Below are 72,089 nucleotides of genomic sequence, written 5' to 3'. Positions count from 1 at the left end.
CCATAGAGACTTGAAGGAGTTGGACCGATGATGATGATGATGGAGCGAAGTGTGTGGCGCCTCAAGATTAGAATAGTTCTATTAATATTATAATACAATCATCTATCACCCAATGCATTCATCTTTTCTTCGATAGTTCTCTATACTATGCATGTTTCTTCATATTCAAAGACAATAATATTTTAAACTATTACACAGCATACCCCCTGTAAAATCTTTTATATCTCCACCTTCGCCCCTTAAAAGCGATTTGACTTGCATTTTTTTACATAACTTGAATGAGAGACAAGCTAATACGATTACTTGATGGCATTTTACAACCATTGCATATACATTAACAATAGTAATAATATCTTAGGACAATTCATACAGCGCCATCTAGTCGCAAGCTAAGCAGAGCTTGTGTTATCCGTATATATATAATTATATACTCATATATATATAATTATATACGACCATCACAAGTAAAACGGTGTGCTAAACCGCTAGACCATCGAGACCATCGAATATTAACAGCAACATGGTCATCACGTTATTATGCGACGCCCGTCATACCACTCATGCGTTGCCTTTTCGGAAGATATAATATCTATTGCTAAGACTCCCTATTCTGTAATTCCTTATGAAGGTGTACCTTCAACAGAACTACAGCTCAAAAAGCAAGCTGCAACTGAAATAGATGCGACTGTTTTACAAAGTAAAAAATATTTATGTAACAATATTAAACTTTTATACGTTACTATATATGAAGATATATCAAGAAGCCTGACGTAAACACAATCAAATCAAATCAAATCAACATCAGAACTGTGACAATAGCACGTTCCAACTGACCGCACGTACGAATTGTGGTGTGGACGGCATTTTAGTCACGGTCGTAAGCTACGAGAATAGTACGTACCTATCAGTTGCGGGATAAAGGTATTAGCAGGTGCAATCCTCACAGATACAAATAAAATATAGATATATCCAAGAATATGGTAACTGCTTTCAACCTAATTTAGACATTAATTTATCTCCTTTAGGTACAATATACATAATCTACTTAGTAATAAAGATATACCACAAAATATCTGCTTCTAATAAATGTAATATATAGTACATGTTACAAGAGAGTACTGATACCTACAGCATACGTGTAATACCTAGTTTAGTATATCAGGGTCCTCATTTTGTATTGCGCAACTTTCTTCCATTTGATTACCTAGCTAACTAACCTCAACTACTTATGTACTCTCCTTTTTATTTTGTAATCTTGTGGTGTTTGCTGGTAGTGCTCATTATTAGTAATAGTGGTTCAGTCTGAGCTTTAGCAAGCTGATTTTTAGCTCAATATGTCTTATACCATTAAACATGTATAAATATGTAGTACCTACTTTGGATCTTGATGTATAATTACATCAAAAGGCACCATCTAACGTTAAATTGGAACGTCTAAATTATACGTCAAAGCTACAGCTCACGTCATCAACGAATTTGTTGGTAATCAATCACACGTCGACGCAAACCATGGGCTTTACAATTCACTGTGCGTTAAATATTACCTAAACATAAAGTTTATAATCATAAACAGGATATTATAGTCTATTACAGCTTACAACGACAAAAGGGCTTTACAATACTGAATTTTTTTTTTTAAATTCGATTCCGTAGTTCCAAATTTTGCCCCGAATAATACCTGGCAAAGATCCACTAAGCAAGTAGTCACTATGTCTGTTATACCTTAATATAAGAATAATGATTAAGAATTAAAAAGTTGTATTCGATTTAACAGGCTATCAATTTATTTAATGGATTTTGTCAGAGTACAATGTGCCTATATTCTTTGCAACATTCGACAATAAATCAAGTAATATATAAGTATATTTTTCGCCGGAGCCAAGAGAGAAAAAAAAGTATTAAGGTAGGTATTTTTAAGAAATGTCACTGGCCGTCAATACTAGTGCTGGTAGTTTTCAATTTATTAATCTGTATTCCAACACCAGAGCGCGGCAACTGGTATTCTAAATTTAAATTGTCCAGTGCATTTGCATAGGCACAGCAGCCGGCACGGCACATTTCCATTCCGATTCTGTTATCTAAAATGGCTGTTGGTGTTTGGCGGCGGATAAAGTTCTCTCGTGTATAATATGGTTTAGACTTTACCTGAATAAAACTTTACAACATCTATTTGTAATCGACAGTATTAGATTATTAAAAATAGTATATATATATTTAAATATATTTTTTTCTTTTCTGACTTATAATTTCTTATACTATTAATTTGAAATGAATGATGTTAATTTGAGAATTTATGGCGTCCTATCCTAAAGGATAGTTATATATTGGGTTTTAAGAGCTACCGTCAAACTGAAATAACAAATAAATGTAAATTGACTTTTAAAAACATTTCTTCGAATGTCGACATTTTGCGACATCGGTATGAATTCTTATTAATCCATTCCAAGTTCTCGCAATGTCTGTTATTCTATATCTATAAGGTCATATTAATATAATCTTTAAACATAAATTAATATAATCTTTTTAATATATATGACTTTGCTTGAATTGAATAAACTATACAATATATATTAATATAATTGTAATGTAATAGTATTAGATGCCAATAATGATAGCCAGACAGAAGAATATTACCTAATAAAAATACCCGATTATAGAGGAGAATCCTTAGAAGAAGCAGTGTAGAAGAAATTAATGAAGATACAGACAGTAAAGTTGTAGACAGTGACTACGTTCTATATATTTATATTGTTAAATACGGACGAAGTCGGGTTGGATTGTTAACCCCAGATCTGTACTAGTATATAGTGCTATAAACTTTGTATCGTTTATTTACTCGTATTGACTCATACATATAGACTGCTTGAATCTAAAATTGATCTATAATATTCATAAGCAAAGTTAGATGTTTGTAAACAAACTATAAAATTGTGCATATTTGAAGTTCATCGCAAAATTTGTCTATTCCAAGATGGCCACCGGAAGGTCTGTAAGTACCAACAAAGAACAAGTTGGCAAGTGGTTTTGTGAGTTGGGATGCGAGCAAGTTGTCTCTACAAAGTTTGTTAGTTAATATACAGATTGTTTGGTGTTTCCCCATGTAGTACACTGATGCTGATGAGGTAGGTACAAAACTAATAGGATAATTTTAGACTTGGCCACGAGGAAGCCACATATTTTTCATTACCACGATACCTATATATAGCTATTATTATAAATTTGTAACATATAAATAAAATTGAAGCGTCTTTCTTTAATTTTAAATTGAGAGCCTTTTACTAAATGCATTTTACATTATATACGTTACTTACAACAAAAATTATTTTACAAAAATTATTTTAAAAAATGTTGTATGTGTGTTCTTATAAATTTCTGAAACGGGTGGAACTGTTTTGACGGGATTTTCACACGCAGATGGCTAATGTTATAAGGAGTAACATTTCTATAATAAATATAACCTGTATTTAATTTAGAAATGTTATTTATTTTAATAAAAAAAAGTTTTATTCTATGTGAATGAAGTCGCCAGTAACAACTAATAAGAAGTAATAATTATAATTCAGAACAATTCACATAGCGCCATCTAGCCCCATTTTAAACACTATAGCACTAGGCAACTGATTAAAATACTTAAATATTTTTTTATGTGTTTAAATAAACATATTTATATACATATAAAACACCCAGATTGATGCAAACAATCATACTCATAAATACAAATATTTGTATCCTGTGAAGTTTGAACCCGCGACCATCAGATGTAAGTCGGTTTATTAAACCGGTAGACCATCGAGGCCATCAAATATACCTATTTATTTGTTAGGCTATTTATTACTGTTGTTAATTTTGCCGGTTTGCTAGGATTACTGTGAAATTAAACACAAAACATGTTTTAATTATAAATTTAAAAATAAATCTTTACGTTTTATTATTTCTAAAACTTAATTTATTTCACGAGGAATATTGTTACAATATCACAATTTCCTCTTCCAACTTAAAAATACAGCCCGATACTTAAAAATTTTCTGAAACATAAAAGATTGTTTCAGGAAATTCTCAAGTATGGGGCTGTATTTTTAAGTTGGAAAAGCTAGAATCTCCCTCAAATTAGATTATAAATAACACTTCCTACACAGGCTGACTACCTGTATCTATCGATCTTATTTAATGTATATTTTTGAAGCCTCTATCTTGTAAGGGTAGTTGTATGACTCTGACTACTCAAGGTACATCCTGTGCTTCGCTCTGTTATTGCATAGTTTTGGTGAAGATTTTCCATACATCTCATGCTACGTTTACATTCAGCCGCTTCCCCTGCCACTCGCGCTGTCGGAATTGCTGCTGGGCTGAATGTAAACACACGCTGCCAGTCCTTTGACTCGCGCACAATGAACCGACAATCGAAGAAAGCGCGAGTGGCAGCACGAGTGGCAGCGCGAGTGGCAGCGCCAATTAGCTGGCATGGGAAGTATCGTGTTTACACTCTCGCGCTGCTCACTTCCGTGCTCACTTCTCTGCCCAATCGGGGTGAGCGTAAATTGGGCATCAGGGGGAGGTCAGCTTTTAAATAAACCTCTATCTTGTAAGGGTTTTTCCATGAATCTGACTTCTCAAGGTACATCCTGTGGTTTTCAGTGTATAAAAATCCCATGTTGATGTACTTCGCTCTATAAATAGAAATCCTACAAATATTATCTACTTTACTCTGTAGTTGCATAATTTTGGTGAAGATTTTCCATGCATTAGGAGTCATCTGTTAACTAAACGTTTTTATTTTTAATATTCTTCGAACCGTTTACCTTGTAGGTTCTGTAGCGTAATCAATCATCTTATTTGCCAAATACAAGAACATAAATATTCAAAAATATACCACATGTCTATATTAAATGTACCTTATAAGGGAGTGATTGATTAGGGCGTCAAGGTTTGTATAATATTGTATATTCTACAGACTGTCCATAAGTAAACTTTTCAAGTTTGACTGCCTCGGTGGTCTACTGGTTTAGTACACCACTTTACTACACGGGTTCCATTCCATGTACGATACAAATATTTGTATGATTGTATGGTCTACTTACCATGGGACTAGATGGCGCTGCTTTAACTGTCCAGGATTATTTATTTATTAAAGTCTATTTTTGTGTCCATATTTATCTTTTTTGAATAACTATGGTTCTGTACAAATTTATAGACATATAGAATGGAACAAGTTTATCAGTACTATCAACTAATTGACTATTATAGTTATGATAAAAATATATGTAAAGAAATAATTTATTAATGTATTTCAAATTATTCTTACAATTAAATTTAATTAAATCGAATTCGAAATAGTCACTTAGTTTGTATTTAAATTATTTGAAAGTAATAGCTGCAGAATTTCATTAGAGTTTGCTCGACAGGTAATAAAATTCCAAACTTTATGGTAGTTTCATAAAAAAAATTGTTAATTTAAAATTCTTGTTACAGACAAGGCGTGGTAATGGAATGAATATTAATTCGAAATTCAAAAAAGTCCTTTGTACAATTTATTTTGGTAACTATTTCTGGAATCTAAATTACTTGAATTACAAAGTTTTAGTCTTGATCTTAAAAAAGGTAACTAAAATTATAAACACGAAAGTTTGTTAATATGGATAGATGGAAGTTTGTTACTCTTTTACATAAAAACTACGGAACGGATTTTGATGAAACTTTACAATAATATAACTTATACATCGGAGTAACACATAGGCTATAAATTTCCTATGTATGAAACCACGACCACAGCTAGTAATTAAAAAAATATTACTATACCGTCCGTCCTCTAACTACTTCAGTGAGCTATCTATTCTTTAATATATCTACTATAGGGTTCCCAGTGATTTTTTGGTACACAATGACAATTAACAAAGTCTAAGAGCAGACGTGGATCTCTGTGTCAGTTGTTTCTGTGTAGCTTTCTTCCGTGTAAGTCAACAAAATAAACTATTTAGCCATGTGCCGAATAAAATTATGTTTATAAAGAAGCATTATAAGATAATGAGATATATTCTTCCATAAAGTAACCCAAAAAAAATCAAAATTTTCGTCTATTCATTCTCATATATCTAGTAAGTACTAAAAAATCTGTCGATTTGAGAATCTTCCCCATCTTTGAGTCTGTTCCAAAATAGATGCCTTGAGGACACTTGAAACTTACTGTCGCACTTGGATGTTATTACGCGAAATGAGCCAAGTTTTTAGTCTGCTAATTAATTCTGGCGCACGCTGTTATCAGCGCTTGACTTGTTGCCGACTGGTGTTGGATGGTGCTATGTAAACTGTATAAATCTTTTTATTATATATATTTTGTATAGTAGCAGTTTATAATAATAATAATATCTCAAGACAGTTCACACAGCGCCATCTAATCCCAAGGTAAGCATAGCTTATGTTATGGGACAACAGATATAAATACATAGATACATTTTTTTTGTAAACACGAGAACAAACCCAGACCAATTCTAACATTGATACTCATGAATACAAATATTTGTGCCGTACGAAAAATCGAACCCGCGCCCATTGACGTATAGCGGACAAAAACCGCAGGACAACCTAGATCGGTAGAGAGTTTATATTCTCACAGTCATGTTTATATAGGATAAGGATAGGCTTATATAGGATAAGACATAGGGATGGCTTCGACATCGCTCGGACATTGTATTGAAAGTAGCGTGCGTATAAATGTCGTATCGTGGTAACTGTATACATTTTAAACTTCTACATTATTCTATGGAGGTATGTAGTTAGAGAAGTGAAATAAGCACTTAGAAAATAATGAAAATACAGTAAATTTTATTAGATAACCTAATATAATTAATGGGTTAATAAGTGTTTCTATATAAGGGTTTATATATATATTTAGCATTACTAAGTATATCATTAATATATAATAGTATAAAAACCTTTTTTTATTAATTTTAATAAATCAATTATTTCTTAATATTATTGATACACTTTTGTACACCACCGTCCGATGTAGACCCAAACATTGAGTTACGCGTTTCCTTTCCATGTAAAGCGTCGTGCTTTATCGCGAAGAGAGACGGCAATTAGCTTTGTATGTACCAACGTTACGGCACTTGAAATATTAGCTTTGTTCTTGGTAGATACATGAAAAACGAGTATTGTTTTGCTGGGAAGATCCAGTTAACACACTCCGTATATATGATATTGTTGTGTGAGCTTTATGAAATGGAATTTACGGAACATTACTATATATGGGTTTTCATGGTGGATGTAGGCATTTTACGCTTATATGGTTAGACAAAGTTAATTAACCTTTAGAAAGTAACCAAACATATAAAACTAGCTGACCCGCGCTCATCTGCATCACACTTATCATTATATTTCGCCCAATTTATAGAATATATTTTTAATTATATATGTTATTCTGATATATGAGCTATATTACTGTAAACTTCGTTCAGTAGTTTTTGCATGAAAGAGTAACAAACATCCATCCATACTCACAAACTTTTATGTTTATTAAGTAGGATTTTAATAAGTAATATAATAGAATACAAAATTTTTTATATAAATAAATTTACATTTTAGCACTTTTGAATAGAAATCACTTATTTTTTCATTTACCGCTCATTCCGACAGCTATCTCATCACAAGAAGGCCGAGCAAAAAACTTACGTATTGTTCTTTTAAATAATTATTATAACTTTACATAATTAAGTTAAAATGTGAGAATATATACTACCAAATAACACTAATTTATTACAGTCAAAATATTAAATACACAATTTTGAACTCATTGCGTAATTAACACTCTATCTAATAAAAAGTAAGTTACACAATAGGTAGCCCAATAAAGTTAATGGGCTTATTATAAACTGATGACGTCAATGGTCTATCGATTTAGCACACCGCCTTGCAAAAGTCTCGGGTTCTATTTCTCACACAATAAACCTAAAACATACTCATGAATACAAAAATTTGTATTTATGAGTATGATTGTTTTTATTGACCTAGATGATATTTATGTATAATATGAAGATATTTACAAAAATTATATAAAGAAATAAGTATTTGTATGAGTTTTTTTTTACAATTTTAAGTTATGTAAATATTCTAAATATATATTAATCATTATTTTTAGTACTTACTATTCCTTATACAATTCTATTTTCTTTGTTCCTAAACGAAATTTTATCTATTACATATTATTACTTGAATATTTTAGTGCCTTTGTTAATCAAAACTATGGTTACCATGAGATATAAAGCTATCTGAGATGAGCTCTATACCACAATATAATCTTATATATAAAATTATATAAATTATTATTTTTTGTTTCTTTATAATGTGGCATTAAATATACATACAACCCTAAATTTTCACCCTTCGATCACCAACCTCTACTATTTAATAGTAATTTATATGGCAAAACAACGTTTGCCTACTCAGCTAGTATATCTATATAATTATCTCATGATTATCATCTGATTTTTCCTTATCCCATTTATTTCTGGTCGGCGTAATATATATTTCTCTTCCATTCATCCCTGGTATAATGTGATTATTATAAAAACAAGGGCATAAAAAATAAAAGTAAAATAGCAAATGGTTTAAATTTAAATTTGAGTAAATAGTATATTAGTAAATATTTACAATACTATTTTCTTAATTCATTAATTTATTGTATAATCTGTAATGTCACTTAAATATTTTATTTGACGGCCTCGGTGGTCTAGCGGTTTAGCACACCGCCTTACGATGGTCGCAGGCTCGATTCTATATATATCTAAAAAAAATATATCTAAGTATTCGTATCAGTTATTTAGTACCCATAATGTTCATTCATTCATTTCATTTTATTTCATTTCAATTTACATTGTGTTGAATTTTATTACATATCATAATTTTAATTAATTAATTATATGTCTTAAACAAATACAATTGAATTGAAATTGACATTGTTCCTTATTAAACATAAGGAACATTGTCAATTTCATAATAATAAATTTAAATTGTAATGTCCATTATTACACTTATTTTACACGAGCTTTAGCTAGCTTATCTTGGGACTAGATGGCGCTGTGTGCATTGTCCTGAGATTATTATTATTTACACTACAGTTTTTCTTTATTATTAGGTATATTTAATTTATGTATCATATATCATTTGATTTTCATCAATATATGTATGTTGTATACAAACGTATACCAATACGAAATCGCGAGCACTAATGATCTCGTTATTTTATAACTATTATCTTATTCTAAAACCGTCCCGGCTTTTCTCGGCTTCGCACGTTTCCGCTCAAGTGGTTCGAAGATATTTTATAGCAATAATTTTTCATCTTGAGGTACATTATTGAAGTTTTAATAAAAATTTCTAATTTTTTCTTATAACAAATATCCCTGAGCAACGTAGGCTCAGGGATAATGTAACATTAGAACTGTAAAATAATTTTTGAAATCGGTCCAGTAGTTTTTAATTAATTCCTTTCTAACATAGAAAATAAAAACCTTTTATATTTTTAATATCAGTGTTATTAGATAATTATAAAACCTTCCTTCGTTTTTCTAATCACCAAAAAAAGAAAATGTTAGTACTAAAAATGGATCATACATAGGATGACTTTTATAATAGAGGTGAATTGGTTACCCTACATGCATAGGATGGCTTTTATAGTAGCGTTGAATTGGTTATCCTAATTGAGAAGTACTTGCGATCATTATAAAAGGTTACGACGACGTCCTTAAATTAAATATCTCCTAACATACGTCCCTAGCAGTATTGAATAGAATTTGTTCCTCGGTAATTTTCCTATAATTAACTTTATCATATTATTTCCAACTTGAAATAAGTACCCATTAATATTTTTCTAATTTCAATTTTATTCAAAAGCCAAATGTCAACACAACACGGAATAAAACGAAACGAAGGTATAGACAGACAGAATTTTGCATTTATATTTATACTAATATATGGAACTATGAATTTTCACAATCTATAGAGACGAACTTCTTAGTATTCCATGGATTACATTCACCATACGTACGTATACGTACTGGGTCCATCTTATGGCAGAGAGGGAAGCAGTTTCCGGGTCTTATGATCCGGGTGTAGGTTTAATAGGTCTCTTTTTCTACTTACGTCAACATTCTACTCAATAATATTATAAATGCGAAGGTACCTATATCTGTCTGATTTTTTGTTAGACTAAATGTCTGAAAGGAGCCTAAGATTTCACAAATAGATTGGATGACGAGGACGAATAGATGCTATCTTTTGTCTCAAAAAGCAGACGAAGTCACACGTAACAGCTAGTATCTGATAAGTGTGTGTATCGTATTCTAGTATACAAATAAATTTACACTGTTTTTTTTTCTCTCCACGAAGGTAAACGATACATTTAAATTAGGTAAACATACTAGCAATTCTGAATTTGTGCGAAGATATATTTTGTGTATGTTGTGCGTATAATTTACACCTATATTGTGTATGTTGGCATATTATATATATATATTTTATCTGCTTATCGTATAAATGCGTCATAAATATTCTGAAATGTTGTTAATGAAATCTAAAATGACTGGAAGGACGCATTACTAATTGAGTTAGAATATCATTTGAAATCAATAATGGTAAGTTCATAGAAATCAAATTTATAATATTTAAAGAGTTTATATCAAAGTGTTGTATTTAAATAAAGTCAATGGTAAAACTAACTAAATGTATATTATGATGGGAGGTTCCAATTTGCATGCCTTTGATTTTATGGTTGTAAAATACATATTTACATAGATAATATTATACAATTTGAGGATTTATGTAGTATTCGGAATTGTTTAGAACCAAAGTTGTAGTATCGCCATGGGAATTGCCTTCTTTTTTATATATCGAGCTCATCCCTATCATCCTCCACTGGTGCCCCAGCGTAAACCGTTAGCGCAGGGTGCGCCATTTTATACATAAAAAAGGTCTCTTGTTTATACATATATAGATATTCTGGCCTATAAGACCTATAAAACGACATACTATGTTCCATCGGTCGGGTGCCGTTAGTTTGCCTTTCCAATCATATCTAAATTTCATTGCTGCATTGGTATTATAATACTCACCAAGAGCACGTAATTTTATAAATACATAAAATATTCGTAATACTCGATAGGTACTCGATGAGAACGTACTACTCATGTGTCATTACTGTGAATCTTTCTATAATAAAATCGTGATATGCTCCCTATCTACAAGTATTGACGAAAATGCCATAAAAGTGCATACGAAATGATGTACACGCGAATCGATGCATAGCGATGTTGGCAATCGTTTCTAGAATATTCTCGAAGTTTACCAACATAAAATTGGATGGGTGCTCGTTAAAATGTTCACTGTCCGATGACTTCTGAACTCTTCACACATTCGGCCATTACTGGTTTTAGAGACGGTTCATCTCTTAGATGAACCTGTGAAATGAAAAGGATTCTGTTTGAATGAAACTGAATAGACTAACTGATTAGTATTTAAGATATTCCTCTGATTTATATTTTAACGGTCTGGGTGGTCGTGATTTAGCACACCGCTTTACTTCTGATGGAAGGGAAATTAAAAAATCATCACATGATGACGTGATGACCGTGATACTCTTCGTTCACAAGTAAGTATTACCTATTACGATACGGTAACCTATTGTTTTTCTTAGAAAAATATAATAATAATAATAGTTGTAATACTAAATGTAGAATAATCCGCAATTTTTTGTCTTCCATTTTCACCCGCAATGATAAGTTTATCACCCCATTAAAGGGAGATATATTATAGAAAATACATATATAAAGAATAATAATAATCTCAGGACAATTCACACAACGCCATCTAGATCCAAGCTAGCTAAAGCTTGTGTTATGGGTACTAGATAACCAATACAAATATAGTTTTCGGAAATACATAACTATTATACATAGAAAACACCCAGACCGATGCAAACAATCACGATCATGAATACAACTGTTTGATCGTCCGCAAAATAGAACCCGTGATAATTGGAAGTAATGTGGTGTACTAAACCACTAGACTAGTGAGACCGTCAATCTAATTACGTTCAAGCAGTATTTGAACAGTTGTATTGTCTTATAATTGATATACGTCTGTGCCACTCTTACTTCTGTATTATTGATTATCCTGAACTATGTCTATCTATTCCTTTGATCCTAAACATCCTATCAAAATACTAAGCAGATTTAGGATCAAAGCGATGTAATATATTGATTGAACTGACAAATAGGCATAATTAGATTTGTAGAGTATCAACAGTATCACAATGGGCAGTATATTGAACCTAATGATTATAAGAATCCAGGAAAATTGACACAGCATCATCTAAAAGCCCTAAACTATATAAGCAACCGTTACATACATTTTACTAGATCTATATATATAGATGTGTAGTAATATTATGTTACCATACTTACCTAAGGTATCGCCATAATCTTATTGTATAAACCTATGTAGAACCTTGAGGTCTGGTGAGGTCTGGTCCCTGAGGTCACTGGTGCGCCCTGATTTGTTCGTAGCGTGGATCTCGTCATTTTGTTACAAACTTTGAATGACATATTTATTTATATTTAATCAACAGGCTAAAAAAACAAAGTTATAATATTCTGAAATTAAAAATGACAATACTTCCATACCTTTCATCTCACCTTTCAACCCTCTACAATCCTTTTTTCATATTAAAATGTAGTATAAGGCTCTATACTATCTGTGTACTAAAGTTGATTCAAATTGGTTCAGTAGTTTTAGCGAAACAGACAGATGAACAGAGTTACTTTATCATACCTTAAAAACGTTATCATACATCAAACTTAGGACATCTCCCTTTTTATGTCGGGGTTTGAAAACTTATGTATGTAGAGAATTCGCGTAATTTTCAGGATTGGTGTGTAGTACAAATTCTTTAGTGAGAACTTATTCTTCCCATATTCCGTATCCTAAGTATTTTGGCACGTTCGTATTTGAGAAGCAGACTTTGTAAATGCTACGTGTGCATATATACAACAAGAGATACTCTAAGAGCTTACCATCATTTTTATCTTCATTACATAGTATAAAACAAAGTTGCTGTCGCTGTCTGTCCGTCCCTATGTATCCTTAAATCTATCTACGCAACGGATTTTGAAGCGGTTTTTTAAATAGATAGAGTGATTTAAGAGGAAGATTTATATGTACACTCGTGCGCAGTAGCTAGTATATATATATATATATATATATATATATATATTCTGCCAATATCTATTTTTGTATATATTTTATTTTATTTTTTGACAAAATATTTTATTATGATTTAAGATTGAAAAATACATACAACTTCAAATTTTCTCCCTTTTATGTTTGTTGTTTGCTGGGTCACAATACTCCTCCGAAACGGATTGATAATTTTTTATGAAATTTTGTGTGCATATCGGTTACATCTCATATCTGCCAATATCTATTTTTGGTACCCATCAATGATGAGGGTGACTCATCCCTAAATTTTTTTATTAAGAGTCTTTTATTTTTTTACAAATATTTTGTTATAATTTAAAAATTGAAAAATATATACAACTTAGATATATTATTATATAATAATATATATTAATTCTAAACCACTAAAAAGTTTGGATACAAAATCGTGTGACGAACCTATATTTATTATACACATATATGTAATAATGAGCCAGAGCGAGCTAAATAAACGAATAATTAATTATTTAAATTCCTGGAATCTCTGTGTCAAACACAGAATAATTAAATAAGTATCGTGTGTGTTCCGGACGTTAGCCCCTGGCCTATAAATGTTAGCACCCTTTGTGAACGAAAATAATGGTTTATATTTGAGCATCATACCAGAAAAGCTTGGAGCCAGGTCACGTAAAGAATATAGCTTAATATTGTATTCCTGCGATAGTATTACAACAATATAATAGCGAACATCTGTATGTTTTGTTCTTGAAATCTTGGGAATACAAAACGTTCTATTTTCTGTTTGTCTGTATGTAATTTTTATACGACTTTCAAAAGAAGGAAGTTTTATATAGGTTTGTCGTATTATAGTTGCCAAGCTGCTTGCTTTGTAAGCTATGTTTTGGATAAGATTTGGCACTGAAATTACAACATAAGGGGTATGATATCTTTCTATAGATATGATTTTTTTACTAAAAGACTGATCTTAGTTCTCTGAATAGTAACATTTATATACCGTATCACGGGCGTTATGTGATAATGTGATGTCCTTGGTGCTGTTCCAGTATATTTGCTGCTTACTGTAAGATGAAGCATCGCATGTTTGTTAATTTAAAAATTAGAGAAAACAAAGAAAAAGAAAGTTTCAGTAGTGGTTACCGTGGTTACCCCTTATCTTCAGTACCTTTAAACAGCTGGTTTTTTAAACTGTTCTTCTATTTGCAAAGTGATATATATCAATTATATTAGTATGGAGGCGTGATATCTCTTAGAAATGAAAATACCACGGGCATCATAAATTATGTATATCGCCAATCTCGGTGGTCTAGGGGTTTAACACACCGCTTTTATAAAGATGGTTGCGGGTTCGATTTCTTGTACGGTGCAAACACTTGTATTTATAACTATGGAATGGTGCACCCGCCTGCGCTAACGGTGTACGCTGGCGGGGCACCAGTGGAGGATGATATGATGAATATGAGGTCAGGTCAGTTAGCCCAGAAGGAAGAAGTTTTCCAGAGAGAACCGCGTGGAGGTCAATCTAACATGGTTCATGAGTCCACATTACTAACAATTCACTTCCCCCTTATAGGCGACAGTTGCCACTTTCCATTCATGTTGATCGTCAGATTATTAACCATATCGGATTCATTATGCTATAATCTGGTTGGTATGCTATAGTATAGGCTGGTATAGGCTAAGTTTGAAGTCCTGTGGACATAAGAGCAGATATCTCGCATATTAAAAAGGAAGCGACTCGCTACACGCGCCCCCCGGCTCTGCCCTCATTCTGTACGTGTTTAATACGAGCAACGTCGGTCTGCGTTCCGTGATACTGAATAATAAGCAGACGCGTGAGCTTTTACCATATTTAGGACGAGTACTGAACATAATATTATCTATACTAATATAATAAAGAAGTAAATTTTGAGTTTACATTTTCGCAGCGCAATCTCCTATACTGCTGATCTGATTTTGAAAATTCTTTCTGTGTTGGTAGCCCATTAATTGTGGAACGCTATCGGTCGTATAAAGACAGCTATTGACGTGTCGTATAAAGAAAGTTATTGACGTGTATATATTTATTGACGTGTGTTGTAGGCTATGTAATATTATGCTACGAACAATAGTGGTTGAGCTGCATTGAAATATGTTACTTATACAGGGAAAATATGATTCAGATTAAGTTACGTAGGTCAGCTAGTAAAAAAAATTATGTACGGCTTTAAATATTTAATATTAGTAATGTAAAGTTTTGCTTGTGCGATTTAGAATAAAACCATTGCAGGATTTGTAAAAATCGTGTACGGGGTACACCAGTCTCACCTACTTCAGCAATCAAGCAGCTTGCTTTGTAAGCTGTTTCAGATGACGACAGAGATAGGGCAGAGAAATTACAGGTTTATAGGTATGAGATGTTAGTCCTGCGGAATATCAACGTATAAGTTTTTCCACGGCTGACACATGATAAAGTGATGTCCATAGAGCTATTCATATTTTTATCAGCGGCTACTGCTTACCATTAGGTGGGACGTTAGTTTGTTTGCCATTATATTTGTGTAAAAATCCAATATAATTCTATTAATAAAACATTCAATTAGTGTTATGAATAAAGTACAAAAAGTAAGTATTGCTATTACAAATTGACAGGCGTTTTCAGCAAGTCTTTTTTTTATCTTGTAAATTATTTATTAAATTTGTTGACCAAGGACATCTGATTTAATTGTTAATTCATATTGTCGGTGTTTAGAAATGCAAATATTGTGTAGTTTTTATCTCCACTGCATTTCGCTTACACTGCTATTTTACTAAAATAATTTCTTTTTTTAGGTAATAATTTTCGACACTACGATATTAAAAATCTTTGTGTGACAAATTATACTTCTAATTCTACATGATTTAAACAAATAATAAACTAAATTAATTAGAAAGATATCACCTCTAAGTTAAGGTATCAAGAACTAAATGTGTGCTAAGCAAGTTGTTTTATAACCACATTATTAACAGATGACAATACCTCTGATTACCCGATCAAAGGTATGTTACTGCAAAATTTAATTTAATCCAACCAATTCTATAATCGTATTATTATAATGGCACAAAATTTGAAATGCGATCAAACTAAGCCAATTTGCTACGAGTGCATGTGGCTTCTCGATCGGTTTATATTATATTGCTGATCCTTGAAAATCCACTGCCAGTCAAGTTAGCTTCCGCAGTAAGTATGTTATATTAAATTGGCTTCGAGCTGCGGATTCAGATATTTTTAGAACTTTATACGTACTTTAAGTTTGCTTGACTAATAACAAAATTAACTACAATAAAATACATAAATATAGAATGTACTAATTTGATAAATTATCTTTATTCTATTGAACTGGGCGTTATTTAAAAATGTGCATACATATGGACATTCCATCACGATAATGTTGGAATTTCGTGTCCATAACATCATTCCTTTTTTCATACCTAGTCTAATTTAACGTAAAGATCGATTCTAACTATAAATATTTAAGTATAGTTTGAATCGATCTTTACGTTAAATTCAATTAAAATCAGTCGTTTAATAATGAAAAGATAACAAGACACTATAGCATTTTTAATATAAGTACGTATTTTTCTTAAACACGCTCTATCACGCCATTTATAACTCAGTCAAGCTGGAACCACCCCATTCGGCACTACTTACAATAAATCTTTTACTGAGATTTAGCTCCGCCCAAAGGGTAAGAGAAATATCTGATATGAAACTGAATTATGTTTGGAAACATGCCCCCGAATATTAATAGAAATTTTGACTGTTGGGGTCGATTAAATGGGCTGTTTTGTAGGTTACAATAACATATTGTGTTTAAAAATAATATATATTCATGATTTTTCAAATTTCTAAACACAAACATTCTAATTTCAAATATAAATCATATTTTTTTAAATGGAGTCGTTTTGACAAACACACTGACGCTGGTCTAGCGGTTTCGCTCATCGCATTACTACCGATGGTCTCGGGTTCGATTCCTCAATGCAAACATTGGGTTCATGAGTATGATTGTTGTATCAGTAAGGGTGTTTTCTATGTACATATATGTTATGTATGTATTTACAAAAAAAAAGTATTATGTCTGTTGTCTAGTACCTATAACTATCTGCATATCTTGAACCACGATGGCGCTGTGTGAATTGTCTTACGTTTATATTTTTATTACTACCGACCCAGTTGATGGCAAATGGCAACCGTTACCTACTTTACAATGCTAAGTACATTGCGTTCTCATGTGATACTTGTGCCACCACTTATTCGTTGCCTTTTCGGAAAATTAAGGTGTCAGGCCTCCGTACCTTGAAATTTTACCTCACCTTTCTTACGAAACATGCCTTAAAAGCAAGGTATTTAGCCGAGTCACAGATAAGAGAATATCCACGCCTATAAAAATGTAAATATAATTTTTCGTGTTCAAATTTTGTTTATGTGTAGTAGTAGTGTTTACAATTTATAAGACATCATTAAACTAACTAAAACTATAAATTTTAATAATTGACTGGTAAAGATGTCAGTCTGAGAGTTTTTATAAAATAATTTGCCTCATAAAAAGTTTTTACAAAATCATAAATTTGATAATGGTTTGTATTTTAATTGAGTAGAATTTATAATTTTTACATTAATATTTGACCTTAATTTTAAATTTCAGATAAAGTTCCGCTCGACACAGCGATTAGATTATTTGAAAAAGCAAAAACCCGTCTCGTCACCCGAATAGTCGCTACAGACACCCTTGTAAAATCCCAAAATAAGGGATTTCCATCAAAGCCAGACGCACATATATTCAACTGCAGACCCACGTCAGGTTCCGTTCCGCTGCAAATAAATCAGTTGCAACATATACGAGAAATATAAAAACCAGACAGAAAAGATTTAACACCATAATAAAGAATCAAATATTCAGAGAAACATCGCTGGCGTGTAGTGAACGACAGATGGTGCTGCTGCGTAGTGATGCGACTAATTGCATTATCGAAATCGATAGCCAGAGGCGACGTAAATTGTAACGGACGACTATAAATTCACATATCTTGACGTCTCATCAATCTATCCTAAATCAACGTAGGTATTTGGTGTATTCCTATTAGACTTGTACAATAATTACAGTATTGATAGGGAATATAATAATGGAATAATGGCAAGGCAATTATATTTAATTTAATAATTTTATCAAAATATTGCGTATATTTTTTTAAAAGTGCTTACAGTTGATATTTGGCTGATATAAAAATAAATGGTATTTTGATTATCATTTGTGCTGTGATCATTTAAGATGTCAGATTCATTGAAAAGCTTGAATAATGTTTAATACAATTTTACCAAAGTGATAAAAATACATTATCGATATATTTTTAACTTTACACTATGCAACACTAAAACGCGCTATTTCGCGCTCGATCTAAATGTGGGCTTTATTCAAATTCGTGAATATTACGTAGCGGACGCCACAGTTGTATTCGCTGAGTTTTTACAAGTCACCAACTGCGAGTTTTCATCAAATGCAAATTCATTCAGATAGTTTATGGAACGTAGGTATGAACCTCCTGTAAACTCAGCCAACGTTTTGTGCAACTTCACTGACTAAACGTGAACAATGCTGAGTTTTTAGATGTACAACTTGGCTGTATACATTGCAGAGTCAATAATACTGAGTTTTTAGAACTTCAACTGCACGAGTTTTCTTTAAATTCTTTGATGATCGATGATGATGATCAATAAATTAATGATTGATTGATGATCATGATTAAATCAGATAGAGATAATCTATTATAATTACTGTATCAGTATGCTTATTAAGCAAATTGCCAGCTTAGTTCGTTGCATGAATAAAACTGAGTTTTTGCACTGCGCACATTTTTATTAAATAAAAAATATAATTATATTTATATAAGAGGTAGTGAATTTGAAACTGGCTGATATAAAAAAAACTATCAATGAACCCAAAAAGTATTTTAAGCTCTTTTTTAAATTAAACTAGTGTTTATCATATAACTATTATCATGTATACTGCATAAAGAGATTCTGTCAGTTGTGACATGATTTCAGTATTACTATAGATTTTCAGATACCATTTTCAAAGAACAATGGCAGCTCTATATAATGGCAAACTTAGCTAAATTTCAGATCCATGATGCAGTTAAGGTTAGTGGAATTTCAGCACAAAAACGTCGCGCAGGACATTTATGTCACTTTTGCAAATTTGTTTTTTATAATACTAGCTACTCGCCCCGGCTTCGCACAGGTGTACATGTATTATATATATATACCTTCCTCTAGAATCACTCTATCTATTAAAAAAACCGCATCAAAATCCATTGCGTAGTTTTAAAGATTTAAGCTTACATAGGGACAGACAGCGACAGCGACTTTATTTTTTACTATGTTGTAATAATAATGAAATGATATTTTTGAATCCACTCTTCAGTTCAGGCAACTGTTTCAGCTGAGACCATTTATGTGAACATTATATATTGAAAAGCTGGTATATGATTAAACGAAGATATGTATAAACGATATTTAATAACGAAATTGTTTAATGTGACCAAATGTTTAAAATTTCGAATAAGTCTGAATTTATAATAATATATACATACATATATACATATTAAAGTTTATATAACTTTAATTTGAACATGTATTTTATGTAATCATATACGGACAAGAAACTTAGCTCGTATTATTTGTAAAGAGTAGAGCTGAGTCTCTTGTCAGTTCTTCTTAGCTCGAATGTACACTGAACTGACAGTAGATTTGGTATATCGTAAGAATCTGTATTAAGACCTACATGAATCAAGATATTTTGATTCTGATAACTCTATTCATTAACTATATCAAATCACGTTTGATTTTTATTTAATATTTGATACTTGTCATCAAACCTTCCCGAAATTCATTGAAGATTACACCCATATTATCTAATCGATCCATCTGTTTAGGTGTAGGTAGAAGCAAATAAATAACAACAACAAAACGCGTAGATAAAAATTATATATATTGAAATACAATATATTTATAATTAATGTTGGTAATTATGTCTCTTGTAAACTCAAAAGTTTTATTATATTTATGATATAATAAAAAATATTGAATCACAGGGTCTATTATAGATAGCTATTATCAAAAAAGAGTCAACAAAATATATCAAGTTCATTAAATTTTAAAATTTTGTTTTTCTACTTGTTTTTTACTAATAAATAATCAGCAGTAATATATGTACCACCTATATATGCCACTATTGATATTAAACATAAAAAAAAATTTAATAAAATTCTCATATTTGAAACTCTCCAATCTAGTGGAAATCTCAGATAAGTGCCATTCAAAATGAAGTCCCCTCGAAGGTCCTCAAAATATTCTTTCACAAATTAACTTGTTTTAACTAAGGAACAGGCGACGGGACTACGACAATTAATTATGCATCTTCCTTTCACGCCAGGCATTCTTTATTCAGCCCCCTTTCCTACCTAGTGCTAGGGTTGACAATTTTGACATCATATTTTTGATGTCACCATCATGACTTACTGTCTGTATATCTAAATATATATATAATACAATTGCTTTCAGTTAGTCTCGCAAAAACTCAGTAACAACTCAAATTCAAATTTCAAATTGAAAATTATTTATTTAGTAACATATATTTTAATTAATTATATTTAATTGTCGAAACTTATTTTTATACATAAAAATCCAAGTACCAAAAGGTTTCACACTTCCACCTTATATAAGTGTTAACTATACGATGTGAAGCTATAAAGGTCACCCGCGGCCAACAGCAATAGAGAAGTCCGAAAAAAAGGCCAAGCAGCTTGCTCTGTAAGCTGTGTTAGTTGAAGGACGGTAAGGTAGTGAAATTCAAATGTTCACTCGACAATTACCATTGTGTGGACCGTCGACTGATTTGTCAATTAAATATTCATAAAAAGACATGTATTATAATTTTTTCAAATAAACCCGAATCAATGTCACGAACACTTTGATCCAATTAAGGATAATCATTCACAATAACATTATCTGAAAAACATTACTGTAAATGTATTTCCTTAATTTTACCCTGATTTTATTGAAACTTCGTAAACAAGAAATTATACAGTTATCTACCAAATAATTTAGCTAATTATTTATCAGAGAAAATATGTAGTCTACACTAATATTAATAATGTTAAAGGAATATATCTTTGCATGTTTGTAATGAATGAACTCAAAAACCACCGAACTGATTTCATAACATCAAACTCAAGGTGTAGAAATATATCCACTGGTGCGAAGTCGGGACGAGCTGCTAGTATTTTAAAGTAAAATATGTTACAACAATTTAAAATATTCATCGCAGCCCGGAAGACGTCCACTGCTGGACATAGGCCTCCCCAAAAATCTCCACGACGATCGGTCCTGCGCTGCTCGCATCCAATGCCTTCCCGCGATCTTGACCAGATCGTCGGTCCACCTTGCTGGAGGCTTTCCCACACTGCGTCTTCCGGTCCGTGGTCGTCACAGGACTTTACTGACCCAACGGCCATCTGTTCTACGAGCTATGTGCCCCGCCCATTGCCACTTCAGAGTCGCAATTCTTCAGGCTATGTCGGTCACTCTGGTTCTTTTGCGGATCTCCTCATTTCTTATTCGATCACGCAGAGTAATTCCGAGCATAGCCCTCTCCATTGCCCTTTGAGTGACTCTGAGCTTGTTCATGGGGGCCATAGTTAGCGACCACGTCTCTGTGCCGTAAGTCATCACTGGCAATACACATTGGTCGTAAACCTTCGTCTTGAGACACTGAGGAAATTTGGACGAAAAGATATATCGGAGCTTCCCGAACGTTGCCCATCTGAGTTGGATTCGACGATTGACCTCTTTCTCGAAATTGGGTCTACCTAATTTTAAACATTAATTCTCATGAATCACTTACAAATATAACAATATATAATTATTAGTTAATCATTATGCAGGACACTTTACACAATAGAATTATATGATCTATAAACTCTTCAGTGAAAATCCGTTTCAGAAGTGCCGGAAAGGTTTCTTTTATTTTATAGGCTTTTGTCGACACCCAAAATCAATTTTCTTCTATAAAATTTACAGTTGTAGCTAACCATTTTATTGAAGTCTATAAACCAAACAAAGGTTCATGGAATGTATAAAACGTGACAACTAGGTTTACCAACCGTCTCAACATTGAAATAGACTTTATATAGTATAAAGTCGATTTCGTGGTTTAGATTTGAAATAAGAATAAGGATCTCAGGACAATTCATACTGCGCCATCTACACCCAAACTAGCTAAAGCTTGTGTTATAACTACTAGATAATGATAATATATATTATTTCCGTAAATACATGCATATTATACATAGAAAACACCCAGGTCGATACAAAGAATCGTACTCATGAATACAAATCTTTGTGCTGTGCCAGTAATCAAACCCGCGACGATCGGAAGTAAGGTGGTGCGCTAAACCGCTAGACCACCGAGGCCATCGTATTAATAGTTAGAGTAATTGTGATTGGGAAAGTAAAATAATTATAAATATTCAAGTTAGTAAAGTTTGCAGTCTTTTTTTTCAATTGAAGATGACAAGGAATGTTTTTTGTAAATATATTATTTTTCTTTACACAAACCAAATAATTCTAACAGCTGGATATAATACCGGCATTTTTGCGCCACAAATACTAAAAATATAAAACGAGATATATTATATACGTGGCGATTTTTTATAAATAAAACCCTTAAAAGTTCAATATCATAGTTGGATATTCTAGTGGCAACCCTAAAAAAGAGGATGAACGGAGAAATAAATGAAGGCAGTAAATTGGTACGGATGTCGCTACTCTTTGTGTTCTTTCTAGAATGACTCATTAAAAATGAATCTTGATAATTCGCTGTTTATTGTAATATAAGTGTATAACAAATGTTTAAAAAATAACAAGAGAATTTTATATTTTTATTCGCAAAAAACGGCGTATTTTTCTTATAATTCAAAACACATTTATTTTGTTTCAGTAACTCAATTCGACTATTGAGGATACCGTGGACAGCCGTACAAACGTCTCTGTACTAATAGAGTTCAAAATAGAAGATGTACAGCATCTGTCGTATACTTCGGCCATGTCGCGCGGAGGGATGTGGACAATATAGAGTGACTGATGTCAATAGGGAAGATAGAGAGTAAAAGACCTCGAGGCCGAAGTTCCATTCTATGGCCAGACCAGATATCCAGTGAACTAAATACAATAATAATAATCTCAGGATAATTCATCAGCACTATCTAGTCCCAAGTTAAGCTAGCTAAAGATTGTATTACATTTGACGGCCTCGGAGGTCTAGCAGTTTAGCACACAGCTTTCCTTCCGATGGTCGCGGGTTGGAGTCCTCGCATAGTGCAAACATTTGTATTCATGAGTATGATTGTTTGTATCGGGTGTCTTGATATGTATATTATGTAAGTGCTTACAAAAAGAAACCCTAAATATTTATATCAGTTGTCTAGTACCCGTAACAAAAGCTCTACTTACCGTGGGATTAGATGACGCTGTGTTCATTGTCCAGGATTATTTATTTATTTAATTGTACTGTCTGCTCAAGCACTAAACCACTGTTTTTCAGGTATTGGCCAGGTATATATATATAGTATACATTTTGCTGTTCATGTATTTAGGCGGAGGTTGGCGATAACCATCAGATAGGCTGTACTTCTATTTGTCCTAGTTCTATTCCAGTTACATAAAAAAATACACATCCACTGTAGTAACTCATAACTGGCTTTAGTATGATGAACACACGCGCTTTTATGATACATAATTAAATAAACCACAGTGTCACGCCCCGTGAATTCTCTTCATACTTAGGGTAATGTCATTAAAAGCTGACGATACAGGAAATCACTACACAAATAACTACCCTGTGTGCTTGGTATAGGATACATTTTTCCAATTTATTTGTATTAAGTATATAACATCTTTAATTTTTCTGTATACTGCCATACTTTATTAACTGATGTCTAAGGGGAAGAGGTTTAAAATAATGCTCTATTAATTTATTTTCTAAAATATATTTATGCGATAACTTTGATAAAACTAAATAGATTTCAAAGCAATATACATTATTGTTGATTTTTTAAATTTCAAATGAGTTTTCAAGCAATTTGCTCAAAACATTAGCGAACTATGCATCTAAATGTAAACCTTTCTGAGATATCACTGTATTGATGAATGATAACCAAATGAAAATTCTTGCAGTACCTATTTGAGATTTCTGAATATATACTATAAATGTTTAAAAGAGCAATAGTCTCTTAGTTTCTTACTCATTCTTCTTATGTGCAGTTTATAGGTACAGTCCTTAAGCAAATCAAATAAAAAAATACGTATCTAGAAACGTTATCTAGTCACTAGTAAGCGGAACGTGTATTATGTATACTTGACAACTAATATATGTACTTATATACATTTTTTTTTGTAAATATACATAGAAAACATTCAGACCGATACAAAAGTTCACACTCATGATTACAAATTATTGCACCGTGTAAGAAATAGAACCTGCGACCATTGGAATTAATATGCCATTAGACCGATAGACCAACGAGCAGAGTTCAGTAGAGAATGTATGATAACAAATTAAGATATAAAGGTAAACAGGACAAATAAACATGCATGCGTATATAAAAGCTCCCTTCATTGTCAGTTGCGACAATAAGCTAACTAGAGCATATGCCATAAAGTATTTAATAATAAAATCTCTCCTGTCACGAGGAGAGAATTACCTCCTTATTGTCTTTCATGTTTGTTCTCTGTTGTTTTGCTCGAGCATTGACAAACATGCGAACTTTGTTTGTTTAATTACTTCATTTGGATATTTAGCTGAACATAATGTTATGGATGAACGTAGTAAGACAGATAGGACTTTATATACCTAATTAATTAAAATCCTACTAAAATTGAATCCGATAATTGGTGAGGTTAATTAGAAGCACATTTGTTGCTTGACAAATGAAGGTAACAGTCATTGAATCATGTAGATTATAAATCAATAAACAACATTATCATCACAATAAACTTGTATGGGATAGTGTGCTCTTAGAACTTAAGACTCGCACTTAAAATTCCTTTTTGAATATGGCACTTCCACACCGAAAATGTTTTTCGAATTCACTATTTTATTTTATTGTTAATTCTTAAAAACATTATTTTTCTCTAAGCTAAAAAGTAAAAAGATGTGCATGTCTTTTTTATAAGTATCCCTACTATCCTGTTCAGAATGAAAAGAACTGGCAAGAAATTCAAGTTATATTATAGTAACTTTTATCTTGACCGTTTAATTTTAATACGACTAATTTATATAAATACTTTGAATATTTAAGACTAAAATTTAAAGTTTACTAAACACCTTCCTATGGCACTTTACATAAAAAATGGGAACTATCAATAATAATGTCAGAAAATAAAATACCAACTTATATAAAAAGTGTAACATGTAATAAAAAATAATAACAAAACAACAATAAATAAATCAACTACAACATGAAAACAGTTGAAAATGACTTAAAATTAAACAACAATATTTACAAGGCACGGTAAACAACAACACACACATTCATCCATTCAATCCTATAACCAATACCAAATCAGACCTCAATGGTCTTTATGATGGTGTATGGTCTTGTAGATAGGGATCTTGACGGGGTAGGGCTGGGGTACGTGAACTGTGACTGTCTTCTCCACCTTTATTGGCACGTGTTTCTCCACTGGATAAGGAACATGCTTCACTACTGGGTAAGGTACGACCTTCTCAATAGGGATTGAAATTTCAGTCTCAACTGGGACAGGGACAGGCTTGTTTACTGGTACCTTGACTGGGTAGGGCTGGGGTACACCCACAAGAATAGGTTTTGGTACATTAACATGGATTGGCTTATGAATTGGGACAGCAACATGTTTGTACAAGGGTATAGTAACTGGACTTTCAACATCGACGTGTTCGCCCACAGGGATACCGTGATCAGCATGACCGCCATCGCCGAAATCATGGCCGCCATCTTGAAGAACGAAGCCTTGACCATGACCGCCCGAGTCACCACCGTGACCGCCATGTTCACCTTCTTGACCACCGAAGTCACCTCCATAGCTGATCAAGCTCTGGCCATGTCCAAAATCTTGGCCTCCATGCCCGAAACTTTGGCCTCCATCACCAAGACTTTGGCCTCCATGTCCGAAACTGTGGCCTCCATCACCAAAACTTTGGCCTCCATGTCCAAAATCTTGGCCTCCTAAATCATGAGCCGCTTGTAAATATGAGTCTCCGCCTCCTATGCTGTGTCCTCCAAAAGAAGATACATCTCCATGTCCTTCAAAACCGCCTTGCGACCCTAGATCGTGTCCAGATACAGATCCTCCAGAGAAATCGTGCCCACCAGATCCTTGAGTAAGTGCTAACGTGTAGTCATGTCCACTCTGTCCTCCCCCTAAATCGTGACCTCCACTAGAAGGCGCGTAGTCGTATCCGCCTGCTGAGCCACTGTCTCCGCCGTCATGACCTGATATACCACTTAGGCCGTGCCACCCTCCTGTTTGTATTATACCGGCCCTGCAACTCGCCACTGCTAACAACAAACACACCTGCAAAGAAAAGAAAATATGTTTATAATATATATAAATAAAAACTAATTTCAGAATATTTGCAAATGTAATGATTAAAAGCGGCTGTTTGCTTTTTGTTGTATTCTTACTCTACGTCTTCAGGATGACGGTTTGTATGAAAGTATAGGTTTTAGAAGTTATTCCGGAGTAGTGAAAGAGATTTGTTGATTTTATATCTTTATATTACATATGTCTTAAATAAATAAATTAAATTTAATTGAAAATTTCCATATAAAAATATTGACAAATTGATCGTATTGTAGACTACATTTGGTTTCGTTTTGTTAATTAATACATTCAAAACAGGGGCGATCTATCAGTTTAAATTTAACGCATTGCAGTACACCAGTTTCTAATAAGTAATTTAAATTACAAAATAAACTGAAATTACAATGAAAAAAGAAACAGATTGGAGACCGCTGTTCTTCATTACATGATCTCATCTCTTCGTATAATAGAATACGAAGAAAATAAAATGTATTGTTACGAAAATCCCAATTTATAATTGGCTATTACCGAAGGCGACCGCACGAGACGGTGAATTATAGAATTAAAAATAAATAAATAAAGCAAGCATTCACTTTCGATTGCTTTTTATTATTTAAAATTTGTGTAACCACGTCATTTACTTACAATAAATTAATAATACAAACTTATTTGTTTACTTGAGATATCGATTTTTCATTCACAATAACAGATTATTGACAATAATAATTGCGAGTCTGTTATCTGTTATTTTTATACGTAGCATTTACAGTAAATAACTAGTTACTCGCCTCGGTTTCGCGTATTCAGATATTCCTACTATTTTACATAAAAATTTCAGAAATCAGTCCATTGATGAATTGAAATCGCATTAAAATTCATTCAATATTTTTTAAGATCAGGAAACTAGTAAATCTACTATGATGAATAAAATCTAAAGCAAATGCCTAAAAACCAATATGTAAGAGCTTAATTAAATTAAATTTGTATTAAAAAACATCTACAAATTAAAAAAATATATATATCGCACTCAAATCGGATAAGCCGTTACTGAGATTAGCACGCCTTACGTCAGTTAGTTAGTACAAACAAACGAACAAACAAAATTCTAACTATATTTGTTTTGTTTTACATTACGTTCACAAAATCTTATATACGAGTATCTTCCATGTGATCATATTGTATCATATTTTAACTGTAGGTATATTATTTTAATTATTCTTGATTATGTATATGTATACATTCATAATGTATGTATATAGATCCATAATTAATAAGAATTAAAATAATGCGATAATATTAAAATATATATAATACAAGAACAAGTTATTGGCGAAGTAAGAAGATCACATGTTACCGTCGCTTGATAACGATGCCACTTCCTTTCACTTTTCAGGGTTCCGTATTAAAACATCGTAATACTGTGTTGTGCCCGCGGTTTCACCCACATTAAATTTCAATTAAATATATAGCTTGTAAGTTATTCTGATCCATTAGCTATATTACTGTATAGTTTCATGAAAGTCCGTTCAGTAGTTTTGGCGTGAAAGAGTAAAAAACATCCATACTGACATAGTTTCACGTTTATAATATTATTACCCGCAGTTAACCCCAACTAGCTGTTACTCGCGACTTCGTCTGTTTTTATTGATATAAAAGATTGTCTGTGATACAATTTATATTGATGTCAAATTTAATTAAAATCCGCTCACCCATTTACTACATAGTAACCATATCTGATTTTACAATTTTACAATAAAATAATTATGTAAATTAATTATGTATATCCTGTTCAAAACTTTTATAATGAAGTTATTCAATCTAAAAATAAATTCTAAAATGGAAATAGTAACGAAATATCATTAAAATATTTATTGTATACTTTTTTCATCTAATTTACACAAATTTGTAGAAATCTACTTAAGTAATTACATATTTTTGAAATTAGACTTTAAAGTTAAAGCTTTAGAGTTGACTTTCCAAAGTTTTTAATTTTTGAGTTAATCCAATGTTCTACTATGTATACGATATGTAGCAGCATCATACATATTTAACTGTTTAAATATATATGTACTCGTACATATAAATACTATAATTTATATTACGGAACCCAAGTTTTGACAGTCGATTCACACTAGAGTATCGAGAACATTCACCGGTTTAAGTTGATTGACAAAAATTGTAATACAAATACGACATTACGTTCTCCTGTCGACTCAAGTGAAGGGAGAGCCCACTTTCAGCTATAATTAATATACAGACACATATACCAAGTAACAATAAATATATTTGAATTATTTTCATCACATTTTTACGTATATTTTAATAGTTAATGGCAATTTATATATATACACTGGCCGACCCGCGCAATTTCATCTGAATCACACTTACATGACATTTATCATTATATTTCGCCCAATGTACATAATATCTTTTAAAATTATAGCCTATATGTTAGTCTCATGTATAAGCTATATTACTGTAAAGACTCATGACAATCCGTTCAGTAGTTTTTGCGTGAAAGAGTAACAAACATCCACATTCACAAACTTTCGCGTTTATAATGTTATTATTAAGATTAAGATAAACGTAAATAATTGCATAGAAAATACTCATGCCAATACTACAAATCGCATGAATTGCGCGTGGAATTTAACCCGCAAACATCAGAACTAAGGATGTGCTTAACCACTGAGACCGATATCAAATACAGCATATCCACTTGTATATTACGTCATACAGCAAAAAGTTTTTAAATCTTTGCCAGTTCAATAAAGTTGTATTCTAAATTTAAATTCTGTATCACGATTAGTCTGTGTTGCCAAATACTACAGAATCCTACAGATAGCGAATTCAAAACAAACTTGATTTTATTTTATTTACTTAAGTAATTTGGACCGTTATTGGACCTAGTTAGATGTTACTTAACTTCGTTAAGATTTCCGGACTCTAAACACACTGTTGTGTAAAAAGTAAATAATTTGAATTCATATCTGCCACTCGGAAGACCGCTAGACCACCGGGGCCGTCAAATTTCTTATTACAATTTATTACTTAAATAATTTGGACCGTGTTTAGACCTAGTTTGTTACTTCACTTAAGATTTCCGGGTTCCGCTCACACTAGTCAACTGGTTGACGTAACCAAGTAATTTTACGGAGCAAATTCCTTTGTCACGCTTCGGTATCAATACATCAATGGTTGCACTCTGATATTTGTTACTTTATTTCGTGAAACATAATAGGTAGCCATTGTTGGGTTAGTGCTGTCTGCGCTTTTACGTTGTATAATATAGATATTACTTGCTCAACTCATATTAAACGTTTTATTGAATGATAATGGACACGAAATTGGATAAAAAATCGATTGACATTATTCTTTACAACTAACAGTACTTATTACGTGATGGACCTATTTCATTCATTGTCTAGTACCGGCTACATCACAGAAGATCATTGTGAGTTCAGCAAGTTCAAACAATAACTTGACAAGGTTTTTTACGATGAATAGTATGGCAAAAACAGATATTTACCCACCCAATAGTAAGTGGTAACAGTCATTCATATCATGAACGGCACCAAGGATAACACGTTATCACGTGAGAATGGTAAGACCTATGCTTTAGCATTCTTTTATCATCACTTCATCATAGTTCTATCCTCATCCATCACTCATTGATTTATGATAACTATCTATAATAAACCTATGTATATGAATAAAGTTAATTTTCAAATTTCGAAATTCAAAAATCGTATATTCATGTAGGACATTTCAAGTTTTTTGTAATTATTTTTTTCCCTACCGTCCAATTCAGCGTACAGATTCAATTTAGAAGAACAGGCATTTTTATTTGATTAGATTCAGGAGGACTCAGAAGCCAGGTCTCTGTATCCTATAATTTTACTTTTCAAATTGAAACACAGCTTACAAATCAGCCTATCCGGCGGCTGAATTAGATTAGATACAGGTACTTACGTAAACACTTCATACTAAGTACATATCTGTTAATAATAATTTAAAATTACTTACAATAAAAGATGATAGTAATCCATTATTGAAATAAAACCTTTTTTACGCAATTTTTATAATATTCAATTATATTGATGGTATTCTTAAGAGCATTTTGAATTGATTCGAGTTGGATAACACAATGTAATCGCTGACATTGTAAGTCAAAAAGTTCAATGGCGGGATCTATACTTATTCTTTTTGTCAGTCCGTCTGTCTAGACTGTTTTATTGATAAATTAATAGAACGTGGAAATTGCGACAGACGGAAGACTGCATAGAGATATTACTAAATTATCTTTAGGAAAATATATCTTTCAATTTGTAATTGAAATGATAATCAAGCTGACGGCCCGCCTGATGGTAAGTGGTGCACTGGTAATACACTGATTTGTTGCTATTATGGAGGACAAAGAAGAATGCCCCTTAATCTGTAATTTCACTGGCGTATCGTATGCCCTTTAAGAGAAAAATGTATGTATAACAAAGCAAACTGATTTGCAGCTGAATTATATATATGTAAAACTTCCTTCTCTTACATATATATGTATTGGAGAAGTACGTTTATTATATAACTGAAGTAATAAATAAAATAACATTTCTACTAAAGGAAAACGACCACCATCGTAATAGTGTAAAAAGTGTCACCAATATTATCTGAAAAACTAAGGTGTCATCTCTCTATAACCTTATAATCTAACTGCCATATCTCACCTTAGAAACCGGAACATATTGAACAATGGAAATTAAATAAAATTACCTAATAATTCTGAATCAAACATTCAATGATTCCATTCGACATAACAATGTAACATACATTATTAAATTTCTACTACTTATACTATATGTTCTCATAATTATCCCAAAATGTATGTGGCTACGACAAAAAATGAAATCTCGTTATATTTAGAATGACTGATATTCATATAGCGTGATAGAGTAAAATTAAGAATATCCTAAGATGATGTTACAGTTATTTGCTTTCACAAACAATACGATTAGATATTAATCAATATAAACAATGTAATGTAGCTAATTGATTTATATGTTTAAATGGAAAATAAGCTGATAAAATGGCAAACATATCCTATAAATACATAAACAGCACCATACATTGCTCGTGTGTTGCCATTCCGGATAATTTAGGTATCATGCCACTTTTATGTAATATTCTCTATGTTATAACTCTTAGGAAACTTTAATACATCCTTGTATAAAAATGCTTTGTAGGAAACCTCTCGACAGATAGTCAATTCCCACATTTTAGTGTAAGCGGGAGGAAATTCCTCCGAAGCCGCACTAAAAACAAAGTAACATCGATAGAATCAAATAATATTCTTCACTATAATAAGTTACTGTTTGAAATATAACATTCCGGTAACTTCCTTAAATATTTCAAGAGTATTAGAGTGAAGAATATTATTTTACTGTACAATTGCAAATTTTAAATTAAATAATACAAATTTAATAATTATCGGTGATGTGTGTGTGTGTTCAAACCATTTTTTGTACACAATAATTTTGTAATTATTAATTATTTTATTATTCAAGGAAAATACTACAGCTTGTTTATGCGACTAGAAAAATTAAATGAATGCTTAGTGCTAATAATTGCTTTCTAAATAAGCCGGAATAAACTGATAGAAATACGGACATTATGTATGAAGAGTTAAATTAGCTTGTAAAAAGGGCAAAACCCGTAAGTAGATATAATAGTCATAAAAATATAGGCTTAGAGCTTCCTTATACAGCTAACAGTGTAACCACAGATTATTAAAGACGTAACAGTGTAGGCATATGAAATTATATAGGAATATAAATTATCTCAGCTTACTTATGATTATGATTCGTGTTTTTTTTTTAGTTTAGTTTCTTTATATCTTGTTAAGGAATTAGTAACAATAAAAATACTGGCAGGAACCGTGTGGAATGTTCCACTGGAAAATATATTAAGTTTTTAAATAATTATGTGTGGGGGCCTCGGTGGTCTAGCTTCATCTGCTACATCCGAATGTTGCGGGTACGATTCCTCAAATGGTACAAAAACTTTTATTCATGAGGATGAATGTATATTATACATATATGTATTTGCACAAAAAAATGTATCCTTCTAATTATATAACTTCTTGTATTTATCTTGGCACAATATGGCGCTGTATGAATTGACCAAGGGCATTATTGGTATTATTACATTATATGTATCCGCACCGCACCGCTTTACGTCCGATGGTCGCGGGTTCCATTCCTCCCACGGCACAAACATTTATATTCATGAGTATGATTGTTTGTATCGGTCTGGGTGTTTTCTATGTATAATATGTATGTATTTACGAAAAAAAAAATTATCTAAGTATTTATCTTATATAGTACCCGTAACATCTTCCAACTGGGACTTGGCGCTGTGTGAATTGTCCTGAGATTATTATTATTATTATTATGTATTATTTTTTACTGGTCTCAACTAATATTTATCCCTATCATCTTTCACTCCCCGCAAGCGTATACCATTAACAAATATAGATGCTGGATCTAGTAGTTCATCATTAACATATATTAAAAAAAAACACTGTTCTCACTACATCACATTGTGATCTATAAGTACTATACTAACAACATAGTTACATAAAGTTATGTAATGATACGTAATTTTGTATAAACATCTTTAATGACTGCACTGGAAGCGATTTCGTTAAGTGAATGTCCCTTTTACTTCTGTTCACACCCCGACCGGTTTGATGGATATATATACCTACTTTACTACATCTTAAATCGGAATTTAATGTAACACTAGTATCTATAATCCGCGCGTTATAGAAAGGTACACATGACAGGCGCCTGTATATATACATTTATATCATTATGGCCACAAAACGTAGATCGTTTATCAATTATTATGCATAGCTAAACGATGATAAAAAAATATTATTTAAAGAACTACACTGATGATTCCTTTTAACAATTTATTTATTTTCAATAGTTATATAATCTTATTTTGATGGAGGCCATAAATATATATTTCCGCTTAATTTTATACTGTTATGATATATTTAAGATATTAAGAGTTATTGCCTAAACCAGCTCACATAGCACTCTGATTTAGAATAAAATATATTGTTAACTTTTAATTGTTATAACTAGGGAATAATATGTATAGTTATTTAATTAGTAAAGAAAAATTACGACCAATTTAAAAATAGTTCATATTAATTTGAAAACTATTATCATTTAATTGAGTTTATAATAAGCCACCCAATCAATTCATCTAGACTGATTAATATTTATCTAGATTGTCACCTGTCAACTAAAATGTCAACTGTCACCCGTTGCATGCTACAACGCGCGGTATGTACCGTCATTACGTTAGAAACAGTGGCTGCGGTTATGCCCATATTACACGTAATAAATTGAGTTCATTATCTATATTCACGACGAATACTTTATACTACTAACGGAGTTATTACATTATCATACATAGGATGATATCCTCATCAGTATAATAAACTTAGACGGTACTTTCCAGAAATAAATGAACTGAAATTTAAGTTATCAATGTAGAGTATGCAATTTAGAATATAAATTAATTCTAGTACCAGGAGACTTGGCTTAGCCTATTATACATACTAGTAGACGCCCAATAGTCAAAATTGGACCATAATGAATTTAAATTATACGTTTGGACATTATTAAGGTTCTATCGTCAAAGACTATATTTAATACCTTTTTTTTTAATACCTGGTATACATAATTTTAAAACAAATTTTCGCATTCTGCATTCCTTCTCTATATGAACTATAAGTGTTCGAAATTTTATACTCCTCCGCTCACGCAATTTTCGTAAAAAGGGGAACCAAATTTTCAGGAAAATATATGTTTTTTTTTATAACAAAAAGAAGATGAAGAATATCTGATTGTAGCATGTAAAAATAGAACGAGTTATGAAAGTGGATGAAATAAGACATATAGGATCTCTTTACTTGAATATGAATATGAGACTTTTCTGGCTGTTTGATTCTACATTTATATTATAAAAAAGTGCATTAACAATACCAATAATACAAAAAGCAAATGAATGTAATTTTATAAACTGGTAAATTGCATTAACTTTACGAAAATGATATCTGTACGACACTAATTAACACGCAATTAATAGCAATTCATTTGACGTCAATGTAAGCTTTATTAATTATTAATTCTTCTTGTTTAAATACGAAACGTAAGAAATGTACTACAACGTGTAATTTCATATTCACGGTATCGAAATAATAATGAATTTAATTTATATATTTCAATTAAAAGATTGAAATTTTATCTATAAAATGTATTATTTTATTATAATTATAAAATAAAACCGGTGTATCCACACATCGCTACCTAAACCAATATTATAAAAATAGTGTTGCGATCTCAGCTTTTCTCAGATTTTTTAACTTTATAAGTTGACTCATATTTAATATTCTGTATCTAAATATGTATATATAACTCAAAGGTGACTTACATAGTGATCTATCAACGCACTGCCTAAACCACTGGACGTATCGGGCTGAAATTTGGCAAGCAGGTAGATATTATGACGTAGGCATCCGCTAAGAAAGGATTTTGATTAATTCCACCCCTAGAGGAATAAATTAACGCGAGCAAAGCTGCGTGCAAAAGCTAGTTGTTTACATAAAATCTTATCACACAAACAGATAAAGAGTTTTCGTCTTGTCTCTTTTTGAAAACCTTCTGTATAATAATAATAACTAGAAGACTCGCTACTTAGTCCATCTGAATGGCAAATGATGACGTTGTCATGATGTGATGTGATGATGTTGTCAGTACGTGATGATGTCATGACACATGATGATGTTCACAGACTGTTTTCTATTCCAGATGCATAATAAAAAATACTGTGACTGTTTTATAATTTCCATGAGATCTAGCATTGTAAGGAAGGAATTCATGATCATAATCATCTGCTTCCCTGTCCATTTATTTAGGGTCGGCATTATATGTTTTTCTCTTCCATTCATCCCTGTTCGCAGTCACCTCGTTATTCACTACCTATCTTGCCGTATAGTCTTTCACACATCCATGTATTTTAGTCCTTCCTTTGGCATTACAACCACCCACATTCATATATAACACTTTCTTTAAAAAATATTCTATATTCCTACGCAAACGAAGGAATTCATAGCATGACATTTAAATACCAAATAACGGTCACACTTAACCTACAATACACAAAAGATGTCACCCTTTAACTTTGTGACATTAATAAGCTAGGTAGTAATAGTGCGTGGGAATTGAATCCTGAATTGACGAGCGCAGAAAGATAGCGCAGTGTGCTAAACGTCGAGACTAATAAATAAATAACCCTGGACAATTAACACAGCACCATCTAGTCCCACGGTAAGTAGAGCTTGTGTTATGGGTACTATACAATTAATATAAATACTTCGATTTTTTTGTAAATACATACATAATATACATCGAAAACCACCAGACCGATACAAACAATCTTACTCATGAATACTAATATTTACACTGTGCGAGGAATCGAACCCGCGACCATAGAAAGTAAAGCGGTGTGCTAAACCGCTAGACCATCGAGGCCGTCAATCGTAATGTTTATTTATTTTATTGTTTTATTTATACCCTTTTCTTTTCCTAACATTGGCGAGTAGTCTATTAAAAATTCAAACGTTGAAAATTGTGTAAATTATGCCCACAACATTCAGTACTGTCATTACATCTACATTGGTACAAAGTTTACGGAACTCTGTTGCTTACTTGATGAGTTCACTCATTTGTTACTGCGGTTGGAGATTTCATCGGAGTGAAGAACGAGTCAGGAAGTTTAATTTAAAAGATGAGGTTATTTCATAACGTGATTTAAAAAATGAATAAAATACAGCGAGAGAAATGTTACGAAGATACGAAGAAATTAGTAGTTACAATAGTGGTCACTCGACTTTGATAAAGACTTTGTCTTCGAAAGGGTACAGATTCAATCAACTTTTGCCTTATTCAAGAACTTTTACTTTGTTCTATTACTATTAAATACCCCATTTATCAATGAAAGCTATATAACATCACGCTACAACCAATAAAGGCAGAGCTGCAATGAAAAATATAGAAAAACAAGGAAAATTTGACGCAGTTAAAAAACGGTACGGATAAGCTAGTATAAAATAAATCATAGGTAATAACTAGATGGCGCTGTGTAACATATCTTTGGGTTATAATAATTTTATAAAATGGATAATAATTATTTTATTGGCTATTTTGTTTTTATACACCGAGTATATTAATTTACGTAATATTGTAAAATAAATATTAACACGATAATATTTAATAATGAGCAATGAATATTAATAACGATATTGAGGTTATTAAAGAATTTGTAATTGGTTTTATTTTTCCTTATATACATAAAAATTTCTATCTTTAACAAATAACGATATAAAAATAAGATCACAACTAACGGTTCATCGGAAGGGTGCAACAAAACGATTTCGTTATTGGAAACTGGTTTACGTTTCTTGTTCTAAAAATATATTTGAAAAATATTCCTAATACACTTTGTAGGGATTCTGAATACTACACATTATAAAACTAAAATAAATCTTTTGTTCGTATAAAATACTGATAAATATCTAATATTTTTTTATAATAATTTCCCCACTCAACATTAATCTTTATAATATAAAGAGTGTTGTTTCTTTTCTGGGGAAGGACTTACTGATATTTCCATGGTGACAGGACAATAAGCGTGGGGACGAAGCCGCAAAGAATAGATAATCATAAATAAAATTAACAAAGATCTAATCTGATCTAATGATAAAGAACTCTGTGTAAAATAAATTTCTTGTAGGTACCTATAAGAAACATAGGTACATATTGATTTATTTACTATGACCGATGACTAATTGAAAGGATGATATACTTGATTGAAAGGATCATACATAAATAGGACATGAGAAACCTTGTTGTAAATTTTAATTACACAAATACCGATTTTCAGAACTCAAAACGGTTCTTTTAGAAACCGTTATTTTATTATCAAGTCTTAAGATTATCGTATACAAAAACGAACTAATTGCGGTGATAAAATTATTAATGACGTTTTTTAATTCACATAAAATAAATTTAGATCAAATCCAACAGAACGTTCCGTTTTTAAGTTAAGTATTTAAAAAAATATATACGATACATATTCGTCATAATCTATGACATAAAATACTTAATAACGACCGAGACAATGGCAAAGGAAATTATCATATTCTGCTAAGCAGTACGATTCTAATTAACATTCAGTCACGAAAGAGATTTCCGTATCTAAATCTGTTACGATAAAGTAGGTTTTCGGGTGGCATTTCCTTATTTATGCTCTCATAAAAGGGTTTAATATGTAGGAAAAGCTACAAGATAAATTGTATAAGAGCTATAATGTGGTTTTTATATGTTTAATATGTAAAATCGATGCTGTAAGCCCTAGAAATTTATGGTTTACACACAACAATGTCATTTTATGTTGCATGCATAAGTACCTATTACGGTAATAGGTCAATACGGGACGAACGGTAATATAATTACACAGAGGGTACATAGATTTATTCATATAGAATAAATGAACACTAAAGTGACGTAAAAAACTCCCTAAACTAAAGCATCAAGAAACAAAGTGGAAATCTAAACGTAAATTCTGGAATTTCTATACATACATATAAGTTGATCACAGTTATAGCATACAGTTCCTGAACATATTTTGAATTCTCAACTTTACTTCTTTGAGAAAGTTCAGTTTTTTTAGTCACTTGTTTTTGGCTTTGCTGATCGACTTTGAAAAATGTTTTCGTTAATATGAATACATTATCTGCGAGTATATAAGATCTATTCCTGTACGCAGCCCCGGGGGAAATATTCAATGTAGTATAGAAATCATTAAGCGTGTTGATAGATCACTGAAATAGTAGTGAGTTTAAAATATTTTATAAATGAAAATAAAAGTAAAACTTTTAATACTAGTATTATTTTGTTTTATGAATTTCTAATATTTATTATTACTTTTTTTATTTATCTATATTTCCACCAAATTTCCAAATACATTCAGTGATTTGAAGCCTAAAAAGCATAGTTATATACCTGTAGTAATCTATACCACGAGTTCTTTAAACATGAATGAATGAGAGAGTCCGTTAAGAAGTCCGTATATGACCGTCCATGAGATGAATCCGTTAGTTTTGTTCAATAATAGGTTAATTAAACACTAGCCAAGAAGGCTAGAAACTTTAAACTTGGATATGTTTTATTTTATTACGTTATAACAGGATGTATAAGAAATAATTTTCTGAAATTGCCAAGGGATTTAGAGATAACGAGATCGTACGGTCGAAGCCAACCAGATGTTGCGCGATCAAATCTTCTTTTAATTACATCTTACTGTTTATCTATTATGTTTAATACAGAGGAAAAAATCTATAGGATTTATATTTCAATGTTTTTATATCCTTTTGCAATTATTGGTAAATAATTAATTAGAAACTATAATAAAATAGTACTATCACGATTGTTTTCAGATTGAGTAATATTTGGATTAAAATTTTGTTTGTTATGTGTGTTTCCCTCAACGGAGAGCAAGTCACATATATATATTACACAACAAACATATTTTGTAAATACACACATAATATACATAGAAAACACCCAATACAAACAATCGAGGAATCGAACCCGCGATCAATGGAAGTACAGCTGTGTCTAAACCGCTAGACCACTAAGACCGTCAATATGGTGGCTACTTCATTTAGACCAAGATTTAAAATGGACTTTTTCGATCCTATATATCGAACTAATAAGACTATCTTTACGTCTTGCCTTATCTATTTAGGTTGAGTAATGAATATATTATATTTAATAAATAATTTAAACGCGGTAAAATAGTATATTCATTTGGATTAAATACATTATTATATCTTTATTGATGTTTTGATTATATTACGTAAATAATGGTATTTAATACGCTCGTATTAATTATAATTTTAAGTTTTAATCTCCATTAATATTCTATTAAATAATTAAATTTTGAATTTGTATATTTGATATAAAAATTTTACATATTTATTTATCTAAAAATATATTCAATTAAAATAATATTGCTTAAATATTCATTTCAATTATTTGAATATAGAATTCGAAATTTAAATTCGAAAGCGGAGTCCTTACAAATCCTTTCATAAAAACCGATCCTTATTAAAATAAATACAAAATTGAACTTACAAAGGTCCTCATGTTGTCTATGCTTGGGATGGCGGGTAAGTCTCTCCCGCTGTGTTGTCCGGTATGCAATGGTACCTTTGCACAAATGCACAAACATTTTTATAGCGACCGGAAGTGATTGTCGTCGTGAGGAGGTATACGAGAAAGGCAAGATTTGGGATTTCTTCAGAGTGGACACAACAGCGAAAGGCTCAGGAGTTCGAAATTTTATTTTTACCTTTATTTTCAAGTTTTAATTATTTTGCACCCATGTGTATTGTTGTCTGGAAATGTTTTTTTTTATTGAAGATATTGTTCTTCTTTCATATTGGTCAACAAATTAACAATTTGAAATTAAAAATAAACTTTATGATCTAAGCTTTAATGTTGATTTTCGTACATTTTTTTTTTGTTAATGTAATCCATTATTATATATTCGAACTTTATTTTTTTTATTTTTTTCTAACTGTCATGTCGTTTCTAATATAAATTTTGTAATATACTTAAATTATTGTACAGAATATAACGGTACAGTTTCGTACAAACCCTATTTAAACACAGTTTATCACGGTTAGTTAATAATTCCAAAGTAAACAACAACATTTGCTTTTTGCTATTGTAAACAAACTAACTAATTAAACGCTCTTTACAGAGAAACAACGGTGAAAATAGATTAGGGACGATAAATTGTTATGAATATAGTATAACCCAGTATCTATACTAATATTATAATAGCAAAATCTTTCCGTCTGTTTGTTACATATCAGGAATAAATCGCTGACTAAATCTTAAGATTAAGATATGATTGAATTTTAGTATTCAACACTGAATATCGTCAAAATAAAACATAAACGAGTTAATTAAGGAATGAAATAACAATTAAGATTCGTTATAAGTTTTAGCAAGATGCATCCTACTTCTATAATAATAACTATAATCTAACTAATATTAAAAACGCGAAACATTTTGATTTGGATGCCAAGTTGAGGGGATGTTTGTCACTGTTTTATGCAAAAACCACTCAACAAGTATTGAACGAAACTTTACAATAATATAGGTTATACATCAGAATAACAAATAGGCTACAAATTGCTTACGTATGAAACCACGGGAAGAGCTAGTGTTTGATATAATGATTGATGGCTGACATGTGATATTTATATTAATTAGTAGTATATTATTAGTATATTGGGGTTATAACCTTTTTTTATTAAATTATTTTAATAAAAAAAAGGTCTATAAAATCGCTGTTAATATTAATACATTATACATATTAGTGATTGCTATTATTTTTTAGGTACTTTACCGTAACAAATGAAAAACTTCAGAGGTCACATTAAATAATATATATATATTTATAAGATATTTATCTTATCTCAAACTAGCTACTCGGCCCGGCTTCGCACTATTGTACATGTATTATAAATGTATATAAACCTTGCCATAGAATCACCTTATTTATTAAAAAAAACCGCTTCAAAATCCGTTGCGTAGATTTAAAGATTTAAGCATACATAAGGACAAACAGCGACAGCGACTTTATTTTATACTATGTTAAGATAATTATAAAACATCTGTCTTAATTAACATTTGTTGTCATTAACATTGAAGCTCCAATCAAAATTAATTACAATCTCATTAAAGCGTAACTCTAAAAGCCGAAATTGGTTTCTCGACGCCATTGTCCTTTCAAAGTTTCCATTCTTTAACAAACCAATGAATGCAAACAGTATGAAAGTCCCTGATAATTCTCCCGGTCAAATAATTTACATTTTGGATCATTTGAATACATTTTCATACACTAGTGTTGTTCGTACACAGCCGTAGTAAGTTCAATTGAAAAAAATATATAATAATAAATAATAATCTTTATTTTACTGCTAACAAATAATCTGAGAATGTAAATAAAATATATTTAAACTTACAAGTTATTCCTGTACTATAGATCACGTAAATATACAAGTGATTCTTTTTTCGTTTGAATTATTTTAATATTTTTTCTCAAGCAGTGATTTATGAATATTATATGTAATATATATATAAAAAAGCAAAGTTTTTTTTCCTTTATAATATTTTGTATTTGATATTCAGTACTTTATACACTTCACATCTATTAAACTATTATTTTTAAACAAACATCGATATATTTTTTGTCGAAAATATTTATGATACATTTTGTATTTACATAGTACGTCGTATAACTATTACTTTCTTAAATTTTGAAGAAATTAAAAAATTTTAACATAATATAACTTATACATACATTAGATTTAACTATTTATTTTATGGACAAAACTAAAACCGATTTTTGTTACAAAAGATAAAATAAAAAAATAAGTTTTGGTCTTGTGTTTCTTATTATTTCTCTTATCAACAGTATTCCAAAAATAGAATTGCAGAAAAAACCTTCTATCTATATATACCTCACTGACTGTACAACACTACACACGATGTTTCTTGCCCCTTTTCAAGTTGTCCGCTTCCTTGATTTATGAGTCCAGATAGCAATATCTCAGGACTTGTACCACTGTAATCTTGTCATGCAGATGAATTTTATATACGTTGCTTATAATACATGAAAAACTCAGTGATAATTAGTTTATTTACTGTTCTCACTTATTAAAATATACTGTATTGGTTATACTGTATTCTTTCCTTGAAATACAAAGTAATATAGTGTAATGTAATGTAATGCAGTGTAATGTAGTGTAATGAAGTGTAATGCAATTTTGTGATAATAAATAAATAAACTTTAAGTACTTATGTACCAACTGTGGAAGTAAAGATACACATGTCATTTACATTATACAGGGATTGTTGTAATGTAGATTGTTAGACTGTTGACCCCAGATATATCATATCAGGTTGACCTCCACGCGGTTCTCCCTGGAAACCTTCGTGATACTTTCCAAGTGATAAAATAATATGATGCCGTTTAAAATAAACAATTATTATTATTATATACACTTTGAAAAAAACTGAGAACAAAAAAAATTAAAAAATATGATTACACGATTAGGGACATTGTGAATAGTGGTGGTTTTAATACTCTATACTGAACTCAATAATTTATTATTAAATAATTATTCAATTTTAAAAGATAACAGAAATACGAATGTAAATGTATAATATACATATTTGCAAAATTTGAAATGTTATAATAAACAAAATCGCTTCCGCAGCACAACACTTGTGTAAAAGGCGGTTGTAACAACTCCATATCGATTCGTGTCTGGGCTGTACCTTCTTTGATACAGAATGAGTTCGCTCTCAGCTTCTTTTTTCGGTACCCTGAAACTTTTATTCAATTTGTTCACTTGAATATATAAATTTATTAAAAGACGTATCCAATAAAATATATTTATTACATTTTCTATTGTCTATTTATAATTTCAATAATAATAATGTTTAATTCGGATTATTATCCACAGTGTTAATTACAATTTCGTAAATTTAATATTAGTAAAACATATATACAAGACAACAAATGGATACAATACTTATAATACAAAATATACAAGTTATTTGAAGCAATTATTACAATATTAATATTTTTATTATTATTACGCAGAGTAAAATAATATTGAGACTGACTTTTTTTTATTACATAATGTATAATGTATATATTTAAGGTTGAGAGCGTCGTGACCAAGTGGTTATTATTCCCGACTTATGCTGAATGCACGTGAGTTCGAATCTGGTTGACACAAAAAAACTTTCTATGTCAATGTAAGTGACAGAAACGCTACATTAAAAAAAACCTAATAATTAGATAATTTTATTATCGCCTGCACAGCAAATACTGGTAGTATTTGCTAGCGGGGCACCAGTGAAGGATGATGTAATGAGCATGAAGTCAAATCACTATGTCCATCGTGGCGAATTTATCAGAAATTAATTACGATGGCATCGACAGGGGACCATGTGGGGGTCGATCTATAATGGTACATTGCTAGCAATGGTAATATTAATCCACATTACTAACAATCCAATTCCCGCAATCATTATGTTTTTTATCTTATGGATGATAATGCACTAGTGCTCCCACTTGCGATATTTTTTATTATGGATGACAATGGAATAGTGCTCCCGCCTGCGCTAACGGTTTACGGTGGCGGGGCACCAGTGGAGGATGATAAGAAGAGTATGAAGTCAGATCAGTCAGCCGTGGCAAGTTCACCAGGGATTTATCACGATCTGCAGGAGAACCGCGTGGGGATCAATTTGACATGGTACATTGCTAGCAATGGGGTTATCAGTCCACATAACTAATAATCCCCTTCCCCCTATCATTATGTATTAATTAATTGATATTCTGTTCGTTATAAATATTATTCAAATATATTAGGATGGCATGTAAACCTGTATTTTGTCTGTTGGTCAAGGCCATGTCAAATTTTTGGAGCATCGTTATTTGTTTATGAATATTAATGAACGTCTTTATATCTATACCAATATTATAAAGTGGTAAAGTTTGTTAGTTACATACAGTATTATTTGTTGCTTATATCTAGGCATAGGATAGTATTTTTATTTATTTACGTTTTTTTCAATGACGTAAATTTAAAACATAGAACAGTATTTTATCTGATATGTAATTATAATATTTTTTTCGGACTACTGTAATGTTGGCCGCATATATAATAAATGTTACGTTTGTTACTCTTTCACACAAACGATAGGCGGCAGTGCAGATGGCACATTTGAATAACACGGAAGGACTATAATTATAAAAAATATTATGTTTATTTGATGCATAGTTAGTTTAGTTGTCGCGCGCGACATTTGAATTATATAATAAATACATCCATACATCCATACATCCATACATCCATACATCCATAATTCCATACATCCATACATTCTTACTTATATTACAAATGTGAAATTTTTACAATAAATGTTACATTTGTTACTCTTTCACACTAGTTTATTATATTGCACTTATAACCTATATATTTATACGAACCTGTATTAATTTTAGAATTTATATGATTATTTAATTGAACGGACTGCTTCGAATTGAAAAAATATTTTAATGTTGAATATTCCATTTATCGAAGATGGCAATAAGATACCAAAGTACATATATATTGGAATTACCCATAAATAAATTCAAAATATCTGTTAAATCATATTTATTGAGCAAAGCCTATTACTCACTAAACGATTACTTGAATGACGATCGTGCATAGCAATAGTTGTTCATGCACTGGATTTTCATTTAATGTTAGGTATAGACACCTATATAAATATAATTCTAAATAAACTGGCTTTAAAAAAAAGTAATTCAATTGAGTTTCCTGCCAATTCTTCTCAATTGGATCTATATAACGAACTGGACGGTAGGGAAAAAATTAAAATAATACTGTAAAAATTTGACGTTCATAAGCGGCTAAAATTTCCTACATGAATAAATGATTTTGAATTTGAATTTATATAACATCACACTATGACCAATAGGAGCGGAAGTTAATAAAAAACCCAGACAAAGATGTGCATGTTCAACACAATAAAGTCATATTATTATTTACCATTGTCTATTAGACGCATTTATATAAGAACCATACAGCTCCAAATAAGTACATCAAGTAATTGAAGTTTCTCTGGCATTAGATCAATAAAAACAATATAAATGGCCCATAGTGCTAAAAATAGCCAGGGTCATTGACCATAGAGCGTGGCAAATCTTCGGAAATCCCACATCATGAGTTATATTACAAAAGACACGTAATACATATATAGTTATTTATTCTGTGGTAATTCTTCAACTGTATGAACTAGTTTAATTGTTTTGTAATACGTGGTTAAATATGGATTGAATGACGGCCACTGGAGTCTAGCGGTTTAGTACACTGCCTTACTTCCGTTGGTCGCGGACTCCATTCCTCGCACGATGCAAATATTTATACATGAGTGCATATATCAAAGTTGTTCCTAAATATATTACGCATGTATTTACAAAAAAAAATCAAGTATGTATGTCTATCAGTTGCCTAGTACCCGTAACACAAGTTCTCCATAGCTTAGAACTAGATGGCGCTATGCTAATTGTACATTTAATACATTATGTATATTTTGTTATAGGTATTTTTGCATACTACCAAAGTGCATAACTAATATGACTCAAAGTTGATCTATATAATAATAATAATATTCAAATCAAAATATCTTTATGCATATATAGGTATATATTATAGATACTTACAATAACTCAAACCTACCGTCAATTCAAAAAAGTCAGATTATCTCTTACTCTTTTAAAATGAGATTACACAAAAAATAAATGTTTAAATTATTCATTAGTCATGAAATGTGAAACAATCCGCCAGCAAAAGGACGGTAAGTGTTTTTTTTTTGGTCTACTCTAATGCTGTTGGCTGCAGCTGTCGTTTACAGCTTCACCGGACGATAGGTGGCGAGTGCAGATAAAACTCCAACCCGCCAAAGGACTCATGGAGCGGCTGAAAACCAACTCCCGCCTGCGGCACGACTTTAGTTTGAGGCCACCGCTAGGGGTTCGAACCTTGGCTCAGGCCGTCGTAATTTCGATCCCCGTTTGAATTGGATGGGGGATCGATCATACGGTAAGTCGATGATAACCGTCGTTTATATACATAAACAGCATCACAGACGGGATATCATGTGACACCCGTGATACCACTCATGCGTTGTCATTCCGGAGAACTATGATGTTATGACTCTTGTCCTGTAATTTCACTGCTATATCTTAACCAACAACCGAAACATAGCTGGCAAAGCAATTTGCTTGGCGTTTGAAATAGGTGAGATTGAGGTACCCACGCAGACGAGTTTTTACTTAGTTTACCACTAGTTTATATATTGGATTTATAGTAAAAAGATACAATTGTAACCTGAATAGACCAGAGGGGAGGGGATTGTTAGTAATGCGGGCAATGTGTAAATGATTATTCCTATTGCAAGCAATATAGTATATAAGGTTGAACTCTACGCTGTTCCCCCCGGGAACCATCGTGATAAATTTATGGTGAATTTGTCACGATTGGCTAACTAACCTCATGCTCATCTTATCATCCTCTAGTGGTGTCCCGCCCGAGAAAACCGAGAGCACAGGCAGGTCATCAATTAAAAAAAAGCAAAACATTTTATTCCCTACAAGCAGCACCCGTTCACGACTACGACATTTGGGCATGACATATGGGCTACGCAAAGAGACAGAAATCATAAAATTCAATATAAAAATATTAAGAAAAAATGAGATCTGTTCTATAGTTTTTTAAATATTTCAAACTGTAATTTTGTTTTATTTAATTTATTTTTTGGTGACTAATTCATCACGTTATGGTTATTTACTAAGTGCTATGATTATAGACAGATTGACAAGCGTTACGTTCACCAAAACGTCAACAATCAAAGAATGCCTCCGTCTAAGAAAAAAACCAATTGGCCACAACACTGTCGGCGTTATGGGCTAGTAATTTTTTGTGAATAATAATAGAATTACAGTATATCATTCTATTGTTAGCCTGGAATTACGAGAAAGAAATTATTCAACATTGTCTGAGTGGTTACCAGTATCTCACCAGTTTTTTTTATAAAATCTTCAAATCAGATCAAATCAGATCAAATCAGATCAGATCAAATACAAATCAAATCAAATTAAATCAAAAATCATGTAGCATTTATTTGTATATTCCTATTATTAAGCGGCTAAAATCCGCTTAATAATAGGAATAGCAAACAAGCTGATGGTAAGTGCCCGTTGCCCATACACATGAACGTGTATATTTACGCGTTACAATTCCGGAAGACTGTGATGTTATAACTCCATACCTTGTAATTTTATTGACTGTTACCATCAGGCCGTGAGTTTGTTTGCTATTTTTTATAATCATATATAGTACTTAAACACTAAAAGAGTACCTTCTGTGATGAATGAGGATGAGATCATGTTTTCGCCACGATCGACTCGTGGCGAATTATTAGGAATCAATCAAGAGGTTTTCAGAAGCAGGAGGTGGGTCTGAATAGCATACCAAAATATCAAAAAATACTTATTACTAAATCGTAATAATTACCTACTCTAAATTTATTACAAGTACGACAACAGTATGTAGATATTAGAAGATTTTTGTCATAGGATTAGTAATATAAGTAGAATACTATAGTAGAACATTATCATTCTTGACCTATTTGTAGATTATAATCTACAAAAATCAGTCTAAATACGAGGTTAAAAAACGAAATTAAACCCGATATTTAATATCGAGAGATGTTATTAATTTGTTTATTTATACGTAATAGGATAAGTATTTTAAGGTTGGCAACCCTGACTGCAATGCTGTAACCAACTATGTCAGTCGATCAGATATTAACATAATTATGGAAGACTTAACACAACTTGTTCGATGTACTCAACGTGGTGCAACTGTGTGGTAGGAAACTTGCTATTAAAAGTTCTAGGTTCTATTCTCGAGTGGTTCAATTTAGAAAACCCTTCCTAATTTTATTTCTATTTTTTCTTAAAAATTAAATACTGATGACTGATACATCTTAATAATCAAACAGAACATGAGAAAAACATTCTAATATGATAAATACAAAACTGTCGCTATGTTATTTTATATTATCATATTATAGTCGATTAAGATTCGATGCGAGCTTCTGTAATGGGTAGACAACTGATAGAAATACTTTGAGAATTCATACATAATATACATAGAACACCAGATAAACCAGATAGATTCAGATAAATATAAATACATTATTTGTTATGATTATTTGAAATAATCACACACATGAATATAAAATTAAATCTTTGTATAGTACGAGGAATCAAAACCGCAACCATCGAAAGTAAAGCGGTATGCTAAACTACCGAAACCGTCAAATAAAATTAAGAGAATAAAGCTGCAGATAAGAGCTAGTTAAACAAAAACACTACAAAGAGTGTCTATTAATACTATTAAAGAATATAATGTAATATAGACTCCATTCATTTCTCTACTTTCACAACTTACACACTATCTAAGTTTAATCAGCAAAGTAACAAGGAAAATAACACTTAAAACCAAAAACTTAACCTACTTGCTGTCCGCTGTCGGCTTACTCTTGTCATTACTTAGAGTTCTAGAAAACAGGTTTTTATATTAAACTTTTTTTATCTAATTAGAATGCACACCAGCAGACGACCCACCCGATGGTACATGAACAGCATCACCTATATCACGTTATCATGTGATGCACGTGATACCACTCATATATTGCCATTCCTGAGGTCTAAGATATTGTATCACTATTTTATTGAGTGAAATGGCTGGACCGATTTTGACGGGACTTTTTAAGTAATGTACGTACGGGCAAGTAGCTGATGTATTGAGAAGTAACTTAAGCTACTTTCAACTGGAAGTCAACCTGACATGGTACATTGGTATGGGGTTATTAAACCACATTACTAACAATGCTCTTTCCCCCGGTGATTTAGTGGTTTAGCACACGTTACTTCTTATGGTCGCGAGTTCGATTTCCTGTATCGGTCTGGGTGTTTTCTAGGTAAATTATGTATATATTAAAAAACAATTGATATGATTCGTCTAGTACCCATAACACAACCTCTGCTTAGCTTGGGACTAGATGGCGTTGTGTGTATTGTCTTGAAATATTATACTGTTAGTATTTGCTTAAATGTCAAAAACAATTTGTTGTTAAATTAATGAAAAAGACTTGACTTAATTAGAATAATTTATGTTTTAACATTGAACAGAACTGCACTTGTCAAATAGCAGATATGCTTTTTCTCATTTTGCAGATGTGAAATTTCTAATTAAACTGAAAACTAATTATGTAACTGAATTTATTAGTGGATCACTTAATACTTGATTAGTTTGCATTTAAAAATAGATATCAATTGAACGTAAGTGAAAGTATTTGCTCTTATTATAGTTTTTTTGTAAATTAAATCACAAATCGAGTTGTCTCTCTGAAACTGGATCATAGATGATGTCCCATATTCAAACTGGTTGTATTAACATGTACTATTACACTATAATCATTATTAAATGCAAAATTTATTACATTTACATTCTACAATAGTAATTTTTAACTGTGTTAAAAAAAGGAGGTATTTAGCTGGTTTTTTTAAGCGGATGTCACAAGTATATCATATAAAGTTAAATGGATTTAAGACTGTAGGTTTTGTGAGATGTTTGTGAATTTGTTTTTATTTCAAAATAGCATACAGTAGCAGGCAGCACCTGCGTGCAAATGCATGAAATGTATCTTTGTTTTATTAAAATAAAATATAGCCTAAATTACTCCTTATACCATTAGTTATCTGCGAGTGAAAGTTACGTCAAAATTATTCCAGTCGTTTTAAGATTAGCAACAACAAATAGACAGACAGTCAAGCAAAAAATTATATATTAATCTTTTTGATGTAAGTATATACTTTTGTATGTATTTAGTGAAAAGCTGTTAATTCCAAATTACAAACAGACATTTCAATTTTATTTATTTGTAGGTATAGTTATAGATTTCTTTTCTTTAAATAATGTTTAGTATTTACAATCAATTCATAGTGCTTTCGAACTAAGAAGAACTGGTAAGAAACTCGACTACTATTCTTTTCACATGAGCTTGTACACGATTACTTAAATACAGATTCATTTTTAAATTCCATTAGGAAGAATATCGTAACCACTAGCATATGCTATTGCAGTTTTGTTAAAAGGAAATAAGCTAATCACTGATCACTAATCTAACCACACACAATCAAACAAAATAATATCCACAGTAAATATAATTGAGAGTGTGGCACCCATCCTTTTAGAAATCGGTTAAAAAGAAAGAGGATCAAGTGTCACAACTGCAAAAGGATGTCATACTCGGAATACATTTTATATAATTTACGTAGAAAGGCTGTGCTGGTTGGGAAAGAAAAAAAAACTGTAGCGATCGCAATAATTACACTTAAATTCCAAAGCATCGAGACGAGATCTCCGCAGACTCTGCACGTTGTTATGTAAATCATTTTTACAGAATGATCGGTACGTTAAACCGGTATGTTACTAAGTAATGCACTTAATAATAAGTGATAGTATGTACAAATACTACATACTGCATTGAGTACCTTCTCCACTTGTAAATTGATTGAAAATTCTATACACCGGCTTATATCAATAACAGGCATGAATCTGGCAAGTACACTGATATATACTTGACACACACACATAGAGGTCTTTGACAATAGAACATTAATAGAACTAGAAATATAAATAATATTTATTCAAATAAACTTCTGTATAGTTAATTCTTTTATTCTACCGCTCATTCGGAATGCAGACAGACTCATCACAAGAATAATGAGCAAGAAATTTGTGTGTTAATAATGTTCTAACTTATATATTTAAAATAAATATAGTGGAAATTCGACCACTAGAAAGAACACATGTTTTGGGAATAAAGTATTCGATATTCAAAAATATGTATATAGGTAGTAATTCAGAGATAGGTTTCTTATAAAGTAGTCTGCGTTCGGATTTCAGTCTTAGATATTTCAGTCACTAAGCAATTTGCTTCATAAGCTGTGCTTTTATTGAGATTTACATCCTATAGAGTTATGACGACTTAGTTCTCAGGAATCTCAACGCATGATGATGTAATGTCTGTGATGCTGTTTGTGAATGTAGGCGATGGTTGCCACTTTCCATCTGGTGGGCGTAGGCTTGGTTGCCATTCCAGTTACATACAAAAATGCTTGTCAACTGTCAAGCACTTGAATGTCATGTGACTTCATCTTACTTCCGTACCATATAATTTCAATGGCATATTTTTTTTAATTTTTCTATTGAGGGTTGGGTATTTTTTTTTAATTTAAACAAAGTTATATTCCACACGGAAGAAGTTACGGGTAATAAATAGCTAGTTGTCGAACATAATTCTATTGTATTTTTTAGTATCAAAATACTTTTGACGAAATATATAATTTTGAACCTATATTAAAGACACAAAGAGACACACAATGAAAATAATCAACAAGAAGTAGGTCACTCCAAAAAAACGGTGGTCAAGTGGAACGTTGAATGACGAAGTACAACTGCGACATACAAATTTGAACTTTATCGCAATTCAATATGGTTGCTTTAATTTAAATTAATTGTTTATTGAGTTTTGATTAACTGTTTAAAAAAAGACTGTTTCCTTTACTTTTCTCTTTCTCTTTCATAAATCCATACTAATATGTGCAACAGTTGTATATGTTTCTTACGTTTTTTCATTTTTTTTTACAATTAAACAAAGCCATCTAGTCCCACAGTAAGCAGAGTTTGTATAATATAATTCACATTACTAACATGGTACATTGTTAGTATCATGTCAGTTTGAGCTCCACGCGGTTCCCCCTGGAAACCATCGTGTTAAATTTCTGGTGAATTTGTCACGATGGCCTAACTGACCTGACCTCATGCTCATCTTATCATCCTCCAATGGTACACGCCAGCGTAAACCGTCAGCGCAGGCGGGTGCACTATTCCATTATCATCCATAAAAAGAAGATGTATTTAGAAAACACCTAGATCGATACAAATCATACTCATGAATACAAAATTGCATCGTGCGGGGAATCGCACCAGAAATCGTCGAAAGTAAAGCGGTGTGCTACATCACTAGACCACCAAGGCCATCTTTGTTAGCTTATCACGACTAAACGGTTGAACAGATCTTAATGCAATTTGAACTGAAAATAGATCACTAGGCCGGATATATACTTTCCTTAAAGAAGCTAAAGCAGTTGCAATTGCAACTCATGTTTCAGCTTATAATATAAACAATTAGGAGTGTTTTTAAAAGGAGAACAGATATAAGGCTGTTCTTGTAATATAAATATTTATATGTATACTCGTAGAAAATGATACGAAACAGCTGAAACAGGGGATATAACTTTGTGCAGATGTAGTTGCTGATAATGTTAAATGTTAAGAAAGAACAAAATTAAAATACTTGTTCATTAAAATATGTTTTACTATATATATTACACTTTTTTTCGTCTAAATCATGGATCAATTTTGATGAATTGCGGCGAAGGAATAAATTAGAACTTGGCGAACGAGATAGGCTTTAAAAAGACTAAAAGGAAGTAGGAATCTCTAGTGGGCTCTCTTTATTCCGGTCAAACAGTACATGTTATGTGTAATCTGAACTATCCATTCATCCACCCATACAAAATATAACATAAAAAGTTAGGTATGTGTGTAATAAAATAAGCCTAACTACTATATACAGCTACAACACTGGGGTGGCAGAGAGTGTAAAATATCACGGGCTCGAGAGAGAGAGACCTTAAGCACAGAAACAATCAGGGTTGCCGCCCTTAGAAAACTTCGCCTCGTATGAAGAAATGAAAAACTTGTCCCTGATGATCCTGGCCTGCCTTCATGCTCATCCTATCATCGTTCACATGGAACTATGGTTTCTAAACCAAACTATCAATTCTAAAGCGGACCACGTTGCGAGCGACCTATGACAGTTGAGGTAATCAGGTACTAGGAAAACAGAATCATGAAGGTTTTAACATTCTGTTGTTTCAGTATGAAAACATCACTAGATAAAGTTTTATGAAGATTTATCTATATCTTGTACAAGTGTGTACTGTTCGCGCAGGCGAATGCATTAAACCAAATGGATGTGGATTTTTTTATAATATTGTAACAGGAATGGCAAACAAGCTGTCGGCACACCTGATGGTAAGGCGTAATCACGACCTATATACATTATACATGCGCTAACGGTTTACGCTGGCAAGGCACCAGTGGAGAATGATAAGATGAACATGAGGTCAGGTTAGATAGCCCAGTATGTAGCAGTTCTTATCCTGTAATTTCACTGACCGATCTGCACCGTACAACCGAAACACAGTTTACAAAATAATTTTATATCCAGGATAGTGTGTGTTATAAAATAATAAAAAATTGCTTTTTTAAATAAAGCTAGGACACCATCTGTAGACTTTCCCACGGGTCTTTTCAGATTGTACAAATAGTTGCTTCACTGTACTACTATGTAACATAGGTATTATTATATAATCATCTCTTATTTGCCTTAGTAATAAGTACCTTTATGTTATTTTTATTAGAATCGAATCGAATTTAACTCTGTCGATTAAATCTGGTTATTTGGAGTCCTTTACGTAATAAAATACGACAATATACCCAAATTAGTTGCGGTCGTTTGGTAATTTACTATTCTTTTCTTTCATACACTATTTGTTTAATAAACAATATAAATGTACTACTACAATCGACTTATTTGTAGTTCTTTCTCGCTACAATTACATTATGAAACTACCTACCAATTCTTTTTTTATTTCAAATTACAACATTAATTAGAAAACAGATACATCTAGTGTAAAGTTGTAGAACAAATGACTACCACAACTACAACTTATTATTTTTTATGTTCTGGATACGTAGTCCATTTTTCTATGGTACTAAGTAGTTAAGATGACAATAACTAGATGGCGCTATTGTTATTTTTAATCTGAATAGTCTCTATTACTTTTACTAGACATTTTATTGTACTTATACTTTAAAATAACATAGTATTATGTAGATAATTAAAAACCTCGTTGACAGTATATGTTTTTAATATACACAGACAAGGATATTTACATAATCGCGCCATCTATTGACGACGGCGATACCTAAGTTCCATAACTTATGTACAAAAAAAACAATACACTATTATTCGTATCTAGTGTTTTTATTCTCTTTGTTTACATATCTAATATATTTTTAAATGTATATATTACATACTTAAATTATAACTTACTTAATGAAAATCCTGCCATCTATGACACATTACAACGTACTAAAGTTGAAACGCTTTTCTCACATTTAAAGTCTAATTAACAGATGGACATATATTGCTTATTGTATATTTTTGACATTAAATTGAATAATGAATCTTTATTCAAATAAACTTAATGTAAGCACTATTTAATAGTCACATTATTTTATTTTACCATTCATTTGAAAAGCAGACTCATATCAAGAAGAAAGAATAAGAAACTTGCTCTTATAAATAAATGTTCAGCATTACATTTTTAAGATTTTGTATGAATAGTGAATACAAACAGCCTAATAGCAAGATTGACAATAGTAAGTAAATACCTATAATACTTCCTTGAGTTATACAATAAATCAGTCATATTTATCAGAGCTGACCATTCTCTAAAAGAAAGAAAAATGTAGAAAATTTATGTTTTTAATAAGTGAAATGATATACCCGATGCCCGCCTGCGCTAATGTTGCGTTAGCCACACTGACACTAGTGGAAAATAATTGTTTGCAATGGAGATTAGAGGCCACATTTCCAACAATCTACCTGAAGAAGTCGGCATTTGTGATAGTATCCTTATTGATGATAATGGAATGGTGCAACCGCCTGCGCGAACGGTTTACGCTGGCAGGGCACCAGTGTAGGAAGATGAGGTGAGCATGTGGTCAGATTAGTTAGCCCATCGTGGTAATCTCTACATAAATTTATCGCAATGGTTTCCAGAGGGGACCACGTAGAAGTCAACTTGATACATTGTTAGCAATGGGGTTATGTCCACATTACTAACAATTCCCTTTCCCCCTTAGTCGACGTAATCATAAATTAGACAAGTAAGTACTAGGAAAGCAGAATGAAGTAGAAGATTTCAACATTGTGTGGCTTCATTGTAAGAATGGAAACATGACTTTATAAAGTTTTACGCAGTGAGTGCATACAATTTTAGAAGTTACTTCATTAAGCGTACAACTGGTATTCGCATAGCCTGTGCAATTAGAAACTTTAATAGTTACATAATAAGGTCCTCTTGAGACCATTCTGGTTAATTATTGGTGAATATGAAGTAACATTCCTGATTTCATTCTGATCTTCAAATTTTCTCTAAAAAAATGTGGCTACCTCTATTTCAGCCCTCAAGTATCTTGGTTTGTAAGCTATTTAGGTATAAGGATGCAATAAAGCGATGAATTTACAGAATAAGTGATATAACCTTAGTCCTTCAGAATGCCAACTCATGAGTAGTATGACGGCGTGATATACCTGTATAGGCGACGGTTACCACTCACCATTAGGTGGGGGTCACCCCACATTTAACTTTGTTTGCCAATTTAATTACAAAAATATATAGTCCCCATACAACAAATTGGCCCTAATTTAAAGAGGTACTAGGAAAACAGAATTTAAAAGAAGGCAAAACGAACATTTAAACATTATTTGTTTAATTGTAATAATGACTCGACTTTTATGAAGTTTTGTGTGGTGTGTGCAAACAATTTTGGAACTTATTTCATTTAAGCACTAGTATGTCGAGTCTGACAGTTGCATAGCATGTGCAATTAGAAACTTTCGTAATTACACATTAAGTTGGAACTGCAATGCTCAGAACTAATATGACCATTTAGGTTTATTTTACGGTAAGCGCAGAGTGTTTGTTCTGAGCGTTCTCTAATTGTTAAATTCCATTGTGTTTTTTTCTTTTACACTACTAGAGATCGTCATAGCTTAGTGGTTTATTAATAAACCTCAAAAGGTAGGAAGTTCTAATCGGCCGATAGCAAAAGACTGCGTGTAGGTATATTGTTTTCTGTAAATAAAAGTGGACGAAGCCTGTAATAGGTACAATTAATATTAAACATATTAAAGTCATATGTATAAATAAAATAAACCTTTTAATATATTTGTACGGAACCCACAATGATCGAGTTTGATTCCTATTTTACTTTTTTTTATTTTTGTTCCGCGTCACTTCGGATTTGAATTTCATTTTACAGTCTACGTAGTAGATACGCTACTGTCAATGAGCAGGACAGATAGTCAATATTTCAATCTAAAAATCGCGGCAAAATTCGCAATTTATTGACAAGTGAACAAATAAAAAACTAGAGACATTTTTTATACAATTCTCGAGGCAAAGAGCGTGGACTACACAGCCGTCGGGCGCAGTTATTCTTTATTTGTTTTTTCCTTATTTTCCGTGAGATTGACGCGTGTTCCACTAGAGAGAACTTTGAAACAAAAGGGCTACAGTTTTATTTGAATATCTTTCAGCCTTGTTATAAGATTTCAGACTTCAAAAGTATATACTTCTATCTTCTAGTTATATACTATATGTATTATATGAAAATATGAAATCTAATTGAGTACCTCACTACATACATGTATTTTGTGACAGTCACAGCCAGAGGCTAAAAAGTAGTTTACCTCTTTATAATGTTATAAATTAAAAGTGATAAAATCGATCAAGTACGCGTACTTTTAGAATCAATTCTATACAAACATACCAAAAGTGAAATCTTTCCACTTTATAATCATGGACAATAAAAGAAATCACGGTAATTGTAAAAACATATACATAAACGTACACATATATGTATGTATACATAAGATACGCAAATCAAAATCAAATCAAAACACTACAAATAGGACAAGGAAGCGAAACCGGTAAAAAATTTTGAATTTACTATCAAATAAAGTTTTATAAAAACTTATACCTAATAAGTAGCCTTTATTTGACAATAATATTTATATCGATTAAAGTTTGAGAAATAAAATGTCGTATAGCAGTTATTAACTAACTTAATTTAAAAGAAAGGCAACATTTTTAGTCCTTTATTTTTTATTTTGGGCTATTGTCAGGTGCGTGAACCTGTAGCACTGCGACCTACATAGATCTATTGCTCGCCCTTTTTCCGAGTTCGCTACCTAGACCTGTCAGGGACAAGAATTGAAGGATATTCTTAGTAGCGATGGTTTATCTCATCAGGATAGAGTGAAAACTTTCCGAAGGAGATATTTCGTTTATGCATGAGAGGGCTACAATCACATTGTATTGAAATAATTGAAGAAAATATCAATTTTGAGCTTACAAAATAAGATTTATAGTTAAGCATTTCATAAGTGGTATTTATATATGAAAAATAAATTTTGAAATGAAATGTCATATTGCAGTCATTAACTAACTTAATTTAACAGAGTGGCAACATTTTTAGACGTTTGTTTGAAATGCAAATGGTTCTGCAGCATCGGCGCATTCCTGTTTGCAGTCAGCAAACGAATGTCATGCGGCAGACGAGGAATCTCGAGCGAACGGTATATATGTATGTATGTATGTAGTACATATTTAATATAAGTTGTATAATATTAGTTCTCATTAAATATTAATTGCGTTTAGTATCTAAAATATATTTTGTTAGTGGTAGAGTATAACCACGAGTGATTGTACAGCACAAATAAGATTTCTCGAGCCCTGGCTCTTTCCTTCCTTTCCTGAAATACCACTCCTCTTCAGAATAGCGGTGTATTTATAGTTATATATATTTTACTAATATTATAAACGAGAAAGTTTGTAAATATGAGTGGGTAGTTGTTTGTTACTCTACTACGCAAAAACTTTTGTACCGATCTTAATGAAACTACAGTAGCTTAAACATTAGAATAACAAATAGGCTACAAATTTCGGCGGACATAGGTAGTAGATTGTACTTAGTGTTATTGCGATTCGGATGGTGAGTCGAGATTCGATATATGTATATGTTGTCTCATATGTATACTTATGTATTAAAAAAAAAAACAAACTGCCATTTTCCAGTTTGTTTTTTAGATACAATCATAATAGATATTAGCACTGCTTAATTATACTGATTTCGGTCGCCAGCGATTTACTTGTCCATATTATATACACGAGTACCGCATGCGCCAATCAATATCTAACTGACGTATCAAATGTCGAACCATATAGTTTTCTGTATTATTCCCATATTATACTAGTTATGCCCGCGATCTAGCTCGAACATATATTATAATATTTTATACTATTATAACAATATAATATTTTCATTTAAAGTTAACATCCACCTCTTTCATCACTATCAATCATCTCAGTATTTCATCGATTATCTATTTATTTCTTTTTTTATTTCTATACTATTTATTTATTGCTTTAATAGGTTACATGGTTCTTACAAATTAATTTACAGCATATTCAGCTACATTTTGAGCATGCAAATTCAAATTCATGTTAATATTTAATTTGCAAATGTTAACAATGAATGTCATAATTATTTAAATTGTTAAATGTCCAAAATTAAGATCAGGGAATTAAAATTACATGTAATAATAACAATTTAATAGGAAATAATCCGTGTTTGAACGTGAGCTTCTTGTATTCAGCGCTGAGGATATGTTGTAGTACATCGACTCTAGACGTCCTTTCTTCCCCATCTGATCTTTTGAAGTATGTTCTGTCTTAAACACTGCCTGCGCTGTATGGTATATTGATAGAAAGGGTAGTATTCGCGGGTTTGGGACTAGATGATCCAGTCTTAATTGTCCTGGGTTATTTATTTATTTATCTATAACGTTTCATGATATAAATATTTATTATTATATAGTTATTTATCTGTTCGTATATAGATGAATGTTCGACACTTAATGTTGTATTATGTATCTAACCTAAATCCTCGTATTTTGGTAAATGGACCCACGCCGGACATGTAACGTGCTTCAATCACAGAGCACACTCGGGAGAGTTGTATTTACTCTGTATATAAAATGGCGCGTTTCCAATACACAAAGTAATTTTTAACCGAAAATAAAAAAAATATATTATATACTAGCTGTTCCCGCGATTTCATCCGCGTGGAATTTAACTTTATTTTTCTAAAATAAAAGTAGTCCAAGTTACTCCTTATTACATCAGATACCTGCCAAAAAAGTCAATATTACATACCTGATACCTGTCAATATTACAAACAGACACTCCAATTTTATTTATATGTATAGATTTAACAATTTGATTTTATTGATTGTGTATAAAATGGTGGTGGTGTAAATGTTTAACAGACTGTCTTACTTCCAAAGGTCCCAGATTTGATTCCTTGCATGGTGCAAACTTTTGTATGATTCATGAGTATAATTATTTTTATTGGTGTGAGTGATTTCTATATATGTTACGTATGTTATTAACAAAAAAAAATGTTTCTATGTATTTATATCAGTTGTTTAGTACCCATAACTTAAGCTCTGCTTATCTTGGTATTAGACGGTGCTGTGTGAATTGTCCTAACATATTATTATTATAAATGTACAGTACAAGGCGAGTCACTGTGAATGCACTGTACTCACTCTGAAGAAAATAACCGGATGAATTTGAATCAATTGTCGCGTAGACACAAACATAGTAAGTTCATTATACTCTTGTATAAGGTTATAAAAACATAAGCGAATTTGCATTAAACTACAATATTAGTTATAGAATAATTTAATATATAACACGGGAATTACGAGTGTAACCGGATCGTATAGAGCTATGGAAACGCACAGTTTTCCGTGCACTGCCGAGTCGACATAATGGATGAGCATTGCATTTGGCGAACGCCCAAATTTACTAGCGGATACTGTATCTACCTCCAGTGCTGACGTTCATGCATGATATTGAAGTACGTCGCTGATATCCAATAATATTAGTTTACAACAACTATCATGCACGTAATTTGTAGTTTAGCTAAACAGAATTGCGAGCTTTACCCGTATAACTTGATTAAATTATAATTCACAAGTATATCTAGTATATTTCAAATCGTACTTCTAACAATTATTAATATGAGTTTTGTGTTACTTATTTTTGGGAAATTTTTCACAAAATTTATACTAGTAGTGATATGAATCAAATTACGTTTCTGTATTACTAAATACTTTTTAATTAACCTACTTTTAAATAGAGGAAACTTTTATTTACTACATAAACTGTAAATAGTATAAAATAAACACGAGCTACAGAGCTAGGTAAATTCAATAGCCTGTGTTAGCATAATGTTAATATAGTTAAGTGACTATTTGCAATTAATAAAATAACTGCACATAATAGTCACTTCTCTATATTAATATTAAGAAGAGAGAGAGAGGAAGGGGGGAGAGGAAGAGAGGGAGATTGGGGGGGGGGGAGGAAAAGAGAGAGAGCCGATATGATTGAAAAAAGGAAACTCCAAGAATCGCTGCACAATTTTGAGAAATTCTTTAACTGTTAAAAAGTACACATTATCCAGAGGGACTGTTGACGACCGATTGCTGAGAACTAGTCTAATGTTTTTATCATAATTAAATTTATTTTTTTATAATTGCTCTTTTTTCATATTCACAATCACAAAAAAGAACAATCATTGTAATCCAATGCGGCACATCGAGGCAGTGTACCCAAGATACTGACTGGCAGTGGTGCACTTTGAATGGCCATACATACCCTCTGGGCAAAGTAACTAGCTTACTGGTCACAAGTAACCTCGATGAACCGCGCAGAAATACGGACTGCTCTTTATATGTTGCGTTTTTTATACATTTTTATTTGGAAGATAAGTACCGAAAAAGGGATGGAAGGACTGTGTGAAAGATATGGTAAGAAAGGGAGTAAATAAAGAGATGACTACGAATAGGGATGAATGGAAGAGAAAAACATATTACGCCCACCCGAAATAAATGGTATAAGGAAGAAGTAGACAATGATGATGATGTTTTTGTTACATTTGTCTTATTATCTTACTATAGATTGCAGCAGCATATTAATATATTATACGATCCAAATCTACGTGTGTTCATCATTTAGACATCAATACAGTCCACAGATCCGATACAGTGACCTATATATTATAATAATATATATAAATCTCACAAGGTAACGATCACACGATTAAAACCAGGGAGGGGAATTAGTATTCGCATAAAACACTTAAGAAATTGAGTCGCAATAAGGTTCAATTTGAAGTGGTTGATAAAGTTACATATCACGTACGATCCTGTATCTAAATACAGTGCTTAACCTAGTTTTAAAGATCTCTTAAGACACACTCTGTGGCGAGGATACAAAAGATAGCTAAGCCTTCACCCCCAGTGATCCTCACGGTGTTGTCCACAACTACTTGTCTTATGCAAACAGATTTCAAACCTCTCGCAGACCCAAAACACAACACTATCTGAAGATTAAATACTTGTTCTGAGGACCTAAATTGTTTTTAATGTAAATAGGCTCCAGTCCTTGTGTAAACAGGTTAGAGTTGAAATCCAATTATTTTAAAATAAATCTATTACAAAAATCATCATCATCGCTCTATCCAATATTAGATGAGTTATAGACCGTTTTGTCTCGATTACTATTATTACTTATAAGCAGCAATCGTAACAGTTTATTAATTGAGACAAATAAAGATGATTATTATTATTAGTTTTTCAACACCATTACTGTAAGTATTATAATTATATATATATATATACTAGCTGTACCCGCGTTTCACCTTTTTTTTTATACTTCTATGGTGGCAAACAAGCGTACCACCCATCTGATGGTAAATGGTTACCGTAGCCTATGGACGCCTTCAAAGGTGAAACGCGGGCACAGCTAGTATATATATTTCGGCGTTTCAGCTGTAAAGTTTCATCAAAATCCGTTGAGTAGTTTTTGCGTCAAAGAGTAACAAATTTCCACTCATACTCACAAAATTTCACTTTTAAAATATTAATAATATTACAGTGACTCGTCTTGAGTTCACTTTGGTACTCAGTATGTAAAAACCGCTAAAGCACCGGTCATTATTTTTAATTATTAAAAATAATAATGTATTATATATTTTCATATTCTATAGATAACCTCTATTACATAAAGTCATTTTTTATAAATTATGTCATTAACGAAATCTCCCTCCATAATCATCATGCTAACTACTACAGAAAAAATATAACGTAATCTGTAGAGAAAGTATCTTGTATTTTGTGCATCTATGAAATCTATTCAAAGTTCCATCAGACACCATCAATCATCAATATCGAAACATAGATTGATGTATGTGAGGGAGACGTAAAAGACATTTGACGTTTTATATTTTACAATCTTATTACAAACTTAATATAATATACTAGGAATATCTTACTAAAATCAAAATCTACACTTAATAAAATCTTTACTTACACATATAGTATATAAGTCGAGATTATAAGAAGTGTATTAAAGATATTCCTCTTGATCCTATTATTAATAGGTATATGAATACGCACAAGAGGTTCTTGTTAAAATTATAGAAACTCTTTATTAGTCAACTAAACAAGAATTCTAAATATATTGTTAAATGAGTTAGAACAAATCTAGAGAACTAAAAAATTTAAAGAATGCTGCTCGACGGTTGAAATGCGTGAGATTGAGCTACCTCGATACACAAAGGTAAATAAAAATAATATATGTATAATTCAACAATATATATTTTAATAAACTCAACATAAGTTTTTAAGGAGATATTTTTTGTTTATTCTGCCACTTTTGGAACACGGAAGAAACTTGTGTGTTGCTCTTTAAATTGTTGTTCGGCAATACAGAGTGTTTCTATATTTCATTAAAATTTATTAAATATATAGCTATTATAAATGTTCTCATTAGTATTAGAAGACTGATTATTATTAACAAATTTAGTTGTATATATGATACAACAAACTAACAGTTATAGTTTTAAAACGTGTTTTATTATAAACGTTTGCTATTAGAGCTTATTTCGCTGCAAAATATTAAAACTGAATATCTCTCATAAAGTAGACTTTTATTAAAGTCCAGTTTCATTGACGCGACTTCATAATAAAATCAATACTATGATTTATAGAATAAGTCTTAGAGTTTTGAGTATTAGAGTTGTGTGATTTTTTGTTTTTTGCAATAGCATATGTTGGTCACTCTATTCTCCCAAATTTGAATTTTTCATACTCTTAAGTGATAAGAGTTGTTCACCCCTAACATTATTTTTATTAAATAAATATATACAACCCTACATTTTCACCATTCTACCACAAACCCTTATTTTTTAATAGCGATATTAATACTTAAATTTTATGGCAAAACAACGTTTTATTATATCTTACTAGCTGTAAGATATAATAAAACGCGCTAGTGGGGAAAGAGAATTGTGGACTAATGATCCCTTTGCTAGCAATGTACCATGTCGAGTTGACCTCCACGTGGTTTCCCCTGGAAACCATCGTGCTAAATTCCAGGTGAATTATGAGCTAATTGACCTGACTTTATGTTCATCCTATCATCCTCCACTGGTGCTCCGCCAGTGTAAACCGTCAGCGCCGGCGGGGGCACCATTCCTTTATCTTTCATAAAACGCGCCAGTGAAAACTCACCTTAAGCAATTTCAATTTCCAAGCGACGCGACTGCCTCTCTACGGATACATTAAGCACTTAACTATCACTGTCTGCTTACTCTCAACTCGCCCTGTTTTATAATAAAATCCTGCTTGGATTTTCAATTGGGTTAAGCTATTTTTATTTGAAGGATTTTGTCGACTTTATAGTTAATAATTAAATTAATGTTTAAATATTTTAATAAATTACCGAACCCGAAAGATGTTGCTCTGCCTGTATTACATAGACAAGTACCGGTCCAATTGCGTATCGTGAATCTAAACAATAATTCCTGTATATCCTCACTGAAACACATGAAAAATTATTTTAGCTATTTAGATGCAGTTTCGTCATATATGGAATATGCAAATAGGTTATATATAAACTAAAATTCTATAACAAGGTCTAACGGAGGACCGTTATTTATTTAGATTCTATACGCGAATGACAGTCCTACACTTTTATAGAAACTTTATGCCATCCACAACATTCTTTTATATTTATGTAATTGCATTTTCTATAAGAGGAACAATACAGAGTTTTTTTTTAATTCCACAAATGCAGTATAAAAATAGAAATAATATTTATTCAAATAAACTTAATATATAATAAAAAATAGAACTATTGAAAAGTATTTATATTTTTTTAATGACATACCATTTATTCGGAGCTGTGTCTGCGTACACACGAGGAATGAGCAAGAAACTATACATTAATAAGGATTAGGCGAGAATCAACATAGAAACCGCTACGCATTCAATATTTATGCACTCAGACAATATTGTCAACGCTATGAATTTTTGGTTAGATAGAATCAACTTCTATTTCTATTCAATTTCCATCAGAAGTAATTATGATACTTCAGATAGTGCGGCTAAGGCAATTTGCTCACTGGTGAGGTAATGTAGTAATTAGTTTTAGAGTATAATAGGACTGGCATTTACTTTTAGTATGTACAAAAGTCTCTAAATATTAAAAGATATAAATAAAAATATATAATGTTATAATATGACACTACGACTATCAAAAAAGTGCCAACCTACATATATACAACTACCGTTATACATACGATTCTCCATCTGTCTATCCTTACAAACGATAGCCTTTCTAATATTAATATGATCATAGGAATCTGAGTAATATCATTTTGAAACTAAAACAGTATTGCAGTATGTACAAGATGTGTGTATCTCAACCAGGCCCGGGTAATGTGCCAGTTGATAACCATTAAAACACCAAATCAACTCATAATTACATATTTTTACAATAACTTGAATATAATAATAGATTACTTTGAATAGGCCGCCTTTTGTTCGCATATTTTTCTTTCTTTCTTTTTTGTAATTATTTATTATTTTTTTTATGCACAATAAACAGTTTTATTATTATCAGTAGTGTAGTACAGACGATTCTATATTCTCGAGAGTAAGATTGTCTTTTGTTTTTTCTCTTTAAAATATTGTTTTTTTGAACATGAAATAAATTACTCAAAAAGGTTTTAATAATTATTTTTGTTGGAGTTTCCAACATGAGATATTCCAATTAGCAGCCTCTTTTTTAAAAAAATATAGGTATTACTATTTATTAATTTTAAGAAATTAACAACATTTTTAATGTACTAATGTTTATGACATATCAAATAAAATTGTGTCCCAATCATTTTCGTCAAGTTTCGAAGTTAATTTACAAGAAACGTCAAAGTTAAATGATTGAGGGAATCCACGTCATTCATGTTTAATCAATTTCTACTTCCATGGACATTTTGGTCGACGCCATATATATATATATATATTAGTAGTATGTACAAATACGTTAAATTAATGTAATTATAATATTAATACATTAACCAAAAGCGCGGACGGAGGAGTATGAAAGTTCGCATACTTATAGTTTATATACAGATATACAGAAGCAGTACAGAACGCTAATATTTTTTTTTTGTAAATAATCCATAATAGATTACAATAAATCAATAAATAAAATATTACACGACTTATAACAAAACTTCAAAGTCAAATATTGTCAATTATGTTAATTTTCAATTCATCGCATCGAGGTTTGTTCCTGTATTCTTATTAATCTATATATTAATACGTGAAGCAAGTCTTTAACAAGAATGTTAATAATCTTCAAACTTATAATTTAAATTAATTATTGTCGAATTTCGACCACTAGCCGACAACTAGTATAAATTATTACTCATATAATTTACATACAGATCCAACCATCAACAACAAAAATATTCTTAAGTGTAGAGGTTGATATGTGATAGAAACTTTCCAAAATTTTAATCACCAATCAACCTTTTCTACGTCACTGTAGTATATTTATATTATTTTCTACTAAAAAGGAACGAGAATGGGTTACCTGGCTTTAATAGTAATTGGAGGAGGGAATTGTTAATAATAGACATTTTGACAACCTCGATCTATTTGCCTTATTTCCGATAACAGAGACGATTCTTTACAGGGTGCAAATATTTGTATTGGCCTGAGTGTTTTATATGTATTTATAAAATAAAATGTATTCAAGTATTTGTATCAGTTGCTAATAACACGAGTTCTGCTCTGGTCATCCTATCCAATACTGGTTCCGTTCCATATTCATCCATTTATAAAAAGAACATATTCCAATTATTCCAATTTAAATTTAAAAAAATGAGCGAAACCTAATTGGCCAGCTATTTTTCTATCTAGAAACAGTCTGGAAGCGATGACGATGTTTTTTATCTACATTTACTGGTAACAAAATCTAACTTTGGCTTATATCTCGACCTCGAAGCATCCCGCAGCATCTAAATGTATCGCTCCACTCAGCTCCCATCAAGACAGGGTCGTAAATTTGTCGTAAACCGTAGTATCGTCAATTTTATGTCGCGTTACCTTTTTGTTGCGAATTTTAACATTTTATTGTCGTTATAAATCTATTTATTGGTAGGTGCCTTTGAAAATAAAATGAGTTAAATGTGCCCTTTGGCGCTTTGGCTGTATAATGAGATTCATTGGTCCGTGATGATATAAAATGGCTGCCATTAGGGCAGGAAAATTTGCACTTTGTTAATAATTCATTCGTATCAATTATCTACCAATATTACTTACAGTTTTTATAATGGTCATAAGGATATTATTGATTTATTTATAAGTAATAAGAAAACTATTTTTTCTTTACTTTTATTAATAGCAACTGACAACTTTGTACAAAATATAACTTTGGTTTCCTTTAAGATTTTTTTCCAATCGAATAAAAAATCGATAATCATTTACTCATGTAGAACATTTAATATACGACTTCAAGGACATTTTACCCGCTTGAACGTCAAATTTCTTGTATTAATATTGTTTCCCTACTATCCAGTTCAGTATACAGATTCAATTGAGAGGAACTGACAAGAACTCTACTGAATTCCTTTTTTTAAAAAGGTACTTTATTTGCATTGCGTATTAAAACTTGGCTACTGTTGTTAGATATATAATTATGTATGTTGTATACGAAAATATTTTATTGAAATATGCATACTTATAAGCTAATAACTGCGTATCTAATTAAGAAGGTATGTAGGTACCGTAATTAAAATAAATCAATAACGAGCATACCTAATTAGAGGAAATTTTGTTGATTTCGTGATTCATTAATCACGAAATCAACAAAATTTCCCACGTTCATATCTCACAGTCTAATATAATCGCATTATCAGTCTCACGTCGCGCCCGTAATATTTCGGAAAGCTTACACAAATGGAAAACTCCGTAATACCTCAAATTGCCGCGAATTACCGCGGGGCCTGTGACGTAATTTAATAATAACTCGCTAGACAGCCCCAATTTGTGTAATTAACGGGAACACCAAGGGATTAACATTTTATTGCATTTTTACAACTTCCACCATCGTAATAGTTAATAATAGAAATGCTGTTCACAAAGTATAACAATGTATATAAGGTACGACGGTATTGATGGTCTTGTCGTCTTATTTGGCGTAAGCCTTTTGATTCGCGAGTTCGATTCCTCGCAGGATGCAAATATTTGTATTCATGAGTATTATTATTTGTGTTGGTTTGGATATTTTACTCCTACATTGTTATTATTATTAAAGCATTGAATAGATACCGATAGAAAATCGTCATTATAAATAAATAAATAAATCACACAATATCATCTTAACAGTAAGAAAAATTTGTCGTTTACTAAAATCTACTTTTGCAATGATTTCTTTTTCTTTTATCTAATCTTTTAGTTTCTTTGAATATTCGGGTTTACTTTAGCTGGAAATCGTTATGTTTTTAATGGTTGAATATGGATTAGTTCATCAAATTTTTTTTGTATAATTTTACTCTACTTTGTTTTAAGTTTTATATAAAGTTACTGTGAAGATTTCATAGATAGATAGATTTCATCTAGTCATACATTAGTGAAATTTACACATATATATAAACAAATATATGTATATATATATGATAATTTTCGCCTGGTTACGATTTTATAATTTTACTATATGTATAGAAGATGACGATAATAAAAAAGATAAAGATTAATATTCTTAATTTCTAACATGTGACACCACAGAAAGTACGTAGTACATAACATAAAGTGACTTCCAACGTCAAATATATAGCGTCATATTGCCTCATCCCCTACTTTTGTTACCATTATTAATGTATTATTTTTTTATCTTGGTCTTAAATTTCGAATATGTGAGGTGCAACATTTTCTCACTACAAAACTTCAATAACGAGATTTAGAATTTCTCTCTTACCTTGGAAATAGAAGTCTATAGCAAAATTTTTGATAGGGAGACTTTGTACAAAATCATATCACCAATTTCAGCTGCCAAACATCTTTTTATGTAAGCTGTGTTAGCGTTCAACGGTAAAATCTGCGGAAGGACATATGGAGCGGCTGAAGGTCTACTCTCATCTGACTGAAACGACAGATGAGAGCGAGCAGCGCTAGGGTTTCGAGCACAATAGATCTATGTAGGTCGCAGTGCTACAGGTGCTACACATCTGACAATAGCCCAAACAATCCAATAAATAGGGGTTCGAACCTCGGCTCAGGTCGTCGTTATTTCGCAAAACAATAGCCTAACACTAATTTTTGATATTTCCTTCTACGTCCTCAACACGACGATTCCAATCATGCTATTTTCCATTCGGTTTCATAAAAAGTAGGGTTTTCAGTACCAAATCCTAAAAACATACCCAATAGTATGGCTCGCTACGTTGACACAGTTTTTATGTTCCACGCTCGCGATCCGGATTCCAAGAATTTAATCTTGAAATTGCTTACTTAGCAGATCTCCAATGGATTCGAGATGAAACAAAACGATATAATATCGATATTTCTTTATAACATTTTAGATATCGGTTGGACGGAATCGAATGTTCAATAAAACGAGTTTCTCGATTGAATGACCCTTGAAAATATGCCTTCGCAAACACTTTGATATCGTAAGGGACATGTTTCAACCAGAGCTTATTATAAAACGAAATAATATTCTATTTGTAGTACTTACAGAAACAATATACTTTTATAATAGAATATACCGGTAAGCGTTATCTAATGTTATTATTAACTAGCTGACCCGTGCAACTTCGCCTGCATCGTATTTACTTGACATTTATTATTATATTTCGCCCAATTTATATATCTTTTTAAATTATAGCCTACATAGGCTATAATTTAAAAAAATGTTTGTAAGCACGAATGGATGTTTGTTACTTTTTCATGCAAAACGGATTTTAATAACACTTTACAGTAATATATATTATACATCAGAACAACACAGGCTATAAATTTCATGCGGGTCTAACCGCGGGCACAGCTAGTATGTAATATATGCTGTTTGAGTATTTTCTAAACATCAAACCGAAGTCAACTTTTAAAAAGTCGTCTGAGTCAGGTCACTTATTTCATTCGCCAAGCTGATAACTTTTGTAAGCTATGTTTCAGATATTGAATGAGATTATAGGGTGAAATCTAAATATATATATCTCAAAGGTGACTGATATAGTGATCTATCAACGCACAGCCCAAACCACTGGACGGATCGGGCTGAAATTTCGCATGCAGGTAGATTTTATGACGTAGGCATCCGCTAAGAAAGGATTTTGATTAATTCTATCCCCAAGGGGATAAAATAGGGGATGAAAGTTTGTATGAAACTTTGTCAATTTTAAATCGATCGGGCTGAGACTTTTGCATGCATAAAGCTACTATGACGCAGGCATCCCCTAAGAAAGGATTTTTATAAATTCCACCTCTAAGGGGATAAATTAACGCAAGCGAAGCCGCGGGCAAAAGCTAGTTACAGGATAAGAAACATGATCACTTAGTCCTTCAGAATTGCAAGACATGAGTGATAAATCGTGGTACTATTAATTTACATAGGCGACGGTTACCACTTACCATCAGGTGGCCCGTCTCAGATACTTTGTCATCACAATTATGGTACATAAAAATATTAGTATGTTTATATTTTTTACTTTATGTGATCTTTTCAGCCAATATATAAATCTTTATTCCGAGTTATATTCCTATGGTAATCATTACATTAGTCTAGCAAGAGTTGAAATTTCATTAGTAACAACAATAATAATAATGTACCTGGACAATTCACACAATGCTATTTGGTCCCAAGCTAAGTACAGCTTGTGTTTCGGGTACTAGTCAACTGATATAAACACACACATTCTTATTTCTAAATTCATACATAATATATATAGAAAATGCCCAGACCGATACAAACAATCATACTCAGTAATACAAATGTTTGTTCCGTGCGAGGAATTGAACTCGCCATTATCGGAAGTAAAGCGTTATTTGAAACCGCTAGACTACCATAATTATCATCAAACATAATTTTTGTCGGGTTATTTATAATTCTAATTACATAAAATAAAGTCTATTCATGGAAAAATACGAAGAATTCATCTACTAAAAATTAAGTATCATGAGTTGATTAATAGAAGTCTTTGCAAAAATGAAAAAAACGCAGCCCTATTGCTGCTTTGTGTGTAAGCAACATTATCTTTAAGGCTTGGCACAGCATCGTCAATCTAACGAGAAAAAACTAGGGTCGGCAACTGGCCTTTTTTATTTCATCAGCAAAAACTGAGTTTGTGTCCATTGTTAATAAATACGATAATGTAATAACAAAAATTATATCGATCTCGGTGGGCTAACAGTTTAGCGCACCGCTTTACTTCTAATGCTAGCGGGTTGGATTCCTCACACGGTGCAAACATTTGTATTCATGGGTATGATTGTTTGTATCGGGTGTTTTCTATGTATATTATGTCATAACATATATATATATAATGTACAATAAATTTTAAGAATTGACGTACGACCTACATATTACGACATAATTATTATTTTTAGTTTTTGTTCGTTTGTCTTTGCTTTCTGAACTTGGGTTTTAACGATTTGAGTTCAAATTTCACTAATCTACCGCGTAAGCTTCACTTATATTTAATGTTTATTTTTTTCAGACCAGTTTACATACAAAAAAATATTCGCATATGAATGCGCGGACTCAGCTAGTCTACTACATAAAAAAAGATATATTATTTTGCAGATCTCTTGTCGTAATTGCATCGTGGAAACGCACAATGTCATTAACCCGCTTGCTTTCGACAGCCCATCTATTACGATTATCGGACTATTAAGAAAACATTAACACCGTTACTTATCAAATCTTAACTTCGAGTGATGTTAGTTATCAAAGTAGTTAATGATTAATTCATACTAAGATAGACTTTGGAAAAAGTCCTCTGGATACCTCAGTATCACCT

The 72,089-nt window shown here is 31.6% G+C and overlaps 1 protein-coding gene across 1 annotated transcript; it reads right to left on the bottom strand.

The window, feature by feature from the left end:
• Positions 1-25,789: 25,789 nt before the first annotated feature.
• LOC131850165 (uncharacterized) lies at positions 25,790-40,187 on the bottom strand. Its single transcript, XM_059200339.1, has 2 exons — positions 40,132-40,187; positions 25,790-26,857 (listed from the first exon to the last, which is right to left on the bottom strand). Exons 1-2 carry the CDS (start codon positions 40,141-40,143, stop codon positions 25,874-25,876), a joined length of 996 nt encoding a protein of 331 aa, XP_059056322.1. The 5' UTR covers positions 40,144-40,187; the 3' UTR covers positions 25,790-25,873.
• Between the last annotated feature and the right edge of the window lie 31,902 nt (positions 40,188-72,089).

This window comes from Achroia grisella, unplaced genomic scaffold (genome assembly GCF_030625045.1).
Source record: "Achroia grisella isolate CSIRO2021 unplaced genomic scaffold, CSIRO_AGI_Agris_v1 utg702, whole genome shotgun sequence".
Lineage (NCBI taxonomy): Eukaryota > Metazoa > Arthropoda > Insecta > Lepidoptera > Pyralidae > Achroia > Achroia grisella.
The sequence above is the reverse complement of the archived record's forward strand: the minus strand, read 5'-3'. Positions and strand labels throughout refer to the sequence as shown.